The sequence below is a fragment of the Atractosteus spatula genome, chromosome 13, assembly GCF_055471065.1.
Source record: "Atractosteus spatula isolate fAtrSpa1 chromosome 13, fAtrSpa1.hap1, whole genome shotgun sequence".
Lineage (NCBI taxonomy): Eukaryota > Metazoa > Chordata > Actinopteri > Semionotiformes > Lepisosteidae > Atractosteus > Atractosteus spatula.
In genome coordinates, this window is record NC_142718.1 from 28208435 (window position 1) to 28280523 (window position 72089).

At 36.2% G+C, this 72089-nt stretch overlaps 1 protein-coding gene across 2 annotated transcripts; it reads right to left on the minus strand.

The window, feature by feature from the left end:
- Positions 1–2215: 2215 nt before the first annotated feature.
- Positions 2216–58094, minus strand: xirp2b (xin actin binding repeat containing 2b). Of its 2 annotated transcripts, XM_088930494.1 has the most exons (10): positions 57860–58094; positions 37182–37326; positions 22918–23084; positions 21819–21950; positions 20874–20978; positions 19653–19722; positions 18374–18492; positions 7832–17264; positions 5895–6028; positions 2216–4322 (listed from the first exon to the last, which is right to left on the minus strand). In XM_088930494.1, exons 1-9 carry the CDS (start codon positions 58082–58084, stop codon positions 5934–5936), a joined length of 10491 nt encoding a protein of 3496 aa, XP_088786620.1. In that variant the 5' UTR covers positions 58085–58094; the 3' UTR covers positions 2216–4322; positions 5895–5933. The 2 variants fall into 2 exon arrangements, with proteins under 2 accessions (XP_088786620.1, XP_088786621.1); XM_088930495.1 differs by lacking the exons at positions 37182–37326; positions 57860–58094 and adding an exon at positions 28778–28950.
- Positions 58095–72089: the final 13995 nt, after the last annotated feature.

Here is a 72089-nt window from a genome sequence, read left to right on the forward strand (position 1 = left end):
TAGGAATTCATCTTTTCACATACAGTACCCCAGCTTTTCTCCATGGAGACACAGACACACAGACAGGGAGAGAAGCCTGGGGTCAGAGCACAGGGTCTGCCATTGTACAGCACCCCTGGAGCAGTTAGGGTTAAGGGCCTTGCTCAGGGGCCCAACAGAGTAGGATTCCTCTGCCAGCCACGGGATTTGAACTGGCAACCTTCCAGTCACAGGCACAGATCCTTAGCCACAGAGCCACCACTCCACCCAAGTCTAGTTACACTCTGCCGTCTAGCGTATTGACATTGAAAAATAAAGGCAAAGAAATTTAGATTGCATTAGGGGACATTATAGGAATGCTAATGATATCCCTAGTACCATATTCATCTACAGTAAGCTGATTAATATTCCTGTTTTACATCAGTCGCATTTTTCTCACATTTATTTTCACACCTTATAAATAATAAAGCTACAACACAAGCTTCTGGTGCTTCACTGATAGTATAGAAACATCATTCTAAAAAGTTCAAGATTGATTACAAATCAAAATGATGGAATGTAACAAAACAATTTAGCAACAATTGCATCTGAAATGTAACAGAAGAAAGAGAGATAATTATGTGGTATGTCATTTTGAAAGTATGAAATAACATTGACAATAGTCCTTTTTTGACAGATTTATAAATGCCCTTGTCAATGTGAAGCTGTAATCAATAGTGCGGAAAAAGAAATGTGGTTTGAATGGAAATGAAAAGTGTTTTTAACCAATCCATTTCAGAACTTTCTGAAAAGCTGGTATGTATTACATTCTTGTGGAACATAATGTTATGGTTATTGAGTGTGTTAAGAATCTAGATACAATGGTCAACATCTAGCTAGTGTCAATATTTGCAGTTCTTGGGAGCATCTGAAACAAGAAAGGAAATTAGGTGTTTGCTGAGTTGTAAGGGGTCTGAAACACATTGACCAAAGGAATCTCTGGTTTACCTTGGTTAATTAAGTTCTTTGTAAATCATTAAGAGTCATCAACAGTCCAGGAATCCAGGATAAAAAGACAGAGAGAGAGGAAGAGAGAGAAAAGGATGCAGAAAAAGATCATCTTTGAGGACCAGATTGTAGTTAAGTATTTGAATCCCAAGATCTTGCCATTCTGTTGTTTCTTGGAAACTCTGACTTTCTGTTTTATGTGGTTAGTGCATGCATTTTTTAGAATAAGGATTGGGTACAATTCACTTTGTAGCATCTGGATCTATTGAGAGATTTAACACAAGGTAATATTCTGTTTTATTGAGAAGGCAGGTTTACAGTTTCTCCCTTTTTGACATGTGTAGATGTAAAATTGCATTTTTGAATACTTGGTAGAGTCTGGGGGTTTACTGGTTGGTCAGGATGCACAGTAGGCCTCTGAGACCTTGTTTGTAAGTAGAGTAACTTTTATGTTGTGTGTTGTGTTGTGTATTGTTTAGTTTGCGTTGTGCCATTAATAATAAATATTAGTTTATCCCAGTGTGCCTGATTTATTACTCTTTAACCAAAGCCAGAGAAAAAGATCTCAAGTGTCTCTAATTAAACCAATCGGGTACTGTATATTCTTGATCTGGGTTTCAATTATTTATTGTAATCACTGATTATCTGGCACTGTCTATTTTTGGCAATCTCTGTTTTCTGTAACCTTCTATTTGTAACAATACTTTGCCACTGTTATTTTAGGCTGGTAAATATATTGGGAACTATTTTTCTATGCATTTCCTGCCACATCAGAAATTATGAAGACTTACTTTAAAAATAATGTAAATCTTTAGAACTTGTAAAGGATAAAATGCTATTTTTTCTGCATTTACTTACATATCATACAGTATATCTTGTATACAGTATTTGTCCTTGTCAGTTGTGTGGATGTATTATAAATTGTCTTAAAAAGCGAAGGTACTTATTGTTTGTATTGACTAGTCAAGGCATTACCTCATCACTAAGGAATGTTTTTTTCTATAAAGTAAGGACAGAGTGGAAATGTCTGAAGCAGATTAGTACAGATGATACAGATGGTATATTTGTTCAATGAAATGTTGCACAATAAAAATCAATGCAGCATTCACTGGAAACATTTTATCCCCAAACCGTTAATTCCATGTACAGTGTCACGCTACACTTCTATATGGAATTGTACAAAGCACTTATTGTATATTGCAATACAATTTTTTACTTAAATTGATTAAAAAAACAGATGTCAATAATGAAAGGCTTATGAGACTTTATTTTTATTATGCATAAATCAGAAAATGAAATAAGCATTGTTGGTAAACCAGACCAAGCATATGAAAGCCAAGAATTCTTTCAAACCTTAATGCAAGGCAAACTAATCTAAAAAAACAACTTGTAATGTATTGAAAAAATATTGCAGTTAGTTAAATATCAATTAAGTATAACATATGCGTAATAAAGGACAAACAGTATTGCCTTGATCATTTTTTCCTTAATTGCACTCCAGGTGCTTCCAAAGGCAAGAAAGTTTACAATCTTTGAAGACTGTTATAAGAAGATGGACAAAATGTGATCTTTAAAAATAGTTTTAAAAAATGATTCATGATACTGTAAGTGGTACACTTAAATCAATTAATTTCATCTCTCCACGGACTTAATTGTAAAATACAGAAAAACCTTAAAAGTTTATGTAAGTAAGAATGCATATCTGACAAAATAGATGGTACTGCATGTAAGCAACTTGCAATTAAGAAAAGGTTACAATATTTTAATCATCTTCGTCATCATAATACCGATTCATTTTGATTTGTTCTTCCACAGTGAGGGTCTGGGTTTCATCGTTCCAAAGATCACGGCTTTGACCTGTTACAGCAGGCATGTCAGTGACTAAGACATCAAGGTGTACGTCAGTTTTTAATGTATCCGTAGATTCATTTGCATGGATTTTTGCAGTGTCACTCAGCTGAATTCCAAAATCCAGGAGGTCATCTAGAAAAGGATCAATGGGTTTTGCACTTGGAGAACCAACAAACTTCTCCTTTTTAAGGTCAGAATCCAAACTTGAACTAATGGCTATCCCTGAGAATATGTCCTCAAGCAAGCTTGATGTGTCCTGCTTTGGTTCATTTATAGATGAAAACATACTCTTTGGAAATGGATCCATAAACAAGTCATTCATATTAATACTTCCCTTGCTACAATCTTCCAAATATTTGGCACCGGATTTTACAGAATTATCCTCTCTTTCAGTCTGCAGTAAAATATCTTCTGTGACAGCCAAGTCAAATGCCCTATTACTCTCTTTAGGATCACCAGAAGATGAAGCTTCTTTGAAAGCAGGTTCTGGTATAAGAACCTGTGGCCCTTCTAAGGTTGCTCCACCATCATCAATATCTTGTGTATGGAATGCCTGGTAGTCAGATGACAGGCAGTTGTTGTTGTTATTGGAGTTTAAGTTCTTCTCACCTTCTGCTGATTCCTGACTGTCAATTACTGTGACTTGAACCATCTCAGCTTCATCCTCTTTTCCATCTTGCTTTTCTGCTGTTTCAGTAACAACTTCATCACTTTCGTTTCTGTCTTCTTCTCTAGCTTCACTCTGCAAAGTTTCCACCGCCTGGCTATCCAGAACATCCTCAAGCATGTCCCCACTACTTACCTCATTCTCACATATTAATTCATCTTTATTATTCACTTCACTCTTTTCATCATTATGCATCCCAGGCTCTTCATCCTTTTCCACTTCAGGCTCATTCTTTTCCATGATCTGGGTTTCCGTCTCACTAGCCTCGGGAGATAAATCCATATCTGCTACAGATTCATTAATCTCCTTTGCATCCTCTGCGTCTTCTTTATTGATACCACTTTCATTTCCCTCTTCTAACTTAGCTTTCCCACTTTCTTCCAAACAGGGCTCCTTCAGCAGAGCTTTCTGTAGTGGAATATTTGTGTTGGGTTTTGGAGAACTGTGTTCTGGAGGCCAGTTTGGCTTGACTACTTTTACCTCTTCCTCAATGATAAACACTTTCTTGGGGGTATCTGTCTGGGGAGGCCATTTAATGGACAATTTGTTTGCAGGTTTCTTGGTTTCCTCAAATGGTGTATTATCTTTTTCCTCTGTGGTTGATGTCTGTTTCTCTGTAAGAACAATGCTCTCTGAGCTGGAATTATTTGCGTTGGCTTTTTCTGGTGAGGTGTTGGGTGTAGTATCTTGTGCAGAATTTCTTTGGTTTTTAGAGCTCCATAATTCCTTATGTGGTTTATGTCCAAAGCCTTCATCATAATTACCTTTGGACTTGAATAGCTGTTTGAAATGAGGTTTGCAGTACATTTGTCCATGGAGAGAGGCGTAATTGCCTAGGCTGCAAGGAAACATATTCAAATTACTCAATGGCAATTAGAGCAAAAAAATCAAGTGCAGTATTCAAACCTGTGAACCACCCTTTTCAATAAAATAAAGTAACACTTCATGATAGGAGAAACATGATAGGAGATGTAAATCTCACGTCTACCGTATTCAATACAATAAAATTCTGAAACTTATTTTACCTTAAGTACAATAGGTATAACTGTAACTTAATGAGCAAGACTTTTCTGAACAAGCAACACCAGTAATAGATATAAACAAAATATATGATACTTTATATCAGGTATATTAAGATTTAAATTAAGTTTTTTATGTTACCCATAAAAGGTTCATTCTTAAATTGCAGGCAGTTGGCATTAAAGGAAATGTATTTTCTTGGTTTAGAAATTAGTTAATAATGGGACACTGGAGTTCAGATAAGGGGTAAATGATCAAATTGGGGTTATGTAACTCATGGAGTTCCACACAGACCTGCAATAGGACCATTGATGTGCCTAATTTCTATGAGTAATGTAGAGATACTGGAAAATCAAGCAAATTAGTTTTTATAAACCACTTGCAGAAGCTGGAAAAGAAATGAAAAAGAACTTCAGGAGAAATTCAGGACATAAAAGCACAAGGTAACTCACACATACCTGTAGTGTGTTGTATACTGTAAGTGTAGGGTATTACATAAACTATTAAATATAAAATGGGAAACACTGATCTTGATAAAGCTTTAAATTATGAGAAAGACATACAGTAGGTGTATTTTGGGCAGCAAGTTATATAAAAAGATTGTTGCTCTAGAATGGGTTTGGAATAAGAGCAAACAATTACACCGATGGGCTAAAAGAACTGATCGTTTTTGTGACTTGAACACAGGGGACTATGATGGCATATTGGCAAAGGTCAACCCATTGGACTGGAGCAAATTGCCTAGCCATGTTGTAGAAGAACCCTGGCTTCCTTCAAGTAACAACTGAATTAAATACTTGGATTAATTAACTATTAAAATAAAACAAATGAGCTGTTTGTATTTATAATAGTTCTAATGTTATGTATGGGAGCTGTCCATCAACCATTAAGTTAAAGTATGATGTAAATATCTAATTAACACAACTTTCTTCGATATTGTTGCACACTATGAGTGTTGCCAGAAATTATTAGGATACACCATACATTGATGTATTATTAATTTAGCCATCAGCTTTCTTTTAGATGACATATTCAAAGCACCAAAACACACCAAACAAGAAAGATACAATGACAGGATTATGTGGAGAGCTGGGACTGCAATAGGAGAGGACAGAGTGATGAAGATATACAGAAGAGCTAGAGGTAGATGGAATACTAAGCATACAACAAATTTTAGAATCAATGTGTTGCTGATACGGGGATAAAGGCTAGTAGCTCATTCTAGATAAAATAAAGCCTTAGATCAGGAGTTAAGTGGGTTATAATGTTAAGAAAGGGCACATATCATAGATGTTATGTACAGTATACAAAGATGATAAGAGCATGCATACAGTTTAACTACAATGTAAAATATTTTATGATGTTTGTCTGTGAACATGACAAGCATTACCTTAGTTTACTACTGCAGTACTGGCAGCGGAAACAGGCTTTATGGAAGGTTTGTTTGTCTGCGATTAAACACTCCATCGGATAAACCTTCGTCTGACACAGTGTGCACATCTCCAGTTCTGGAACTTGAATTTTCTAGAGAAACAGAAAATACATTTTAATCTGAGAGAATCTGCACTTTGTGGAAAGTTTTCATACATGTTCACACATTCAAATCAGTATTAGTACAGACAATGCCGATTTTTTAAAAAGCTTACTGTTCCTCTGAATTTGATGGGCTTGGATATTGATTTCTTTATTAGAAACCTAATGAATAAATACTGAAAATAATCATATAAGGAACATGTCTAAATGAAAAACATCCCATTGTGAACATAAATAATGATAAGGATTAATTATTCTGCTACAATTTTGCAACCTGATACTTTGTACTTTGTCATATTCATAAGGAATGTTAGCAAACTCTTTTCATACCATATTATGTATCATTTACATCTAAATTTAATTGCACTACAGAATAATATTGAACGTATTTCAGATTTTTGGAAGTATTTTGCTAATAAATATAATAATTTAAAATGTTATTACCACAGATTGGAAAACAAGATAAATAGATACTGTTCAGTGTAGCATTAAAATAATAATTCCATCAAACCTCAGGGGAAATTTGTCTTTTCATAAACAAATTATGAAAATATGACTTGCCAATGACTTGCACACTGTTAGATTTTTATTTTGTTTGGTATGGATATTGAAGGAGCTGGATGCATGTTGTAATCATTCGTTGCTTTTCATTATTGATTCCTCCTGCTAATGTGGCATGCCATGTAGCTTCAGTGTAACACTTATTTTGTTCACATTTTCATTCCTTGTAATTTCCACAGTATATAAATAACCACACTGAAGTACTGTAGCAGAAGTACTGTGTTTTAAAACTGAGAATTTTTCAGCTTGAAAAGGATTACTCAAAAAGTAGGATAAGTTAAGCTTATTATTGGGAGAATAAAATTATGTTTTCAGGATACCATGCTTTATGCACATAGTGTGGAATTCTTACAATGTTTCAATTTGATCAACAATATTTTTTTCCAATTTGGCATTATTGAAATATTTACATTTCTGTACGTCATCTGACAATGTTCACTGAAAACATTTAAACATTAAAAACGTCACTAAAAAACTTTGCATGCCGAGTTCCTTGTTTTCATTATTACTAGGGTGTAGTATATTGGTTTTCTTCTGTGGAAATTTTTGGTTTAGTTAGAGGTGAAGGAGTGCATTATTGAGCTCAGCAATGTTTTTAAATCCCTGGTTAAATTTACAAGCATTCAAACTTACATGTACTCTAATAGGGATAAACAAGAACTATACAAAAGTTTGTCTTAAGTGTTATAAAAATTTAACTGAAATGTTTATAAAGCAAAATTTTGATTTAAAAAAATCTGGTAACATAGGTGTTTTAAATACAGCTTGTAGTGTACTTTTATCTTCATTGTACACAGTGACTTCAAACGCTGCTTATTGCCCATTCACATTATTTTGCAACTAGAAGGTACATTGTGACTTTTGTCATCGTCTGAATTGAGGTACCAAACTCCTAAAATTGTGAATTCTAAACTTGATTGCCAGAGCATAGAAGGCATCTGTTTCTTAGCTGTAATACCTAAAACCAAGATTGTGCTTTGCTTTTGTAAAATGCATTCCTGTACAACATTTTACAATCAGCTGAATAAAAAAAAGAATCTTTTTCGTGGAACAGAAAAGGGTAAACTGATGACAGCAAAAAAAAATCACATATAATGAACAGATTGTCAGTATCAATTAGAATATTAGACCTTATAAAGGAAAATGCAGCACAAAAACATGTTAGTTCAAAATGTGTATCAAAACCACACCCATATTATTTATTAAATTCCTCATGCTGTGCAACTCAGTTACCAGTCACTTCTTGATGTGATATTGCCTGTGATGTCATTTCTTCCACCTCTGAAACTTTGTATCCAAGGCTTTTAAAAACCCTTTCACTTTCTTGCCAGGTCTTTTGGAAATTCTTCAACAATTCTTCAGGAGATGTGTCTGCAGATATATCCAGTACAGCGATATTCCCTTTCACCACATCTGCATATGTTGGAGGGGCATGTCGAGTTCGAATGCTTTCAGAATGCTGAGCCATAGTTGTTGCACTTCTTGACCCACTTATTTTGTTGCCAAATTTATCAGCACCCGAAAACTGTTCACTCACTGACTTCATTTCAGAGGACACGGTGGGCTCACGTGACTCTTCTTGCCTCTCATCCTTTTGAGCAGGCTGAGGGAAATTTTGCTTTGAGCCCTTCTGTGTCCTCAAGGGGAAGGTTTGCCTTGAGCCATCTGCTGTGTGTTCACCTGACGTCAGTCTTGATTCCATTCTCTCATGTTTATTTTTCTGATCTTTGATATGGCAGCTTTGTTCTGTGCTTTCAAACACCGTTTTAATGGCTTTAAGATTGAAAGCTGGCATTTCTTCCATTTGAGTAGTTTTCCTTTCACCATCATCTTCAGTGTCACTTCCGAGTCTCTCTGCTATAACAATAGGTTTCTTCCTGACGTAAACCTTTTGTTCTGGTGATTCGAATTTGTGAACAAGCTCTGACAGGTCTACCTTAGGGACGTCATCTCTTTGATTTTCAGTGAGTTGATCGTCCTCCATTTCAAGACCCAAACGCACCGGAATCTCAATGGGTTCCTTGCGGTTGTACGTTTTGTGCTCTTCCGCTTTTCTAGCTTCCTCATAAAATTCTTTCATGTCCTTGACCGTACCGCCGATCAGCGAGGATTCAGAAGTGGCCGTTTCCATGACGTGCGACTCAATTTTGAACTGCCGGCGGAAGGATGCTGGAGATTCAATGATTTCAGATTTCTTCTCTGTGACCTGCACAGGTGGGGTTGTCTGAGACTGTGATACTCCTTGAGATAGCTTCGCAGTGGTGTCCTTCAGCTTGGCCAGTTTCTCAGCTCGACTGACAGGCGGCGAGGGAGTGGCGGAGGCTCTGCTCGTTCGAGACGTTGGGGTATTGGAGCTGCGGGGGGGTGGTGCTGGTGGAGTAGCAGCCCTTTGCGTTGTTGTCAGTGGGGGGGAAGGGGCAGCTCTCTGAGGAGACTCAGTTCTGCGGGCTGTGGATTCAATGGTAATATATGAAGGTGAAGGTGAACGCAATCTTACCAAGGGAGAAGGAATTCTCTGATCGACTGCTATTGCTTCATAAAAGTCTTGCTTTCTGCTTTCCTGCCATGTCATTTTCTCCTCCACTACTTCCTTTTTCTTCTGAGTATCAACTTTGGTGGAACCAATATTTATTTTGGATATTTTCGGTGTGGCTCCACCAACAGGCTCATTGTCAGCTGCGTGCAGGCTACCATCAAAATATACAAGTTTTGCGTATGCCTGATTTCTTATGAATGCAGTAATTTCTTTTAGTTTCTGAACAGTACAGTCGTCTGTAATTCTCTCCAATTCTTTCCTTTCTTCTTGGCCTATCAACCATTCAGGAACGTTTTCTAGAAAACTCTTTGCTGTCTGTGAATAATTTTGTCCTGGAACTTTCTCAAAATTGTTAATGTGAGAAAGAAGCTGTTGTAACTCTTCCCGTTTTCTTGACATTGCTGCAGTATTCCTAGAAGATATAGGATCTTCCTTATGCATTGTTTTTTTTGTCAGTTTAACTGGGATTTCCCCGGATTCTTCTTTTGCTTGTATTTTTTCATGAGCCTTTCCTTGTTTGCTTGATTCTTCTTTTTGTTTTTCGTACGATTGTTGTTGTTTCTGAATATGAGCAGCACCATGCTGCTGGGCAGTGTGCTGAACTGTGCTTTCAGTAATTATTACTTCTTCATGGACTTGAATGTGCTCCTTTTCAAGTGTTGTATGTGTCTTTTGCATAATCCCTTTCTCCTGCACTTGCAATGGTTTCCCAGAACTCAGTGGCTTTGTATCTTTTGGGATTACAGTCACTTTAATAGGTATTGGTTGTTTAATCTCTTTTTCTTTCTTTGATTTCTCCTGTAACTTCTTAATTTGATGCTCCTGCTTGGGCTGTGGTGAATCTTCAGGAATCTCTGATTTTTTGTGCTTTTCTACTTTTTCCACTTTAACCTCGGTTTCTGAATGTTGCAGACTGCTTCTTGTCAGCAGGGATTTTTCCTGAACCATGTTCACATCTGGCTTTAAATCTACATGTTCAACTTGTTCATCTGTTTTTTGCTTGCTTGCCTTTTTCATTTCAACTTGCTGTTTAACACCCCTCTTTTTTTCTTCTGAGCATTCATCTACTTTTGGCACCTTAATTGTTTTAACTTTAAAACTTGGGGTTACTTTTGGAATTCTTGAAGGGTCTGCAGATATTTTCTCATGTTCCTGTTGATAAGAATCACTGATTTTCATGATAGTATTACTTTTTGGAGTGCTAGGACCTTGAGTGAGATTCTTTAATCCCTGTAATATTTCCTGTTTACTTCTTTCATTTTCTGAACTTGTATTCAGGATACTCTCTAGTTGCTCAGCTGCAGAAGACACAATCAGAGTGTTGATATTGGAAGAATCAAGAGTTTCAGTGCAAGAAACTGAAGTGGCCTTTTGTCTAGAAGAAGAAACAGTAGCAATTTGATCAGAAGTAACATTATATTTTGCAGAAGAAATAGTGGCTGAATTAAAAAATGATTTCTGATTTCCCCCAAAGGTTAAATTTCTGACGGATGTCACTGGCATTCCTGTAGATAGAGATGAATTTAAAGATACTGCTTCAGACTTTATATTCTTTTCAGTTTGCTTGTGAATTACTTCTGATAAATTATTTTCTGACTGATCCAATGATTTTTTTTCTGATTGTTCTTTGTGTGCTACTAAAACAGCCTTGTCAGATTGACTGTGAGGAAATTCTTGGGGTTCTTCAGAACTGGATGGGCTTTTGGGAGTTTGAACTCCTTTCATTTTTTCAGTTTCTTCTCTCTGTTTTCTGTATTTTTCCTCTGCGATCATCAGTGGAGTTTTGAATTTCCTTACATATGGTTTAGGTTTTGTGGTGGGAGGTTCAGTAGTTGGAAATGGTAATTTTACTGGAGGCACAAAGACTCTCTTTGGCGACGGAAGAGGGCTCTCTTCCTGTGGTGCCTTTGGCAATGATTTTCCAGGTAAAGCCTTTGCTGCTGTGAGAGCTAGAGCATCTTGTTGAATCTGTGCTTTTAGCTCTTCCTGTTTTTTAATTTTTTCTTCACGTGACTCCACTTCTGTAGTTATAGTTGAAACTGCTGCTGCGGCTTGTTGGTTTTGGACGTGTGACACTGCCAAAACAGGTGATGTAGATGTTGGAGGTTCTCGATAGGTTTTTATCTTAACTTTGCTTTGCCCTACCTGCTTACTGGGCTCAAACTTTGGGGCTTTGTGCAAAGGAGGTACATTTGCTGGCTTGACAATAATTTTCTTAGCTCCTTCAGGTGATACATGAGGTTTTTGCAAAGGTATGGAGTCCAGTTCTTTCTGTGAGGGTGGTGGAGGAAGAGTTTCCCGCTCTAATTTGTTAATAACCATGGAGGGAGGTGATGGTGGAGGCGGAGGGGGGAAATGTTCCATTTCTGGGTGTAAATATTCAACAGAAGGAGGAGGTGGAGGAGGGGGAGGAGGCAGATCGCTGTCCTGCTTCATCACTGATGGAGGTGGAGGCGGAAACATTTGATTGTCAGCTTCCACGACCAGCATAGGTGGGGGTGGAGGAGGCAACTCTGTCTCAGAAGGTGGAGGAGACAGAGGTGGTGGAGGAAAATGTAATTCTGGTTTCACCTTCTTTTTCTCTGGCTTAACTAAATGACCATCCCCTTTTCCTAATTCAGAACTTCTGGAATCTGTCTTTAAATTTTTAACATCCAGTTTTTGAATACCTGTTTTGTGTTCTGTCACCGTTGTCTGTGTGTGCTTTATTAATTTTGCCTCTTGTATATTCTTAGTTCTCATTACATTCCTCTGTGAATTCTTTTTTATCACATCAGGATGTTCAGCAGTAGCAGTTTCAGTCAACTGATTTGTAGTGATTTTCTTCATTGCACTCATAGGCTGAGGTAATGATGCTGATTTCTGTTTCACTGATTGTTCATTAACAGTTTTTTCCTTTGATTGGTGAACCTTATTGGTTATTACCGTTTTAGTCAGAAGAGACTGATCTTCCTGGGCTAAAGACTTAATTTTGACTGATTTATTACAGCTTATGTGTTTTTGCATCCCACTGTCATTCTCTGGTTCAACATTGTGAACCAGATTTTTTCCAGCAGGGACTTGTTTTACTGTTTCTCCTTCAGACTTAGTCACAACAGAGCATTCATGGATTCCTTGCTGAGAATGTAATGAAGTTTTCACTGCGCCTTTTACATTTTTAGAGTCATCAGTATTGAGCTCAGTACTGGTATGTTGTTTTCCTTCCATCAGACTTTTTATTGTACCCTGTACATCTCCTTTTATCACAGTCTCCTTTTCCATTTGGGTTGGTTCTTGCATGTCATAAAGTGATCTAATTGTATGTTTCACATCTCCTTCTGTACTAGGTCTGCGTTGAGTTTTTGCAGGTGTTTTTGGTTCTAGTAGTGCCTGTATAGTGGCTTTCACATCACCCTGCACACTCACTTGCTGTTGCACAACCTTCTTTTCAGCTGAAGCTCCTAACAGATTTTGCATTGCAGACTGGATGTTACCTTTGACAACTTCTTCTTTTTCCACTTCCTTCACAATATGCTGTGCTTCCTCCAATGATTTTAATGTGCCTTTTATATCACCGTGTACTAGATCTTCCACAATAATTTCAACTTTTGTATTCACTGATTTTTCCAGGGACTCAAGTGCTCCTTTAATGTCACCTGGAACAACCTCCAGCTTTTCAAGTTCCTTAGCTTGATTTTTTGCTTCCTCAAGAGATTTTAAAGTTGCAGGTATATCGCCTTTCACCACTTCTTCCTTTTCAATAACTGTTGTTTGGTGTATGGCTTGCGATAAAGAGTTTAGAGCTGCCTTTAAGTCTCCTTTTATAATATCCTCTCTCTGAACATTAACCAGCAGATTTTCAGGCTCAGTCATGAACACCTTTACTGTGCTATGTACATCACCAGGAACAATATCATCTTCTGCAACTGTGCGCTCAATTTGAATCTGATTCTTTTTCAGAAGGAGTTTTGTCCCTTCCACATCACCTCCAATTATTTCCTCTTCTCCTGTCTGTTCAGGAGGAGTATCTTCTGGATCTGTTTGGAGTTGTCTGAGGTAGTCCATTGCTCCTGATTCTATGCATGTTGTATAAAAGCTTACATTTCCTCTTTCCACCTCATTTATTTTTATCTTCCTAGAAAGTTCTGGACTATCTGGAGTTGAAAGAAGATTGTGGATAGTACCTTTTACATTACCTTTTACTATGTCTTCATTCTTAATGGTCGCTTCATCTTTTTGATTCAGAAGAGAGTATATAGTCATCCTTACATCTCCCATTTCATCTTCTTGAATCAAAATACCTCGCTTTGTAGATTTGTCTTCCATGAGCAGGTTGTTGATGGCTTCCTGAATGTCTCCCTTAATTATTTCTTCTTTTTCTACATTGATATCCGTCTCTCGATTAAACAGCTGTGCTACTGTTGTGTTTATATTGCCCCTTTCCTCTTTGTCTATTATGATCCCCTTTTCTGTTGTGTCCTGTTTATTCAACAGATTCATCATTATATTTTGCAAATTCCCTCTTATAATTTCTTCTTTTTGAATTTCTGGGGTTTCTTGATTCATGAGCTTATATTTTGCCATCCTGACATCTCCGATTTCATCTGCTTCGATGAGTATTCCATGTGTATCAACAACTTTGTGAGAGTATAGTTCTTTCAGGGTCTCTTTGATACTTTTACCAACAATCTCAGTCTTCTCAACATGACTTTCATTAAATTCATGGAAGGGAGTTGTTTCAAAAAGCCATGTTGTTGTCTTTACATCAGCTTGTGGAATTTCTTCGCGTGTAACAACAATATCTGTTCCATCTGTTTCCTTTATAGTATCAAGAGGCTGCTTTTCAAAGAGCCATATAGATTCTTTGACATCTCCCTTCAACACTTCTTCCTTTGTCACTGTCTTGATTTCACTGTAATCAGAACCCTCACCCTGTATTTCATCCATTGTGTGTGTTTCAAATAGCCACGTAGCTGTTCTAACATCACCTTTTTGGATTTCACTCACACTTACTGTCCTCACATATTTTTTCTCATCCAGCTCCTCAGACTCAAAGAGCTTCTTGCTTGTTTTTACGTCTCCTCCTTGAATATCATCAACTGTTCGAGTCAGAACTTTCACATCATCTGCAATTTCATCTAGTGATTGCGTTTCGAACCGCCACCTGGCGGAGCTTACATCTCCTCTCTGAATATCTTCCTGAGTTACAGCTTTGAGAACATACACTTCATCTGTGTCCTTAATTGAGTCTAGAGGCTTTGTTTCAAACAGCCATCTAGCACCCACTACATCTCCCCGCATCACTTCTTCCTTTGTTACTGTGGTCACCTCATGGAAGTGGCCTTCTTTGTCTTGAATAGCATAGAGTGGCTGTGTTTCAAAAAGCATAGTATAGTTCTTTACATCTCCTCTTTCTATTTCTTCCTGTTGAACTGTCTTTATCTGTTTCAATGTCTCCGAGGACGCCTCGTGAATTCTGTCTAAGGAAAAGGTCTCAAAAATAAAACAACCATTTTTGACATTGCCACCTTGCACATCTGTGACTGTGCGTATGTCTTTATGTTCTTCAGGATTTTCTTTAATGTTTTCTATAGGTTGGTTTTCAAAGAGCCACATGCAGTTGACAACATTTCCCTTTTGGATGTCTTCAGCCTGAATGCTCTTCAGTTTCTTCATTGTTTCTTCAGAGGTCGAACTAAATAAATCGGATGATTGGTTTTCAAATATGCATTTCATCCTTGAAACATCTCCAGACTGAACGTCTATCTCGGTGACCCTCTTGAACACCCTACCGTCTTCTCCTTTAATATTCTCAAGGTTCTCAGTCTCAAAAAGAAAACGGGCCATTCGGACATCCTTCCCTTGAACATCATCTTGTCTCACTGTGCACGTTTTTAGAACAGTCTCTGATTCATCTTTGATTGCGTCTAGCGCCTGTGTTTCAAAGAGCCATGTGCAGGTTTTAACATCACCTTTTTGAATTTCTTCCATTTCACTCTTTGACTCAGCCTTTTCATACAAGACATCCATTGGTTGAGTCTCAAACAACCACCTGCATGTCTTAACATCCCCTTTCACAATTTCATCAGTTTCCTTTGTCTTATTTTCCCCATCATCTATGTTACTAAAATACTTGATGGAATCAAGAGGTTGAGTTTCAAATAACCACTTAGCTGTTTTAACATCACCCGATTGTATCTCCTGTTTGGATATTCCTTTAATAATCTGGAATTTATTAATACTTTCATCAAACTGATCAATAGGACGTGTTTCAAACATCCATTTGCAGCTTCTTACATCACCTTTTACTATTTCTTCCCTTCTCACTGTTTTCACCTCATGGTACTGTCCAGAGCTGTCTTGCATGGCATACAGTGGAGCAGATTCAAAGATAACTCTATTTGACTGTACAGAGCCACTGGAGACACCTTCTACTTGTATTTTCTGGGATTCATCGCATCGACTTAAATCCACGGTTTCAAAGATTTTCTTGTAGTTCCTGACATCCCCTTTATCAAGTTCCTCAACTTTCACAGTTCGTATGAATTCCTTCTTCTCTTCTCTGATGTTTTCAAGTGGTTGACTCTCAAAAACCCACTTTTGATGTCTTACATCCCCACGTTCCTCCTCTGAGGCAACTACCTTTTGAAGTTTTCCGACATCTGGACTATCCTTCAAAGCATCCATGGGAATTGTTTCAAACAAATATCTTGCTGATTGCACATCACCCCTAACAATTTCTTCAGTGGGTATGGGTCTAGTATTTGAATTGTCTTTCAAAGAATCCATAGGCTGAGTTTCAAAAATCCAGCACTGTTTGCGAACATCAGCACCAATTATATCCTCCTTTTCCAATTTAGAACTTTCTGATTCTTCTCTAATACTGTCCAGGGTCTTTGTTTCAAATAACCACCGTCCTCTGTTTACACCCCCTTGAATGTTATCCTCCATAGAAACACCACAAACAACCTTGACCTGAGTGGCATCTTTATTTATCATGTCTAAAGGCTGAGTTTCAAAGAGCCATCTTGAAGTTCTGACATCTCCTCTTTCTGTTTCTTCTCTACGAACAGTTGTAATCTCAAGCATTTCACCAGAGCTGCCTCTGATGACACATAGAGGTAAAGTTTCAAAAAGCCTGGTCGTTGTTGTCACATCTCCTTTGATTTCTTCAAGTTCAGATTTAAGCTGCAGGAAATGATCTTCATCAATTGTCTCAGTGTGGCCTAGAGTGTCTAAATGCTGTGTTTCAAATAAGTACCTGGCAGTTTTGACATTGCCTCCAGTAATATCTTTTGAAATTGTAACGTCTGTGGCTTGTTCTTCCTCTTGGTAAATTTTATTCAGAGTGTCCAAGGGCTGTGTCTCAAAAAGCCATGTTGCAGTGCGAACATCTCCTCTTGCTAACTCAGGACATTTGGCAGTTTGTTCGACAGAATCTGGGGTGCTGGCACCTAATGCATCAATAGGCTGAGTCTCAAACATCCAAGCAGTGTATTTGACATCTCCTCCTGCAATGATTTCCTGTTGAGAAATGTTTCTCGCATTTTCCTGATCTGGAGATTCGTCTTTAATTGAGTCCAAAGGCTGGTTTTCAAACATCCAGCGCATAGATTGTACTTCACCTTTTAGAATTTCATCCCATTCAAGATATTCGCGTTCTGGGCTCATACACTTATTGGGACTGTGCCCAGTGTTCTCAAAAACATATCTGGCCTGCTGGACATCCCCTTTGACTTCCCCTTGACTTTCCACCTGATGTATCTCTGTGACTTCACTAAAATAATCTTTCTCTAAATTCTTCCTGACTTCAGGGTGAATATGTTTATACAGGCGTTTTAATTCATTAAGATTACGCTGTTTGGAATATTGCTCTTTGGGAGCTGTGTTTTTTGATGGATAAGTTGGGGGTTCTGGAGAATAAGAAGGTTCTACCAATTCAGATGGTGCCTTCAGTAAGTCTGGTGGTGGTGGAGGGAAATATTCTACTCCCTCAAAATTTCTGGCAGAAGCAGAATCAGACACTGATGTGTATCTTGCTCCTTCAACCTCTCTAGTTGTGGACGATGCTTCACAAATCCTGCTTGTTGAGGTTCTAGATGAGGTATTTAAAATTGGTGGCCATTGGATTTGGTTGAAATCATGATCAATCTTTTTAGAAAAAAAGAAATTAGAACAGAAAGCATTTATATTTCTGTAGGCAAAACAGCAAATCACTTATTTTTTGTCTTCAGAACAAAATGCATAAGTGAAATACTGTATCTTGTCTTTTTATTATTTACATTTGTGCTGCTACATCTTTAATATAAGGTAATTAACATAACATATTAAAAATGCTGCACATCTCTTACCTCCAGTAAAATGTCTGGATTTCACAAATTTCAGGTGTGTCAAGTTTTATATACTGTAATATGATCCATGTTAAATTAAAAAGGATAAAACAAGAATTTAAAATTAAGCTAGAAGTGAATATCCCAGGGGAAAGCAAATGTGACCAATAGAAAAAAAAATGTAAGAATAATATTTAATAAACAAATTAGATTTGAATTATCACAGGCAATAAAAATACAGTACATACTGTACAATATTTATACAACAGAATGAGTTTAAACTTTATCAAACAAACTGAGTTTACAGTGCTCTTTGTTCTGTATATATGTTCATTAATACATTGCATTTAACTTTGAAATGTATTAAGGTTATTTTTTATTTTAACTGGGAAATAAAAAGGCTATAGAAACTGGAAAAGCTGTATCCTTTTTATACTGCTATTCTACTGAATTGAGAATTATTCTATTTATTGTTTGACACTAATAATAATCTAAGATTAAAATTATACCTGTAAAACAGTTTTAACAGAGATAATAATTATTGCATTTAAACAGTGTTTTTAATCTCAAAGAACCTCAATGTGTCATATACTGTACAGTATAGTAGGGGATTCATTTCATAATAATAACTGATTATAATAGCATTATATTCAATGTGTTCCATCATGTTTTATTTACTTAAATGGAGTTCAAATAAGTATACATTGCTTCATAAAGCTATTATAATTGAATTTTGTAAAGGGGTGTTAAGTCATCTACAGTAAATAAAATGTGCTGTTGAAACTGCAGTACAGTAGTAAATTGTTTTCTTGTAGCTTTTTCATTCTTTAAATATTGTAAGAAACCTGTACTGGATTAAAGACATGTTAAAAAAAAGTATTTTCTGAAGAAATTAAATATTTGTACATCCATTCCCAAGCATCTCATTACCTTAATGTGTTTGCTTGGAGTCACCTCCACTTGTACTTTTTCTTGAGCTGGTTTTTCAAACTGCTGTTTCAGGACCTGAGTTGAAATCTTTGGTAACTCTTCTCCTGTGATGATTTTCACTGAAAAAGGGTAATTGAAAAACAAACAATAATAATTTGCTAGAGACAATGACATCCAAAAAAGTGTATGCTTTGTGAATGTTTGGAATACTTGGTGAGATAGGTTTGACTAAACCCGCTTGGTTAATGGGTAGCCTCATGGCCATAGGATGAGGAGCTCAAACCCCATTCAGACTGAGTGAACCCAGGGGCAGCTGCAAGGTGGAGATGGGATGGAGAATGGACGCTTGAGATGAATGTGAAGGGACATGTTTGTGTCTGATGCGTTTAGCTAATTTCTGTAATGATGGTGATTAGGAACAGCTGAGTGAGATTGGCTTGTCATTGTTGTCCTGCTTGAACTTCATTTAATAACTTCCATGTAGATGTAATGCAATCTAAAGCTTCCTTTTACATAAGTAATGGACAAGTGACCCAATAGCTTAGAATTAATATTATATGCTAGATATGAGAGCTATTACTTGATTAATGTTAGAGTGCAGTAATTTAAGCACACAGAGTACATAAGCACCTCTGATTAACAGACAAAGTTCTTAAAGTTAGTTTTGGAAGAGGTGTTAGTGGGGCCAGCAGGGGGCGCTCAGGCTGCGGTCCATGTGGGTCACTATACTGTAAACAGGCGCCGTCCTTCGGATGAGACATAAAACTGAGGTCCTGACTCTCTGTGGTCATTAAAAATCACTGGACTTTTCTCGAAAAGAGAAGGGGTGTAACCTCGGCATCCTGGCCAAATTTCCCATTGGCCCTTACTAATCATGGCCTCCTAATAATCCCCATCTATGAATTGGCTTCATTTACTCTGTTCTCCTCACCACTAATAGCAGATGTGCGTTGAGTGTTCTGGTGCACTATGGCTGCCATTGCATCATCCAGGTGTGGGTGGTGCACATTGGTGGTGGTGGAGGGGAGTCCCCATTATCTGTAAAATGCTTGAGTGGAGTGTCCAGAAAAGCGCTATATAAGTGTAAGCAATTATTTAAATGATTATTATTTAGTATAAACATGGGAAAGAAAACATACTCTCTAGTAGACTTAAACATACAGCTCATAAATTAAAAATATTGGTTTCAATATTCATTAGTTGTGTTTTTTACAGTATGTGTCTCAGGATATATACAGTAAAGTACATACAGTACAGTGCATAGGGACTAATATCATACCTGTTTCATCATAATGGTTTTCATAGCCAGAAGCCAGGCTGCTTTGGTGAACACTCTCATCAAGTGAGACCTATAACGAGTTTTTAATTAGATGTCATGATATGTAAGGAGAATTTACAGAGACTTGAAATCTCACATTAACAATACCTATTACTTGGACACCTTTTCCTCAAGGTATAATTACTGTGAGCTGAAAACTGAGGATGGATTGCCGAGAAACAATATCTTCAAATGAGAGGAAGAAAGCAATTTTTTAAGCGCTATAGCTTTTAACCTCAACTATGATCTCCAACTTATTAACTTTACTCTGATGTTTACACCATAGCAACAAGATACATTTTGGCTCATGTACTGTATGTCTTTTGTAGTGATAAAAAGTCCTGAAATACACAATTTACTGGAATGACTCAAAACCAGGCTCTTGACCAATATTTAAAACAATAACACTGTGCTTCTCTTTTTAAGTTTAATGCACAATGAAATGTGAATCCTTTGTCATATTTCTTTGTATCATTTAAGTGGTCTCCTGAATGTCATTAAGTGGTTTCTGTGTGGTAATTATTAATAAAGTTCTGTAATGTTATAAAAAAACACAACTTATCTACTGTATACTGACAATTTGCTATTTTCCATTTGTAAAAAATATTCCTCATTGGAAGGTATCCAGTTTGAAAATAGCATCGTCTAATTTAATGTGCTTTTAATTCTAGTTTATCCTTATTAGTTTATCAATGATGCATAGTACTTATTTAATTATATATTTTATTTACTCGTTATTGGTAATAGCAATAGCTCATGTCTAGTTCTTATTCTATCTAGCTTAGCCACACTTGATCTCAATATGCTGCCAATTTTGCACAGAAATGAAAATATTTGATAAGATGTAGACTTGTGGGAATAATTCTTGTCAAGAAGGTATCTGTATATTGCACAGTAGATATGATTTCCCAGTTTTAGCAAGTGACAAGGCTCTATCTGAACATTGATTCAGGTGTTAATCTTCTCTCTACTAAGCAAGGTTTTAAAAATATATTTGTATAAAGTGAGACTTTACAAAGCACCTTTCAATATTATTACAAGTCTTCTTTCTTTGTTGAAGTCACTGCATCCCTTCTTGATCAAATCATTTCACGCTCCATCTGTTGTCTTTACAATACCGCTCTGTGCATAATGTGTTTAGATATCAAAGCCTTGTCCACTCATCCTTTTTGCAACTGTTACCTTTTCATCCTGAACAAAAGACACCTGGTGTGTTGATGGAACATTCTCTTTCAGCTCTGCCCCGGTACTGCTCTTCACCATAACCTCAGATGTACTTGACACTTCCTGTGACAGAAAAAATTAGCTGTCAGACGCTGTAGAGGACCACTTGTTTATTTCAATGCTGCTAACAGCGGAACATTATTAGCAATACAAGTGGGACTAATTAATGTTTAAATTGAAGAAGATAAAAATGCTTCAATGACACATTTTTTAAATGATAGCTTGCTAATTGTGAAAGCCGAAAATAATCTGGCAATAAGATATTATTGCTGTGCAATTTCAGCTTTACATACATAGGACAGTGATTGTTTTAGTAGCCAAATGCACATTTTTTAGTTTCTTTCTTTAAATATGTTACTTTTTAAAGCGGACTTGTGTCTATACCGCTTACAAAATTAGAACAAAGCAATTATCCAGAATGTAAAACGAACCTTCAAATTTGAATGCCAAGTAATTGCTGCAGCAAAATGTGCATCATTTGATGTTTTCAATTCTTACATTAAAGCTGTTCTTATCATCTATTTGTATTGCACACAACAACGTATGTCCATTAGCTAAATTTAAAAATGGCAGTAAATGGCAGCCTTCTTCAATAACCCATTCCCTGCAATTTAATGATCCTGTTACAAGAAAAAAACATGATCACTCTGAAAACTTGTTTTTTTTTCAATTCAATATTCATACATATCTTTGATCACTGACTGTAAATGTAAGCAAGTGGGAAATTAAACATGATTTAAACTCTGCAGGAGAAATAATGAATGCAGAAACAGAGTCAGTGGATGGGTGGGTGACTGAGAGGAAAGGTGGTTAGAATTTATCTTTCATTGCTAGATGTTCTCCTACAGCTCATATTTGGACTTTCCGTTTCAATATCACTTGTATTACAATATTCTTAATTACCTGTACAGATTTGTGCTGGTAATGGAACTGGGTAACTGTTCTTTGTGAAGATCCAATTTCCTGGCTCTCAAATTGTTTCTTCACGCTGGCTAGCCCTCCAGGCAAAGAGCAAGCTTCAGACTCCTCCACAGCCTAATGAAGCAGTGAAAAGAACATTAGCTCCCTTCACTTTAAATGGAAAGAGAATGCAATTGATAGACTTAATATTGTACTTAGCTCTGTTTGGCTTTGGTGACATTCTCTCACATTAAACACTATATTAAAAATATATGCAGTGGCATCTCTCCTATAAATTAACAATGTTAACTAAACTACAAGTGCTGGTGTTCACTGGAAGTTTAGGAGTTGTTGTGTTATTTAAATGCGTGTCTATGATAGGACCAGCCTCTGAACTTGATACATATCTGTCCTTCATACGGCATGTTGATGACAGACCCAGGCATTCCCTACTGTATATTAATAATTGCTCCCAGGCTTATCCTGCAGGGGGCACAAATAGTACATATTGCTGTACTAAACTCCATTTGAAGTTCTCCTTTCTGACTCGCATAGATTTCACTGCATGAGAGCAGTGAAGCCTAACTTTGGTCACATTTTGTCATACAACAAGAAGGTAAAATGTTTTTGTAAGCTTGCCTAATTCACAGTATTGCAATGTGATTCATCATTTTTATGCTCTTATTCTGCGCCCCTATAGTATGCTATTTATATGGATGATATCTCCATCCACGTTAGGGATCTCCTGACCATACTGAACAATATTATCTCGTTTCATCATCTGCAAATCATCTGTTTAGAAATAAAAAGCACTTAGCTTTTTATAAAACTTGCAAATGACCCTGCTTTCCATTTTCTTGCAGTACTTTGTAAACTTACAGGAATCAACCAGGTGACAAACTTCAAAGAGGAATTTCAAATATTTAAAATGGAAGCTTATTCTTTGCACGTTTTCTAAAAGATGCTGTACTGTAGAACCAAAGATTCGCTGTTGATCTGCATGTTTCCCAATAAAGAAGATTTAGGAAAATATATAATAGTAGATCTAGTATGGCAATTAAATTGCGCTGACCAGCTAGAGATTAAAGGAACATAATCTTACTGTGCTGGAGGTGCTGACTGCCTCCTTCTTGGAGACAGCTGCCTGATACATGGCCAGCCTTTCCTTCAGTGAAACAGTCTCGTTGTTGCTATCCAATAGTGTGCTGCTCCTCCCGTTTGCAGTTTCCTCTGGAATTCCTGTTCCTGATTTGTCTGTGCTGCCAGCAGCTAGAAACAAATATAATATATTAATAAATGGCTTGTACTGCAATACAATGGTCAAGTAAAGAGAATTAGGAAAACCAATCAAGACATATGTCATGTTTACAGTATATCTAATGCTGTTACAAAAACAAACTCTTCAGGATATGTTTGACTTATAAAACAACCCCAGCCTAAAACAAACCCAACCTATCTTGCTTCATAGCTGACCACAGCTCTGGAACTAAACGATTAATGGGTGAAATTATTAAACCTTTCTCATTAATGGAGTGAATTGCTTGACACTGTTACCTGAAATGAAGCTAATGCAAACTAATCTAGCTAAAATCTGTTTAGGAAAATATTTATATGAAGATCTTTATGAAACAGAGTTCAACCATTGAACTCATTATATGCTTCCTGTTTGTGAATGAAGAAAAACACACATCAATCACATCACTTACACTAAAAGAAAATGCCCACACAGCAAAACAATTACTTAAGCACTGGTAAATCACAGATGAGGGGAGTTTTATATGTAGCTAAGGGCCTAACAAGGAATTTATATTCTTAGACTTTTGGAACAGATGATAGCTCTGCATTACAAGTAATTAAAGAGGTTAGGATGAAAGTACATTTATACAGCCGAGTTTATATAAGAAAAGTGCTGATTTTCAACATTGTGCCTTTTCCCTAAATCATTAAATGACAGTATGGCTTAGTTACTGAAGCTCTGGTGACATACAGAAAATTGTATTGTCTCAGTATAAAGGCATGACATAATTCGTAGGTGATTCAGTTCTCTAACAATCTCCCTTCTATACATAGTGAGTAAAAGAAATTTATGTCATGAGCTGTTGACAGACAATTAAGCTTCACCAGCAAATTCAAGAATCAAATGTGCTAGCTGATCTTAAAAATATAATACAACTCTTTAGATCCAATAAGAACATATTGATTTAATCTGTCATTTTTTCTTTGAAGTCCGTTTATATTTAAAAACAAACATATAATTAAAGAATATGAAAGTGTCACTTCAGAAACACATGCTAGCAAACAGCTTGTCAACCACAGAGGGTTTGACTTCCAGATAAGTACATGGCTAGGCCATACATTCGTACAGAAAACCAGAAGTGAAGTGAGAAATACATTTCACACTATAAGTTGAACATTTCTATGAGATAATGGCAAAAAAACATATTTGCAAAGTAAACAGCTGTTGCTCATTGTTCTCCAGGCCTCTCAGATTGTCAGTACTGCAAGCACAAAATCCACTCATAAGGAGTGATAAGATTTAAAGTGAAATGACTTTCCATTGTCATGTTTTTGACTTGCTCTGTAACACCCTATTCCCTTGTGTCAAAAAAATCAAATGAAAATTTATTGAAAATACTTTGATATTGTAAACAGTGTCATCACAGAAAACACTTAAATTTGCTGCACTATTTGTTATATTACTGAAATTCATTGTGGCATTCTGGGTACAGGTATCACAATTCAAGCAGAAATGCACAGTTAGTTTTAGACGTAAGGGTTAATTGCATAGCTAGACTTAGGGATAGTTTTTGAATTCTTACATATACTTAAATGTACATGGTACAAAACAATGATAATTCAACAAAATGTGCTGTTTTAATGCAAAGTTTTAAGCATAAGTTAACATGAGGCATGACTAATCATCCAGTTCTGTGCAATTATGACACTATAATTGTGTCCATACTTTGTTTCCCAGCTGAATTAGCCAGGTTGTGCCGAATAAGTACTGGGATAGGAGGGATTGCAGCTGGATAGGTAAATGCTGTTAGCTAGACCAGTTGGTGGCACTCTATTCTCTTGAAATGTCTAAACCAGTGTCCCTGTATGGTGACTGAAGTAATTTTGCTGTAGAAGATACCATTAAACAGACATTAAACTGAGGTCCTGGTTACTAGGTTATTAAAGGTTATTGAAGCAGTTTCTCATGTCTCTACCTCACATGTTCATTTAGTGGGGCTGCTGGAACATAATGACTATCAAGAGTTGCCCAGGAGGGTGCTACACTTTGGGACAGTAGCAGTAGTTTGGGACACCTTGATATTAAAGCAATTAATTAACACCTTTACGTAATCATGAAAGATGATAGTCAATGAGGAGAAGACATTTGAATTGTCTATGCTATTATTATATCTGGCATTTCTACTGCAATTGGTAAGAAATTTCTTACTAGTAACTTGGGAAAAGGACTGGGAACAATTTATTACTTGAAATAAGCAACATTCAAATGCTTTTTAGATGTAAGAACTTATCCTCCAAGTATTAATTACCAAATCATCCCCATTAAGAAACCAGTCTCTGTTAGTGTAACACATAATGAAATAAGAAATTCATTCACTTTAAATTCAAGATAAATTAACACATGCATGGTAGTGTTAATATTGATTATTCTTCAATTCTGTTTTTTCATCTAGTCCACTGTGTAGACTAAAGAGCCCAGTGTTTGGACGCTCTTTGTACTGTACATGAGACTTAATATTATGAAACAATTTGGATGATGAAAAACATTTTACAATCTGCAAAATTAAAATGCCTGTCAAGCATTTGGTTTTAAATATATACGTAGGCACATTATATCTGTGTCTTTGTTTCAATACAGAAGATTTCAATTAAAATCAAGTCCACACTATACAGTACATACTGTACTGTACTTTTACATTTTCTATTTAAAAGCCATGCAATATGGCCTTTTTTATAGGCATTAATCAAAATAAAAAAAAATACAGTACAAGCCCTTTGTGTCAAATTTGCTTATATCTGTTATTCCAATAACTTAAACAGAAATTGTTCAAAGTTCTGTACGACACAATGAAAATAAAAAAGGGTAGTTTGGTTGTAGGAGAATTTTCAGATATATAGACTGCCTTAGCTTTACACAAGTGTTATTGACAAAATCCCAACAGTCATTTAAACGTTCAAACTGAAACATTTATTTATTGATTGCTTCAGGTGTTTTAAGGGAAAGAGAGAAATACTGTCATTGTCTTATTTTCCACTTATTGCTCTACAACACTGACGTCCTCTTACAACTACATGTTGAGTTCTACAGTAGCCTTTCTAGCCAAAAAAAGAACTTTGCACAATAATACTAAATACTATTCAATTACAAAATCACATTGATGACTGACATTTGGAAGATAATTTACGCCATGTGATGAAACTATGTTCCCTTTAACTACCAATTTTAGAGTCCTAGCTATGGTTAGCATGCTGGTGTAAACTTATCACCCTCTTACCATGAGATGTGTGACTAGCACAGCAAGCTCCCAAAATAAATGGGGTTCTTCCCATCCCAGTTTTTAATGACAGGTCAAATAGTTAGCACCTGAGGTAATTGTGAAATTTAACACATGCTGAAAAGAGGAGATAATGTATTCATTTATTTTATGGGATCAGTGACTCTGGTGTACAGGCAGGTTTAGCAGAGAGACTGACATTTTCATTCTAAAATTGTGCAACTACAATCCTTGGATATCTCATGACAAGCAGTAGTGAGGCAAGAGCTCACATTACAGGAAAGTGAGGTAATAGCGGCGCCATCTCGAAGTTAAAAAATAAATCAACCTTATTTTAAACTGCTTTAGCCATAGACTCATGTTCCCTTCCTGGTGAGACAGGCACCATTACGAGCATTCATTGAAGGAAAACAAAAGTATTTAAATCAGAAACTAAGTTTTATTTAGTCAAAATAAGAGAATACTTTTTGGTACACTGTTTTTAGTTAAAAACTCTCTTTTGCTTCCAGACAAATTGTCAAACTTTGAAACGTTGTTTATTAACATACAGTATATGTAAGGGGCTGTTCTATTCTCGATTACATGTACAGCAGTGTATTCAAATGGAAGTTATTCAATAATAACCTTCCTAATAATAATAATAATAATAATAATAATAATAATATAAGAGAATAGCATACCTTATAACAATATTGAATTCCTTTCAATAATGGAATTTTGATTTGAGGGGGCATACAGTTAGGATGTGCTTTTGTCACTAGGATGAAGCATTAATATGCGGCCCTCTGACAATCTCTCTGATGATTGCTAGTGTTTGAAAAAGAGGTAGACATCAGAATGAGGGAGTGTGGTATTGTCTTTGGTATGTATAGAGACCAGCAGTTCAGCTCAGCTGAGCAGAGTCTCCTGACCCTGGGTCTAACACTGGTAGCGGTTACATGAACAGAAATATAACACTACAGTGCCAGCTTGCTGCAGGAAATTGTTCGAGAAGGAAATCTGGAACATAAGCCTTCACTTAGTAAAAGCTCATGCCATTATAGGCCAAGAAGTGAATTGCATCAACCCATTAAAATGCAGTTCTGTCAGCAAAATTGAACTGAGATACGTTTTGCCTCTTAAGATTTAAATTGAAGACAATAAACAAAACAATGACTTTCATAAATGAGTCTGTTCCTGTGAGTTATTGCTACTTACTGTAACAAGCAACAGCTAACAAACCTCACACTGCCTTGGTCTTTAAACAGGAGATAAATTAGATTATTAGAAATTCAAATATGAAAAAGTAGAAGTGTATCTGTCATGGTGAGAATGACAAGTAAGCAGAACATTATTCATTTATACCGATATGATTTTTTGAACTATTTTCGTTGTGTTTTTATCAACTGTATAACACAAACTCAGTTCAAAAACTTTCATCAGGCTTTGCATTTCTAATCCAGAAAATAATCTAGTATATAAAAGCTGTACAACCTATCACTATTGTAAACAGTTCATCTCTGGTTGAAACATTTCTGGAGAGAAAACCATCACTCTGCAGGTACAGACGTTCCACCGGAGCTCAATTCCCTACACATCACTAACTGTCATGCTTATGTTTAGTGGCCCTTCCTCAAGTAAGATATATTGGTAACAATTCTTAAAATGCTAATAATGCTTCACTTTTTCCAACATTAGTGCCCCTTTAAAAGGTTCAAAGACACAATACAACCCAACAAAGGCTAGCAGCTAATTGCTCTTTATACAGCATATTATTCCTCAGTTCTTTTAGCAATTCCCCAGTTACAGAACACAGTTTTATAGACTTCAGGTGCCTTAGAATTGTTCCAAATCCAGAAAAAACAGCTGAATGTAAGGTTTTTCTTTGACGAACTAGTAGTCACATGTTACTCAAACACAAACCACCTTGTCTATAGTTTAAAAAAAAATATCTGCTATTGAAAATCAGTATATTAAGAACTTACCCATGTGTAGCTTAGTGTTTGTAAAAGGAAAAAAAAAGTTATTGTGTTTAGTTGATGAAATACATTGCCATTGTATTCTACATTTTCACAGTACAATATTGAACAGATAGCATTAGAGTTATCATTTTATGGAACAACCTTCCATTAAGAAATGACATTTCAGTGTAGACATTTCCTTCCATACAATCTGACTAGCTTGGCAATTCAAGAAAACGTCATACTGTAAATTGTGCAAATTGATTAAATTTATGACTTATAACGATAGTCTGGTATTTCGATCTTACATATGCATGAGGATATTTGCAAATCTAAAACTAAATGACGTTGTGGGGAATTTTTAGGTCAGTCATTCATTAAGTCAGTCTTAATGAAGGAGCTTGTCTTAAGAAAATATTTGTTAAGAGATTGCCATGATAAAACAAATTGAAACATGCCAAAACAAAGCCAATATAAGACAATTAAAGTTCCAGGTGTCTGAAACACTTACCTTCTTTACAGCTGGATAACAATATCTAGGAAGTGTTTAAAATGGTATGATCCCACAAAGGCCCCCCGATCCTCAACTAGCAGGATTTATGCCCTCCACACAAGCACATCCCCCTGTGTTGGAGACCAGCTCCAGCCTTGTCTGTTCACCCTCTTACCCAGCTAGACAGTGACAGCTGATTTTATTTTAGACCCCTTGTAAAAGCAGAGCCTTGGCGTCTTTTTTTAGAAGGTGAGTCCTGCCTTGCCTTAACATCAAATTGCAGCACTCTTCTTGACCAGACTTCCTGTTGAAATGTTTTTGGAAGTACTAAACCTAACACAAGCAATTATTAGTTTTATTATTATTATCAGATAATGAACATTTATGGTGAATTTGTATTCTAATAATGACAGTTTTATTGCATATTTAGTTCCCTCCAGGCAAAAAGAAAATGCTTCAATCAGACTGACTGTTTAATCTTTAAATATGGTAATACTCTATCCAATAAATTGGGTCATATTTTAATGCCAGGGTCCAGAGAGGCCTGGAGTCAGGGAGGTGCACACAACATACAACCACCTGGGGTTGATTCCTCTCTTTCCCAGCTTATCTTGTCCACAAAGGCGCCAGACTGACACCCCTGGCATCCCCAGCAGCCCAGAGCAATGTGTGGTTTCCAGACATGGCACCCGAGCATTGCACCACAGCAACACTGTCTACTGTTCCATAGGTGAAACTGAGAGCTCATTCATGTCACCAGGCATCTAGAAGAAACCAGGCAACTTTCAGTTACAAGGTAACCCTTTCTGCTGCTATAACCAGGCTCTGATAATGACACTGCTTAAACTAATGATTTTAAACATCTTTAGTCCTTGATCATCTAAATATGATATACTGAATGGTACTTTTCTGTTGACTGTTTTGAAGATGTTATGATTGCTTTTTTGCTTTCCTTCTCCCTTTTTTAACTTTGATAAAACAAGTTTGCGAAATCACAAATAGCTGGAGATTACAGAAATGGAGCTTGATAAATGTGAATATGTAATAACTGTTAGTGTGACTTTGTTATAGCAAATTAGACTACTGAATTTCACCAGCCAAATAAATATGTGTTATATAGTTTAGATGTCTCTGAAGGAGCAGGGCTATTAAAGAACAATCAGTACTGCTTTGTGATGTTAATAGGGAGAAAAACGTGGTTTTGAATTATTAAACATACTTGGAATTTATGACATTTCCAGAATGTGACTGATTCTATGAATCCATCATATTTTCCTAGCATACTAATGCTGTAAAACAAGAAAAGAAATGTGAATGCACCTTTTCCCTTACAGACTTCATCAAAATCAGTAAATGGAAAGAAGCCTATCATAACCCACTAGCAGAAGATGACACAACTATGGCATGCCCGTTGAGATGAGAAGTGATTTTTAGAAAACAAATGCAGCCTTTAAATGATACAGAATTCATGTCAGGGGTGAGAAATTAGTCACCCATGAGCAAGGTAGCCCACTAATAATAATAAGCCAGTGATGCATAAAACAGGTATTTTCAGAATATTTGTCCAACATGATTATGCAGAGTTTCTGCATTACCTTATAATAACAGGGTCTGGACTTCTTTTCAGTGCCACTGTTGAGGTTGTCAGTCAGATACTGTACACAGGAAATGATTAGACACCTGTCCTCAAAATCAAATGGATAGGTGGTAATATGTCTGGGTCCAGGTCTTCATTAACTGTGGTGGTACAATTTGAGCACCGAAGCCCCTGAATCCTAAAAAACCCACTTGTTTATACAAACATACTTCTTTTTCTTTTGTGAAATATAATACATTAAATATATTCCTCTACCATCTTTTATCAGTTTTACATCATTACCTTTATTTAATTTTGCACACCTTAGTGTATGATTAATAACATAGATAACAATGCACACACACACACGAAATGCTGGTAGTCAATGAATGCAAGACCACGATTCTGACATTATCAACAGGCCTGAAGACATATACCCATACTACATCACTTATGCTTTCCTTAAATTGATTTCAAATGAATGTTACAATACATGGGTGGCACAGTGGGCATTTCTGCGTTGCAGCACTGGGGAGCTGGGTTCAATTCCTGGGGTGCTATCTATGTGGAGTTTGTATGTTCTCCCAGTGTTTGTATGGTTTTCTCTGGGTGTTCTGGTTTCCTCCCACTGGGGGAAATTGTAGGTTAATTGGCTTCCTGGACAATTGGCCCTATGTGAGTATGTGTGTGTATCATGCCTTGTGCCCATTGCTTGCCAGGACAGGCTCTGAATCCCTTGCAGCCCTGTCTAGAAAATGCTAGATCATCCATTATATAAACTATGTATTCAATTCAATTTTTTATTCTCAACTGGACAATTTCCATCTGCTAAAAGGATTTTCTTGATATTTCAGCCAAATCTAAAACCAATTCCCTTCATGGATTTTTATATTAAAATGCACACATTCAAGTTTAGAAATCAATGTTGAGAATCTAAGATTTTAAAATTTAAATAAGCTAGTATACATGGTAACAAATAACATATCAAGATAATAATTAAATATATTTTAATCTTCAAATCCTTCACTAACAATGTATGGCCACATATGAATTACTAACACTCTAATGTAACAGTGGTAACATGCTGTCTTGGGAGAGTTACATTTAGCTTTTAACTACAGAAATAGAACTGTGCCTTACAGCATGATTGCAAAGTGTGTCTGATTTCTTCTATCCCACTTGCCAAAAGCCATTCTGTATGCAGTATACTGTACCTGAAATGTGTAATCACAAAATATATTGGTCCTTTATAAAGTTATTTGGCCTTCTCGGAGAACTCTAGCGTAAAAATTCTGCACAGTGTAACTATTAAATTGAATATGCACACAAATTGGAATATGAGGAACACATTTGTATGGACAATGACCGTATGCATCTAGGGGCATTATGTTAGCTAAATTACTTTATTACTAGCCAACATTTACTGTGCCTTGTAGAATTATTCAGACTAAATGATGCATACTCCATAAAACTAAAAATGGAGAGAAACAAATTTAATATGTCAATTGCATAAGTATTCAGAATCGAGAAAACAATTTTTGGTGGAACCACTTTTGGCAGCAATTATATCTGCAAGTGTTTTGGGGGTAAATCTATACCCACACACTGTTGCAGTTTTTGTCCATTCTTTGTGGCTGATTTGCTGAATTTCAGATGCTTAAGGGTAGCTTATGGACAGAAGTTTTCATAACCTTCCCCATATTCTCAATTGCATTCAAATCAGAACCTGGCTACTCAAGGAGATTGATGTTCTTTTGCTTAAACCGCTCCAGTTTGGCTTTGACCTTGTTCTTTGGATCATTATCCTGCAGAAAGGTGAATTTTCGTCCCAGTTTTAGAAATGAAACAGGTTTTCCTCTAAACTTTGCCAATGGTATGTTCCCATTGGTGTTGACAAACTTCCCAGTCCCTGCTGATGAAAAGCAAAACTATAACATACAGTACTGTAACTATAACCACCCTGCTTGAAAGTAGCATATACTGAGTGATACACTACATTGGGTTTGCATCAGATGTTTTGCATTTAGACCAAAAAGTTACAATTTTTTGTTGTCTGAACACAAAACCTTTTGCTACATAATTGCAGTATCAGGTGCTTATTTGTAAGCCTCCTTTTGGAGTGAAAGAGATATTGTTGACCCATGGGCTTTTTCTCCCATGTCAGGCACTGAGCTCTATAACTCTTTCAAAATCGTGATGGTATTCCTAACCAGTTCCCTCATCGCTAAGAGTAACTGCTTAAGGAGTTTGGAGGGACAGCCTGGTCTAGTCAATGGGTGGGTGCCTTCCAGATCATAAGGTTTAACTTCACTATGCTCTAAGAGATATTAAGAATTATTTAAATGTTATTATACTCTTCTCCTGATCTGTGCCTTTCTATAACATTATTCCTGGGTTGTTCTGAAAACTCCTTGGTCTTCATGGTTGAATCTTTGCTTCGAATTCACTACCTGACTGAGAGACCTTACAGAGTGAGGAGTTTTTATTCTGAAATCATCTGAATCACTTTTATTACCCACAGATAAAGGCCTTTCAACTATTTGTGTGACTCGTTACGGTAATTTAGTGCACCTCATTTAAATAAGGTTTGCCACAGCAAAACACTCATGCCATCGTGTCTTTTCCACTTTTCATTCAAATTCTGTTTATGTCTTTCTTTTGGTTTTTTGCTTAGAATGTGTGGAGTAGATATTAACTGCTACTTCAAAGTATCATGACTGCAAGCTTGAAAGCAACACAATGTAAAATCTGTACATGGGTCTTACTACTGTTGCCAGGCGCCTTATACATCCATAATAGTTTCCATGTGTGGAAGAACATGGCATTATATTCTTGAACCATAAGAAGCAGTCTAATGATGATATTCACTCTAATATGTTCCATATGATCTCATTTGTATGTGTATCAAATTGCACTGCTCCACAGTGCATTTATTATGACTCAGCTGTATGAATATGCTGAACCTTTATTCAGCTGTGCAAATAACTTTATAAGAAGCCTGTGCATTACTACATTTAGGGAACCATACTGTATGATGAAAGGGTATTATTCTTAAAATGTGACAAATTACATGCCCTTCGAGTATAGATTATTCAAGGATAAATAATCTTTTCACACCTTTACAAGTGAATGAGATGATGAACTGGCTTTGGAGACGAGTGGATTACATCTGAAAGTGAAGATTGTGGGGCATATTTACAATGAATGCAATGCCAAATTAAATTAAACTTATATCATAAAGGAATTATAAAGTAATAAAAACAGCTTGATTATGATTTTTTAATTTTTTTAATATTAAGGAAAATATACAGTTAAAATCAACTTGGTGGTAAAGGTTTAAAGAAATATTTATTTCAGATGCTATTTTGTTTCTATTAGTTTCATAAATCTCCACTAGTGATGATGGAGTTTTGATGGTATCAAGGCCCATCGCACAAGTAGCCCTTTAAATTACAAGAAACTGGTTAAACTGCAATTTAAATAACCTTTATTGTCTACATTACAGGCAAATATGACTCTAATCGTAAAGTCTGGATTAGTCTTTTGTCAGCTTATTTGGGCTAAGTGCAATGAATGTTACTATGGGGTATTTTAAAGGGACACTATATATCTCCATGATAGGAAAAGTATTGCAAGCTGTATATTAATTAAATTCAAACTTCAACATGAAAATAAATTCATGGAAGAATTTCTCAGGGGAGTTGTTCAAGATGTGAAGTGGTTTTTGAGAGAAGAATCACATATTCTAAATTTTGCTTCACTGACATATTTCTTATATCACTTTTTCTCCCCTCCAGCTTTTTCTAAGGTACTACTTCATGGACAGAATTACAATGAAAGGCATCTTTCAAATATAGCCAATATATTTGTGTGTATATCTATTTGAATTTGCAAATATTATGATGCAGACAACTTTATTTGTATTAGTGTGGCTACTAAAATATTTTGCCAACTTAGGGTTTATGTACTTTGCCAGCTTCTACATCTGCCGCAAGCATTCTACACATGAAAACAGTTCGTCATCTTTTATTGAGATAAGCAGACCTCTAGCTAACTACCTCAACCCCACTTCTTCATTTTTCCAGAACGACTAAGAGAAATCATTTTGAGGTAAATGTCTGAAGCTGTTAATAATAAAAATACCAAACGTTTTACATGTTTTATGATAAAAGCACAGAATGTACAGTTCATTTCCCACTGATTTTAGTACAACTTTAAAATTAAATAGTTAATTGATGCAAAGAAATAAAAATAGGCATCAAAAACATGTTCCTTTATATGTGCTTTTATCTTTTTATATTTTAGTGAAATAATGTGATTTTCCAATGACTGGTTGTATTTTTTGTCCACTGCATCTTATTGAAAGACCAGATTTTTATATAATTCACGATAATAAACAGTATGTGCCAATGAGATGTCAACACCTTAATTATTGTTATGCTCTATTGCCCAGCCTGTTTGAGAAGTATTTTCTGGACCTTAGCTGTATTTAATTCAGTGTTCCTACCAAAGGATGATTATTAACTTTGTGAAACCTGTGAAGCATTGAAAACTCTTTAGGAAACAAATATAGCATTCCTCCTGTTGTTAATTAAATGACCTTGTCTCTGAAGATAACAGTATCTGCTAATCTGCAGAATATTCCTGTGCCAGAAATCAGAGGTTGATCACTAACCCAGCCACTTCTAACACATTTCAAGATTTTACTTGAAACTTTCTAGGGGATTTGACTGGCCGGGGATAGCTTTCTTTCAAGGAAGGATTACATGGAGATAGGGACATCAGTAGTGGAGCCTTCACACAAAACCAAAATGTTACACTCCAAACAAGACAAAATACTTACAGGGTTGTGGACATGCATGCAATGTTAAAGCTGATCTAAAAATATCCCTCAATCTTTTCTGAATGTTGTGTCCATACTCTATAACCTTCACCACTTTTTATTCCCACATTCTTATTTGACATTTGAATTAAACATTTGACAATGTGTCAAATGAACAATCAGGGATGTAATATATTATTAAATGTTTAGGTATACTCAAAGTCATATAGTATTTAGTAAGATTTTACTGTCTCAAATGCAATCCTGTTAGTGGAGGCAGCATCAGAAAACAAAACAGTCTGGCAGTATATTTAAGTTGGGAAAATAACCATGAATTTCTTCCTATATAGAATATTTTTATTTTTAGACCCCTTTATTCACACACCTTTTTTTCTAACCAATCAGAATCTTATCCATAAGCAAATCACTTTAAATAAACAAGTAAGACAAGATAAGCAATGTGAACATCACTCTGATTGACAGAAATATTGTTTCAGTCATGCTGTGAATCAAAATATCAGAAAACGTTTTGAAAAATAGAAAGAAAACTAAGGTATCACTATACACATGGCAGCAGATTATCTGGAGATGTAAAAATCAGTCATTCAGCTACAGTACAGTCATTTCTTAGCAGAGTAATGCTTTGACTAAATCTGTTTTAGAAAGTTCTGAAGCCACTCAGATCATAACAGAAAAAAAACTTTTCTGCCAATAAAGGTCAACAATGTTATACACTAGCCTCTATTAATAATATTATCTGCACATACAGTATATCCTTTAATGCCTGGAATTTTTAAAGGTTCTTAAAAATAGTTTGAGATGTTTATTTCAAGGTGCTGAGGTGTTCAGGTCTGGTAGCAATATTTGTAACATGCGTTGAGTCCTCTAAACAGAAATTAACAATTGGGTAGGAATTTGAGTAAGCTGTTTCTTGTAAGATTTATTTATATGATATATGAAGCAAAAGCACTGTTGTATCCTATGACAAATGCAGGGGAGAAAGGGGCATTCATGGTTTCAGCTCAATTTATTGTCTTCAACCAGTAGATCCAAATCTGTCAGAAGTTATCATTATTGAAGACCACAAAGCAATGAACTTTACCTCTGTGAACAACTGTTTTTGCTGCAAACACTGTCTCAGCACAATCAATATGCAAAGTCTGAAGGTTTCAGGGAGCCCTCATTAGAATTAATCAGTTAAAACAATATGCTATTATAACTGGGGAGTTAAATGTCTCAAAAGCAGAAAAAAATGTCTTAGAAAACAACACAATCTTAATGTTTAATGCGCAAATCAAAGAAAATCAAAGAAAGGAGATGCAGTCTCTTCATCAAAAAAGCAGGATATTTTATTATATATTTGGAACAGAGGAGTGCATACCTCATGAATATTTATTTCAGAGAAACAGCTTGGGAGTCTGAGATCATTCATTTTTAAACAAACACTGCCTATGCCTACAAGTGTGGGTATGTTGCATACCTTGGTAGCAACCCTAAAATACAGTAAAAGTGGTTTCTATAAGCATGTTTGCTTTGGTATGCTTCAAAGACCTGTCCTATAAATAAAAATGCAGGAACATATTAGCATAATATGCTAAAAAAATTAAGCTTTTAATCTTAATTTAGTATTTTGTTTTGAGAGATTATAACCTATTTCCATTTCAATTTTAGAAACAGGACAGTCTGCATCAGCAGGACCTTTTCCAAAGCCTTTTGCTCTGCTGTAAAATTTGCTCTGGTTTTCCAAATTTCTGATAAACTTTAATTAAAAAAATGGTTTCCCATACCTACAGTGCCTACAGCTAAGAGCACGGCTTTAAAACTTTTCTTTCAGGAAATGGAAGCCAGATTTGCTCTGCAGCAAATTTTCTTGAAAACCACTTTCTGTTTTAATTTTTATTCTGCCACTGGCTTAGGTGGCATAGGCTGTAATCGGTAGTCACTCATAAGCAGCAGCAATCAGCCAGTATGCAAGGTGCCATTAAAAAATCACAAGTGTATTTAAGAGATGTATTTATCCTCACATTTGCTGGTGTCCAGGCTCAATTTTGGGCACAATTTGTCTTCAGGTGATTGGCAGTCTTTCTGGTCCATTGCGAAACTGCTGGTAGGGCTTCCAAGTTGTTTCTTAGATGCTGGTGAGTGCATACCTCCTTTTGCTCTTGCTTCCTGATGAAGACAAAAGGGGATGTAAAGTGTTAGGAGGAAACACCTGCGGTTTTCCTCTGTGGGAGTGACCATCACACAGCCTTCGCAAACCAACTCAGTGTTTGAATAAAACAAGAGACGAGAAAAGCTTGCAACTTTCTTGCCAATCAACACCAGCTGCGATTTCACAACACATGGAACTGCAGCAGATTGCATTTTGCAGTAGAAAGGCAGTCATGATTTCACTGCACAAAGGTGACCTTGAATGTAATATGGAAAGCGGAGTTGCACTGAAAGTTTTTTTTTCCTCTTTTCCTTGTGTGGACCCAGTACAGGCATTTGAAAGACATTCAACAATCTCAGAAAAAAACAATCTCAAGTTGGTATAAAAAATATGTTTTTCAAGACATCAAGGTGGCCCAAATGGATAATGAACACAATATTTTGTTTCAATGCTTATGTTTTACAGTACTGATGAGATCAATCTAAAAATATTCCCAATACATAATAATTCTAGAATGTAACTGAGTATACAGTGATCATTAGACAATGATTTCAGGCTGTTTCACATTATAGGGCAGTGCAGCAGTTAATGTTATTATTTTATGAGTAAACAAAACACCAAGCCTTTAAGGTGTCCTAAAAATAAGTAATATGAAATTTTATCAATTCTCTCTTCTACTTTGTTTACTGGGGATTTTTGTTGCTGTAAAGCAGTTGCAGTGTTTTATTTCTTCTTGCAAATCAACCCTACAGGGGTATAAACCTACCTTTGTTTCCTACTTGTCATTATTTGCAAATCAAATTTGTTCCCAATGGCTACTCCCCTACAGCACCTCCATAGCATTAGGTATGTTGAAAATAATATCTGAAGACAAGTGCTTTTCATCAAAAACTGAGTGAACTAAAACCTCTCAGTTTATCTTTGTTTTGAGGAATTCACCCAAAAGCTCCTCCGCATTCATTGACAATTCAACAACGAAAAGCTCTCTTCTGACATTTAAGCTCCCTCGGCATCAATTGACTGTTTTGCCAGGATTCCTTAAAAATCTTTTTGCCTGTGATATACCTCAAAGCTTGACTGTGATCTTCCCTGAACACTATTTCACAACTCCGGTCCTTCAGCTAAATTAGCTTTGTTGCAAATATTGCACTATTCATTTTTTGGTTACTTAAACTTTGAACTTGCTAGAGCTACTTTTGAATTGCCCTGAGCAGCAAACTTTAATGTATTCTTTTTTTCAAACAGGGGCTTATGCAACTCTTGTATTAACTTCTAAAGCACTAATTTAAGCCAGCAGCCATATCGCCCTGCAACTCACAACAGGCAACCCACTAAAGCTAAGCAGGTGTGAGCCTCGTCAGTACCTGGATGGGAAAAACTAAGGTTGCTGCTGGAAGAGGTGTTAGTGGGGCAAGCAGGGGGCACTCACCCTGCAGTCCATGTGGGTCCTAATGCCCCAGTATAGTGACGGGGACACTATACTGTAAACAGGCGCCATCCTTCGGATGAGATGTAAAACCGAGGTCCTGACTCTCTGTGGTCATTAAAATTCCCAGGGCGTTTCTCGAAAAGAGTAGGGGTGTAACCCCGGCGTCCTGGCCAAATTTCCCATTGGCTCTTACCAATCACGGCCTCCTAATAATCCCCATCTATGAATTGGCTTCATTACTCTGCTCTCCTCACCACTAATAGCTGATGTGTGGTGAGCCTTCTGGCGCACTATGGCTTCCGTCGCATCATCCATGTGGATGCTGCACATTGGTGGTGGTGGAGGGGAGTCCCCATCACCTGTAAAGCGCTTTGAGTGGAGTGTCCAGAAAAGCGCTATATAAGTGTAAGCAATTAAAATTAATTAATTGATACAACACTTTTTTCCCTTTAACCTTATGTTTCCATTTCAGTCATCAAACAAGACTTATAGCATATTTACAGATCCAAGCTACACATTAGAAAGAGAATTATGTTACAAGGCCAAAGGATTAGGGGCTGGGTATTCAAATTTCTAGTGCTACAGGTCAGAGGTCGTCCGGCCAAAATGTGATATCTTGGGATAAAGGGGAATAAACACACGTACATATCAATGAAACAAAATTGTCAAACATTCTAAGTATCTATTGTATAAATAATAACCACTGACTCCTTTAAATGCACTATCCCTTGCAAAAGCATGTATAATATATACAGTAAGCAAGGTTTCTCCTGCCTTTGTGGCAACACTGCCAGGAAATATATCAATAAACAGCATGCTGATAAGTGAAAAATCCTGTTCTGGGTTTCTGAGATTGTTTCTCTGAGAGTGTCATCTGAAAGGTGCAATCCAATACTGTTCTTTTCTGGTTGTAGGAACTCAGGGTGCTAGAACTTCCAGAGATCAATTCCAGAGATCACAGAGTGGTATTGATTATGATGTAAACTGCGCAAGACTCTTGAACAGCACTGATAACAAAAAGCAGGGGATTTGTGGTCTACACCTCATCTGCAGCTTTGCAAGAGCGGGCCTGGGAGAAGTTTTATTTAAAACCACTCATGGCAAAAGGTAGCTCATGTGTAACTCCCAGTTTGGAGGGAATGTTCAATTTAAATTGCAGTCCGTGCTGCAGAGCACATCGATCCATGCACAATTGCTTGATGTAATTGCTTTTTGAATTGAAATATGCTTCCTGTTGTGATCACTGTCGCATTCCTTTTTTTTTTTTGTCGCAGCCTTGGAGTAGAAAGATTAAAATGCAACATAATCTGTTACAGGATTTTATGAACCTACACCGCAGTATCTATATTTAAGAATTGTTTTATTCTCTTATAAGGAATTAAAAAGTGGCTTTAGAGTCATACCAAATGAAGAGCATATCTAAAGAAGTTTACACATGGGGTCTGTATCTGGTCAGTGAGTCTCTGTTATTCCACACACACCATATACCATGGCCTAAGACATGCCACCATACTAATTATAGACCTAAAACAGGTGGTTATGATACGAAATGAAGTTAAACATGATACCTTCATATTTTGTGTGGTTAACACATTTCAAATATGTGCGCAGAGAGACAGATACATATATATTCATGAATTTTATGTTTGTATCAACAAATGAAAGATGACCAGAGAAATAGTGAACAAATGACCCATGGCAAAGTTGAGGGAGAAAGTGCCGATATCACTAACCAGAAACTGAACAGAATTCACATAGGATTAACATCACAGATATCGCTCATGTCATGTCAACATGATTCTGTCTGATAGGTTTTCTACAGTCACCTCATTTCCATCTGACCTGGATTATCACTTGTTTCGGCTTCCCTGATCTAAAATTCTTGGAGAATCTATTCTAAACCATGACTGATGCTATGTTCATACACTTGATGTTTGCAGTTCAAAAACACATTTATAGACTTAAAGAACAGCTTCATATTGCAATTCTTATTACAGTATTGTTATGTAATTGTTAGTACATAGATGTACATACTGTAATTCAAACCCTGGCACTGGCTGTTCTAAAAGAATGGAACAGAAACTTTTAGCCAGAAAAAAGAACAGGACTGCAAAGTTGCAAAAAAGTAATCAAAATGTATTTAAGACTGTAGACATTGCATACAATCATTGAGACCATGGGTGCTCAGAAGTGGTGTTTAATAGGTTTATGTAAAAAAAGACATACATTTGTTTTAAATTGTAAAAATGAATGAATGTGTAATACTGTCTGTGTAAACTAGAAAAGCCAAGAAAAAGAAGAGTCATGTATCCTAATTAGCAGATCTACAACCAATGACATGTGTTTTCTCTCCAAGTGGATACAGTCAGGCCAGTTTAGTTCATCCAGCTGTTTCTACCTCTCTCATGCCGAAGACAAAAAAAGGAAGATTTGATAATATTCATATACTAATAGATGTTGAGCACAATAGCTAAAATATATGTTACAATTGGTTCACCTTTAAGAGATGTTCATATAAAAAAAAATGTTCATTTGTCTGTCTAAATGTCACTGTTCTTTATATTTCCTATTTCCTTTTAAAATCAGTCATGTCTGTGGGAGAGCAAAGTTGCACACAGTCTCCAGCTTTTTCATTTTTTTCCCAGTGTTTGATAGTATGTAGAAACTTATTCCGTGTTCCAACTGAGAAGTGTGAAAGAGCACGGCATGCCAAGTCTCACATCTGCTCTCACAATATGGGCTGCAGAGAAGAGCTTTGTGAGCAGCCTTGTCTATCACAAGCACACAGGCTGCTGCAGCACGAAAGCCACCAATGATCAGAGCAAAGGAGAGAGGTTTCGTGGTATTACTTTTCAGGAAGCATTGCTGTCCATTTCAAATCATTCACATGTGAAAATACTGTCCGTGAGGCGAACTACAGATACAAATTCTGTTTGGGATTACACAAGCAACTGCTTTTTGCAACTGTCATAAATGTGTCATTACTGCCGCATCACTGACATTAAAGCGTTATTCAGACTTGTGAAAAAAAACATTCAAAAAGAAACACAAAACACATCTACCACTTCTGACCAAATGTAAGATACTATCTCTCCCATATGCACTTAGGGTTAGACTATCATAAAGCTCTTCCTGTGTAGGACCTCCTTCCTGCTTAATGTTGTTTTTGATATATAAAGGAGTGCTGACAGCACATCACATCTCTCTAATGAACATACTGTACTGTATGGCGATATTTCAAATGTTTAATAAGTAGACTTTAAAACATTTTTAAAAGGATTCTTTTGTATCACGTGCTGCAAGAGAAGGAAATCAGATGAAAAAAAAATTACCAGGAACAGGTAACAAAGAGAAAATAAAGCCTTAATACACATTAATACAATAGGCTTGAGTGCTGTTCTATAAAAATCAGACAGTACATTTTTTCTGCTTTAACACATAATGCATTGTTGAATCCATACCCACCCTCCTCCTCTCTTGCCACGCTTACTCATATGATCAAAAAAGGGCAACAGAAGTGCTTAGAGGGGACAATGATCCTAACCGTTACATTTTATGGAGTGTGACGCACATTACTGAAGCAACACACTAGGTGTGCAGTGCCACATTTCACAATATCACGGATCGGGATATATTAGTCCCTTAAATAGGGAAGCCGTGTCGCAGACCAGTTTTGCAGACAAGCTTTTCAGTCTACAAAATGTTTTCCTCTAATGTCATTGCAGCACAACTCCTGTGTGATGCATGCAAATCATGTTTCAGTGGCTTCCATCCGCTTCTCTATTCTGCCAGTGCTGAGCACATAAAAGCAAAGCCTGGTTTTATTTGGGGATAAAAGCTGCTGTAACTGGTACTTCAGTAATCATAAAGTATAAAATCTCATGCTAGGGGGTGCTTCTTTTATGAAAAAAAAATCTCCTGAATAGGCTTCAACAGTTCTTTTGCTGAATGGGAGCAGTAACAAACTACCATTTACACTGTGTTAGTTATTTTGCATATTGGTCTGCAAAACAGACTTGACATTATAAATACTGCTCTTAGGTCTACCCCCTGTCTGTTCTACTATTAATGCTTAACTAGAGTAAACTGCTGGAATGTAATTTACATTTTCCATTGGGAATATTTGTTTTTCCAGTATCTTATCATTTCCTTGTTCATTTTGCTTCAGAGGTTTGCCATGGCAACCAAGGTAATCTCCATTTTATTGGACTTACTTTTGACTTTTGATTTTGGTTTTATTTGCTACTGGAATGTTTGAGCAGCCTGCATATATAACAAATAAAATAAACCAAAAATAACTAAATTAAGGGCATATGGCCCTGAGTTAAGCCTTTGTCAAGATGCAAACTATTACAAATTCCCTTTCAGCCACAAAAGCTTATTATTTTAATTAAGGCAGACTTCCCATTACTTCTATCCCCATACTGTAGCAAGCTGGATATTAATTGAGGAAATGATTATAATCTTAACATTAGTAGAAACAATTGAAGTCGTGGGGAGTTCACTTTCTTGTAGCGGAAACTGCTGCTTTGGTGTTTTTAATCGCTGCAGGCATCAGTAAATTTGTTTCAATCACACTACCACCCTGGCCTCAAGCTTCTGTCAAATAATTTTAAAAAGTACATTTATTTGAAATACACTTACAGTATTAAGGCCATAGTATCCATAAATTAAACTACACTTGCTTTCTGATAACCTGCTTATGCCTCACAGACATTGGCAGCACTGTACAGTATATACAGAACTGTACACTGTACTGCAGTCTCGTGTCACTGCACATATTTGTGTTACACTCATTTTACTGCATTACTGTATTTTTGGTATTCTTACAATGTTTCCCGTACTCCCTTAACTTCTCTGAATTCATTATTGTTTTTTTTTTTCATTTTTAAAATACAGCAGATTTCTCATGGTCATCCTTATAAGTCACCTTGAATGAAAACAATGCATTAGTGTATCAAAAACACATATTAATGCAAAATGTATTGAATATCGTTATTGATACTAGTATCCATAATGGAACAATGGGCAGACAAAATAGGATGGATTGGAAACAGCAATGTAACGAATGTTCCATTGAAGTTTGTCCTTTAGAGATGCCAAAGTTCCGTTATGATGTGTAACTCCCACTTCAACTAGTATACCGTACAATGAAAGAAAAAAACAAACAAAATATACTGGAAAAGAAAATATTTCAAACACTATTACACGGACTTCTTCCCTAATTAGAACTCTTGGCAATCCTCCAATGAGATTTTAAGCATTTAACATTAAAACTCAGGGACCCTTTTTGATATTAATTCCTTTCTGGACTAATATGACTTTAACGATAATATATTCATTTGTTGCCAGAAATCATAAATACAGATTTTCTTCTGTGCCTAAAAATAAGCTTCTGGCAACATTTAATGTTGAGGTCAAAAACTATAACCACAAAGAAAATTAAACGACTTGCAATATTTCATACAGTATATAGCCAGAAACCTTCTTTCAAAAATTAGTCATTAGAATCATATTGCATCTGTAAGCATTATAGTTATGGACAATTTAGAAGGAAATGTAGGGGTGAAGATGAATGAATTATCACAGGATTAAATTTTGTTAATAAAATGGGATACCATTGGGATAAAAATGCTATTGATTGGCTTATTTCTTCAATAGGGAAACAGATGATTGTGTGTTTTCAACGAGAATACTTTTGAATTTCTTTTGCTCTCGTTACAGTCAAGTGAAAACATGCAGTGTTGGTTGGTAGCTTCTGAATTCCTTTCTGTCTTTACTTTTTAGAGTGCCAAGTTAATACAGACATTCCCTTATTTAAAACATCATTACAAATCAAAAGGGGAATGATAGTTCTCCGTTCATCCTCTGCTGTACATAAAGCCAACCACACATCTGTATCGCACTTGTCTGCTTCCTTGAGCAGAGTTGAAAGGAATAAATCTATCTAAGTGATGTTACTTGAATATTCATCTGTTAAATTTCTGCTGGGTACAGCTAAACCAGATAAATCTTGATCTATTTGTTACTCTATGTATACCCAATCTCACTCAGCCATTCTCTTCTTTTTGGGAAATGGAGGGGAAAAAGGAGTTAGTGAGGTGATCAGAAGCATCAGCTAACTTTAAAAACCACTTCATATTTTTGCAGGTGCTATTTTAAGTTGTAGGACTTAAGATTTAAAGAGCATCGAGTGAAACTGAAAGACAATCATTTTACATTTATGCAGCAGCCCAAATAGAACATATTCCTCAAGCCTGCAGTTTGCAATAGTGATGCTGGAACTTTCTACCACCAGAGTAAATAAGGCTAGCGACGTCACTCTCAAGATCTGGAGCAAAGCTGCAATTAGAAACAATGAAGAAAGTGGGGTCTGGGGAAATACTGCTGGGGGGAGGAAGGGGGAGAGACATTTGTTGTACTTGTTACATTGCTTCCTGCTTATCTTGTTATTGGTGTGATACTCCTTGTTAAAGTAAAAAAAAATTACCTAAAAAAGACTGCTTTTTACCTCATTAATATTCCTATAGTGCCTTGGCAACTAGAAGTTTCTGAATACAAAAATAAGACACAAGCAATTAACCACAGAGTGAAAGTGCAACAGTAAATGATATGTAAATGAGGCAAAGACCAATATACAGTAATATAGCTCTGTTGTGGAACGCTAACATACTGTATGTACACTACAGAAAAGAAGGACAAAGCCAAACAAACTACATGAAATAAAGTTTTTGTTACAGCCTCAGAAATCCATATCAGTAGTACACGTAACAACAGCGCAATATTCACAGCAACAGAGCATATATTTAGCAACTGCTTGCCTTGTGATATAATCATATTTGACACCTTATCTCAGAACTCTCAAAGTCATTTGAACATTAGAAGCTAAGCTTAAAGAAAAACAACCACCTAAAGCATTTTGTTCTGACTTTTATTAATCTAGTGAACATGCTAGGACCACAATAGCCATGAGATAAAAAACATTATGCTCAGGTTCCAGATAAAGTATTGGTTACTGTAAGTGTATATTAATATGTAAAACATGGAAACATGGACATTTTCTTAATCTTAAACAAACTTAAAATATAAACTTACTGTAATAAATCAGCACAAAGACTTCTATTTATTTCTGAAGAAACATAGTTCAACCCAAAGTTTATGACGTCTTTTCATAGTTGTTTCGGGGGAAAAAAGCCTATATTTTGTTGCTGACTTTTCCTTGTAATACACAATAAATAAGTCTTAAGAGGTCCAATCATAAGAATGATATGAAAACAATAAACATACCTAAACCGTTTTTCTTTAATTAATCTTCGGATAATGCACCCTTCAAAGAGTTGTCAACTTCAATCTGGTATTGTGTGATTAGAAGACAGACTGCCACCTTGTGGTTCAGAGTGAAACCTCTGGGGTTGGAGTATTTTTTTTGCACTTTTTAAAACTCCAGAACAGGATTCCACACTCAAGTCAGAGGTGAAATGGTAAACTCTGTAAGGTCAATAACCTAAGCGCTTATAACCTCTGGGCAGTTCACACATTTCTGCCACTGATCTAGAGTACTGTATCAGCTGTTTGGAAAGCGCTACTGAAATAGCCAGGAGGTAAAAGGAAATAGCATGAATATGTAATATTTTTGCCATATAGAGGAAAACAAATGATTATCAGTTGACTATTATCTGTTATTTTCCAAATAAGAAGTTATTATGTTATAGCATTATGTCACAAAACTGTTAGTCATTTTACCACTGGATGATGTTATTGTAACGCAACGGGGTTCAGGCGGGCGCCCTTGCCGCATTAGGTCAGCCCCGCACCGTCGGGGCCGACCTAGTGCGGCAAGGGCGCCTGCCTGAACCCCCGTTGCGTTACATTGGTGTTAGAAGCGGGGTGGGATAGCCCTTCGCCGGGGACGGCGAGTTAAGCGGGGTGTAACGCATACGGACATCAGGGTGTGTAAGAGCCGGCTTACCAGAGCGGTGACGTCACCGCCCTTCCCTGGGGAAGTGGAGAGATCTCTCTTTAGCTCACCGGGCTGGGTCCCTGTTGAGTGACGCGGGAGTCCCGGGTTCGAGCCCCCGACGGTGCTGGGCCGACCTAATGCGGCAAGGGCGCCCACCTGAACCCCCGTTGCGTTACATTATCAATGAATGAGCTATTGACTTATTGGGTAATGATTTGTGAAGTGTATTGGAAATTGTATAGAACACATTGAAGCCAAATATTTACCACCACCACCTTCCTCCAGCTAAAATCAATTAAAGTTAGTCGACAAGTATATATAAAATCAAAAATGATTTCTTAGTCAGGATAATTGCATAATTTTAATTATATTGCTGTGTGAAAAAAGTAACTTATTTCCCCAAATTTACAGAAATAGTTCACTGTAACAGTTTTGCCTACACTTGAATGTATGAAACTATAGCTATTATCTGGTACTGCAAGGGATCCAGTGATGACAGAAACTAAACAAATGTGACTGTAATTGTCGTACATTATTAAATTAAAATTTGTTTGCAAAGCATTCATCTAATGTGGATAACTTGTTGCAACACAAATTATGATTCTGCTCTTGTTTATTATATAAATATAAATTCTCATCCTGAAGCTGTCCTAGGGGATGTTCCAAAGGCTTTTAAGTTAGATAGTAAAGACTTAATTGCCCCATTTCCATAGTCACTCTAATATGTTTGGATATGCTGGTATCCATAGGAACTGAATGAGCCATTAAAAGGCATTTCATGAAACTGACACCAATACTCTGCTTTTCTAAGCACTTAAATGATGGCAGTGATTATCAATTCATTTACCATATAGCACTATATTAAAATACTACATTCAGCATCACATAGGTCTGTTAACTCTACTACAGTATATTGTTTCTGTTTCACTGATGTTTGGGTTATCCATACACAGTAACTTTGTATCCCTTTCTACACAATCATTCAAAAGTCTTCTCCAAACAATATATCCATCTTGTGTATGATGAGTAACATAAAAAAAAAACAAAACACAAGATATCATCAAATATGTTCTTTACCTTAAACCTTAAGGTTCTTTAAAATATGTTTCTATACTCTGGTATGCAGTTCAATTTCTTTATATTGTAAAATAATAGGTAAAATCCCAGCAAAATTTACCAATTTACAAAGGTCCTATAAAAAATTTCCATCCTGATGTGTAATTATGCTATAATATATTGTGGCGCCCTCGCCTGGCATTGTGGCCAAAGAGCGCCCAGCTGAGGTGCGCGGCGAGGGGCAGGATGGGAGGAGAAGCCAAAGGGGGAACTGAGGGCTACTGGCCAGCGCGGGTTGACCATCTGCTGCGATTGCACATTGTTGTGGGCTGTTGGGTTGTCATATAAATACTGCAGTTATCCCCGGTTTACACCCTTTTATACCTGTATCCACTTAACCAAGCTATCCCTATGTGCCTGTGCCCCAAGTGACCCTAGTGTGTTATACCCTGGTTACATTGTCTTTATCTCTTGCCGTCTTTGCTGGTGTGCCACTTGTAAAGAGCAGTTTCCATTCTAAAAAGAGCCTGGAATTTTGTCTGCATCCTTGCCGACCCCATCTTGCTACAATATAAAGATACTGCACAAAGTTAGAAATATACTGTAAAATGCTCTGCATGACGATAGGGGACGCTCAAACAATATACTCCAAGTATTTCCACTTTTGGTTTCCATACTTAAAGTCCTCACAGATGTACAATGTTTTTAAAACACTTTAAATGTTTATGCCAAAGTCTTAAAGGGGAACTGCAGTCCCAATTTCTCAGACTGGTTATTAAATCTTGATAACAAATTAAAATAATTGACGGTATCACAAAATTTTACAAATTCCGAAATCAAGCACAAAATTGTGAACTTTGTGAAAGTACTGTATAGTCACCATGTTGCCGCAAACCCCTGGTCTCATGGGCAAGAGTGAGAGTTTGTTCGAACAGTGACGTGAAGCTGCCCTTCCTACTCACTAGTCCCTGTAAGGATTTATGTGATGTACAAGCAAATAAGTACAAGTTGTGCAGCACACATTTCACCACAGAAATGTTCCAACGGTAACAAGTAAGTTGTATTTGTTGGCAAAACCTCCTTGAATTTGAGAGCAACATTTCTATTGGATTAAAAGAGATGTATTCACGAACCTGCTTGTTTACAACATTATTGGTCCACAACACGTCACCAGACGTTTGGCTTCCTCGTTCTGAATTGCAGAAAGTGGCACTCTGCACACCTGGAAATTTAGTCAATTTTGTGATGGAAATTGGAGGTTTTACACATTACTGTGCACATTTTAATTTCATTGCGGTTTGAAATGCACTCATCAATGCTGATTCTTTCCAAACTTGAAATATAAAAATAGCGTTGCAGTTCCCCTTTAACAACTTCAGTAGATGTATGATTTTCTTTGTTTCAAATGATTCATAATTTATCTCTGAAATGCTGCAAATGGCTTAGAGATGAGCACTGACTCTGGACTCAAATTGCCAGTTCTGGTAGGTTACTAATAGAGGAAGAGGTTCGCTGTAAAAACGTATTGTTTCTCTTCGTGCCTGTTTTCAAACACTTGAGAACACAGTGACAATCTACTGTACTTTGTGCACAGCACCTTTCTGTAGTATATTCTAATACACATACTGTATATAGAGAATCTTGAATTTAATATGTTGGTAAGTTAGTAATCATAATATTATTTGTTGTTTCAATGTATACATTTCATTTATTTAATAAAACCCATTTCTTTTTACTAAATTTTATTTAACAAACACACATAGTATTAGTCAAAACCTACACTGTTGTGCTGCTACAAATTGTTTAGCTTCACTCTCAAAAATATCTTGTATAGAAAGGAAGTACTAAAGATATTTTCATTAAGCCTTGTTTTTTCACGCTTGGATGCATAATTCAGTCAAACAAAACGGTCCTTTTCAACCACAGTTAAACAAGATGTTAAAGAGGGTTTGTGATAACATAAGTTATGATACTGCATTTTTCAGATGCAGGCTGTGATCCATAACCTTTTTTTTTTTTAGCAAACAACATTTCAGACACATGTTTGAAAATATTTCAGCACCCCATAGTGCCTGTTACTAAACTTTTTCAGAACACCTACGGAGCAAATGTGCCTGAGCTAACAGATTAACTCTGGAAATGCATTATGTTATAATGTAACATTAATGAAATAACAAATCTGAATGATTAATTCACAAATGTAACTAAGCAATAAAACTGACAACGCACCATTTAAACCAGGCTGTAGCTCAATTCAAATTTAGAAAAGCTTTAAAAATACTTTCCCTTATCCCATATAATTTGTTTTCTTAAAAAACTCTAAAGGCAAGGGAAAATATTTGTAAATTAACAGCTATTGGCATGGAAAGTTCTTGAACACTTGCAGAGATTGTACTTTCTGAAGTTATTAACACAATAAATAATAACAAATATTCCATGATTTAGATTCTTTGTCTTTCTGGATAGGAAAGCTATGATGGGTATCATTTCAGAGCTCTGCGTAGGTGATTAGCCCAGTTTTTTATCGACTGAGCATGAGCCTCATGAACTTCAATGGATTCCAATTTAGATGACAAAAAAAGATCTAGATTCTCCATCTCCATCTGCTGCTTTTTAGTGTGGATGAAAGATAAGAAATCCACAATGCAATTTTTTCTACAAAAAAGTTACAAATGTTAAAAGCAACATCAGAGGAAATTAATTACAATTAAAATCATGCTGTTTTAGCAGACAGGCGTTTTCTAGATTTCTTGTCCTGATTTTTCCTTGTCCTAGTTTGTTTCGAAACACTTAAATGTCTGCTTATCAAGTAACATTTAACATCTGTTGGCCTCATTACCCTCTGAGAGATGCTTTTTGTCTTTCAATGCAAACAGTTCTAACCAGTCTTCTCTTTATCTACACTTGTGTGATAGCACACAGTTTTTTGCTCTTGTACAAAGATAAATAGAATAAAGCAAAGGAGCTCTGTGTGGGAGCAATATAGCCATGTGCATGCAATATTGTAGTTCAAGTGTAACAATCAAAGAAACCTTTCACTATTAAACTTAAACTTATGCTGAAAGGACATTCCTTCAAGGCAAGTTTGTTTATAGTCCCAAAGGCAGTTTAAAATGTCTGGAAACATGCTGTTCCCACTTCAAAGCTGCTTCCCATAAAGATACCATGAGGACAAAAAAGAATGAAACTGGTGTCATTACTGTCAATAGGTAAAGTCAGGACCGGCAGAATACAATGTGTTTTGTATACATAACAACAAATTTAATAAAAGCAGTCCACTTATGGAAGTTTTGATACGCACTAGTTGCAGTGGCCTGGGTCAGAATTTCTGCAAAGGCCTCTTTGTTTCGGGTGAGGCTTTATTTGTGCTGAAAGGTTATACAGTGTTTCAGAGATACAGTTTGTGCTCAATTTATTCTGGGGTTCCCTGGAACTGAGCTCTAGAACCTCTCAATTTTAGTCTATTTGGGTTCCAGGTCAAGACCTCTAAAACCTGGTGTCACGTCCTGGTGACACACATCATATAACATGAGCATTTAAATTTGAAAATAATTTTATAAGAGTCTTGTCTCGTATGCTCCTTGATCACATTTCTGCATAACAATCCTCATTTTCTCACAATGTGTGAATACCGTAAAAACAGATTTGAAGTGAAAAAAAGATGGAACTGCATGTAGAGACTCACACTTTTCCACGCTGCCAAACAGCTGCTCACAGCATCGATTGTCAGGAACTGAAAAGGGATTGGTCAATTTGACATTTTACATGTACATTCCTGTGTGTCATGATTAGCTCAAAAGTTTAACAACCCATTTCCTCAGAAATAAGGAGAAAATTGTTTGTGGAGATGGTACAAGGCACTCCTAAAATCTGGTCAATGCCAGATAAGGCAACTAGTTTGAACGTAAAAAAGTGTTTTGATTGTGTTACACACCTATTTTTTTTTAAAAAAACTAGAATGTGTTTGAATTATGGTGTTAATATGGATCGGTGGTTACCTATGAGCTATTTACAGTATGAACTAGAGGAAAACCATAGTTTGAATGTTTAAAAATAGAGTAGGCCAAACTGCATTTGATTGTGGTAATTCAAATTATGAATTAAAATGTTTTATTTATCTTGTTAGAACTTTATCAACAACAGTGGTTGAAAATACTTTAAACGTGTTATGCTGATGTTAAGCATTTTCCACGTGTCACAGTTAAGAGCAATGGTATATCTGTTGCCTCTTTTACATCCTTGCTCTCTCGTTCACACTGAGCTCCAGCACCTCCTGATTTACAAATTAAGCACTGTATACAATACACACTAAATAACATACTAAGATATAATAAATCACAATAAATCCTTGGATCACTTTAGTCTGCACTAATTAAAAAAATACAAACACAAAGATTTTTGTCAGCAATTGTTTGATTAATGACAGGGTTGACACAAGCATATGGAATGCAATTTAGGCACACGGATGTGATGGTGTACATGTATTGTGCACATACTCAAAGCTGTAAAAATAAGGCAGTAATTCATTAGGTTTAGGGTTAAATGAATGGTAATATTCATCTGCAAGATACCACAACTGAGAAGTGCAGGGGATTGTAAGTGTTGGAATGTCATTAAAGCTGGCTGCACATCATCTCAAAGTCCATCATGTAACCATTTCACATCTGTGAGACTGTGTTAGGACAATGTTAGTGTTAGTGATAATCTTTGTCCTGGTCCCTTATGTTTCACCACAGCAAACCAGGAATAATATATTCTTCATGAACACCTTCACACTCGGTTTTGATTGGACACAGCAATTGGACACAATTGCTGTCATCAGGACTCAAAGCAGTTCAAGAGTTTGTGACTACACAGTTCAAAGATGTTTGACAAAACATTGCAGTGCAATGTGCCCTATCATGGTCAGATCATCAACATCAATGTGTGGAACAAATCTGGGAAGCAAATGGAGCCAACTCTTATCACAGAAACTGGAGAGATATCGTTTTCTGATGAACTGAGACTCAATCTGAGCTTTATTGATATCCAGCCCCATGTCTACGTGGAGTTTGTGACTGATGATGTGGAGTGCAGTTAATGTTCAGTTCTTATCAGAACTGGTTTCTGTGGACAAGCTTTTGTGACTAGGTTTTCCTCCACTGTTAGTTGAAGCTGACAGACACAGACAATTCACTTTGCAGCAAGACAGTGCGCACACAGCTAGGGTTACACATATTGGCCTTCACAACCATCCGATATGAATCCCAACCAAACACCTGGGGGTGGAGGCATTATGTTCTGCAGCATCAACCCCAATGACAGACCATTATAAAGATGTTGCAGGTATTGTAGCATCATAAGATAGCTCTCCCATAAACATCTGTGAGACATCTGTGTCATTTAATGCCTTTTAAACTTCAGAAAAGTGCCAGGGCACAAGTCAGTCACACCTGTTACTTCCCAGCCAATGAACTACGGTTGTTTCCTCTGTGTGTTCCATTGATAAATTCAAACAAACGATGCACTGTATTTGCCACATGAACTTTCATGGTGTCATAAAATGGTTTCACTTACAGAACTCACAGTTTTTATTGCCTCTGTATATGTTTATAGATACAGTTAGTAGTGGGAATCAAGTAAGAAACACAGTATTTATTTTTAACCAATCACAGTTAGAAAATGTTATAAAAAGACAAAATACTCAAATACTGCTCCTGATGCAGTCTTTTTGGATTGAAGTCATAGAAGTTATCCAAGGATAAAAGTATCCTGATGACACAGGTGTTGTTCGAAAGAAATATAATCAGGCCTCATAATCACAACTAGTGTGCCTTTTTAAAATGATCATTATGCTTTATCATCTCTTACTCTTTTTCAGAAATAAACTAATTTTGCAATGGACCAAACATTTTCTAAACATTGCTTTACAACAATGTCTACTTTGCACTGTTTTCTGAATTTGTCTGGAACCCTTGGACATTTATTTTCCATTTCTTTCCACTTATTGGTGACCCAGAGCAACATGGTGGTGTGGCACTCCAGAACTCTTGAGTTCCATGTTTGCTTGTCGACTGGAGTCATGCCCAGGTTATAGTACTGCTCCAAATTCTTGGTGATACTTTTTTATCATGAGTGATAGGTGTTTATTTTTTTTTATCTTTTTGAAAGCAACATTTAAGCTACCTTAAAAACTGTAAAAACCTCCACACTAATTGCGTGCCATAAGAGCTCTACAGGAGATCTTGTTTGTTCTTTGTTTTTTTTTTCCACATCCTCCCTTCCGTGAATAGCCAGAACATTGGCATACACATCGAACGTGAGCCAATGTAGGAAGGGCTGTATCCACACAGGACACATCACTCCACTGAGGAAGGCCTGAGAAGTTTCAGCTGTTTTCTGCTGCACTGAACATGGTAATTAAGTATTATTTTTAAGTTTAAAATCAGATCTTAACCATAAACCTCCCAATTATCCTTAAATAACATAGTATTATGCTCTTTTCTCTTTGTGCCATATCTACAGAACACTGACTGCCACCTAATAGTTTTGCCAGAGCTATTTTAAGGTTACTTTCCTACTGTATATCAGCTCTACAGTCAGTTCAGTGAATCCTCAGAGGACAGAAGATTCTAGGTAGACATATATATTATCCCTGTTTTCATAAGATAACAAAAAGGAAGGAATGTGATACTTAGAGTATTTTATCTCAGTGCTGGCAGTAATAGCTTATGAAGTTGTATATGCAGTTATCAGTAAATAATACAACAAAATTGAAGTCTTGGTTGTTTTAATGATTTTTAGGATTGCTTTGCTATGAATACATTTTCTCTCTCTTTTTACATCTCTTTTTTGCACATGACAGTGTGGAAATTCACATTGGAGTTACTGTGTGACACATAAAAAGTACAGCAGCCTGAATGAATGGTCTGTCTGCCACAGGGGTGGTAGCACGACATTTTTGATATGACCAGTCACTATCCTGGTAATTACCCAATGTGTCTTTACAGTTACAATTAGAACACTAATTGAAGAATCTGCTTTGTTGTATTTTATCAAAACATGGCACTGCTGCTTAGTTCACTACTCAAAGAACCAATTAAAATGTTACATGCCCTTTCAGAAATCATACAAAATACATACAAAAACAAAAAAGCAGTAATTGCAATTTTTAACTGGTGACAGCCTCATTCATCCATGTTCTTACACTATAGATCCTAACAGATGAACCTATAGAACCTTCTGCTGCAAAAAAATACAATAGGTGACTCTGTTTCTACTGCACATCACTTTAATCTTCTAGATCACCTTCTAGGGAAACAATAAAAAAGCCAACATTATCTTAAAAGTACAAAATTGACAGGGTTGCTACCTAAATACTGTACCATGCATTTCTATGAGATTACTGTGTATAATTTGGTATCAAATCACATTGCTTAAAATATATTGCTGTTCTGGAATACCGCTCAGTCCAGGGAAAAGCAACCAGATACATTGCTGGACGTTTTACACTGAAAGATTAATAGAACTGAATCCTTTTGATCTTCAATGAAGAAGACTGGAAAGGGTCCTGATTCAAGTAGCCAAATTCTTGAAAAAGTTCCTGACACAGAAGGAACAGTGCAGCAGGAACCAGGGGACATACATGGAAACTAACAAGAAGGGCATTTAAAATATAAAACAGGAGGTTCCTGTTGTAATGGCCTCCTCATGTTCTTATGCTTTAGTAATCTGGATATGTATCATTCTAAAAAGTTTATAATTATTTCTACTAATAGGGAAGAAACAAAAAAACCCAAAACTATTATTGTGCATCACTGAATTATAGTGATGGAATAAGGAAGGTGACACATTTGATAAAACATCATTCCAAATCTCCAAACTGCAATCTGAACACTAAAAATGATTCACCCTCAATACTTCCTAGAAAAATACACGTAATAAAGTTAAATCTCACATCTTCCTCCTAGTCCTCTTACTGTATGTGCCACAACAAATTACTCTGACTTTCTGTGATACTGTATAAGGTACTTTCCATCATAGCCCATTTGTTTTTTTCTGTTATATTTTTCATGTAAAGAACATTGATTTTAGATGATTATGCTATAGAAAACTCCATTAAAACAAGAGAGAAACATTTATCATTCTGAGAGCAGAATGAAAGATTCACAAAGTCTTCTGATTTTTAATAGTGCGATTTGTCAAACGATGTCACCCTAATATGTTGGCTAAATTTGAATTTATATCTTATCTGACAGGATCTGTTTCACATTGGTTAAAAGGATACTTATTATGAATTAAACACAATGTGCCATGTTTTTCCTTTACAAAATGTCAGTCAATTACACCACTATCTCTAACCCTATACAGTAAGTCTATGGTAGTAGGGTGAGTCAGGCTAATGGCCAGATAACCTCCAAAATCAACTGAAGGTGACATGTCTGTTTGGAAGCTTTTATAACAAATGAATTTTTCTGGTCCCTGAGATGGACTGGCATCCTGGCCATGGTGTATCCTGCTTGCCGGGACCCTATACTAGTTGACAAGTTTACTTTGCTCACTTCTCTATAAGTATACACATTCAAAAAAAAACTGTCAAATTAGGAAAGATCTTTATTTTTTTTTGTTTATCTTTCTTTTTCTTTCACAGGCCAGTATAATATATGGTTTTGATTCAAATTGGTCTGTATATTGGAAAATATTATTACAGGTTAAACTGTTTTTGTTTCTATTATGCCCTTCAGCTTATTTCTTATAAATTATTCAACACAGTGGCTTTATTATGTTGTTACAATTGTTGTAAGAGTACATGACACACTTGGTTAATCATACTAAGGTCACAGAAGAAATACAATCTTGTCTAACATTCATGTGCTATATATCTTATTTCTCTGTCTCACATTGAGTATTCCAACTTGAGTTGCAAATTTCTAAAGAATGAAAACTTTAATTGCAGTTGTACACATCTTCCTGACCACTGGTATTTCATTAAATGCACTTTGACCCATTTTGTGTTGAAGTAGGTTGTGTTATATATAAACATTTTTTTAGTCAGGTAAGCCAAGATGGAAAACTCCCATTAGCTGAACTAGCAGGAAGCTCCTGGTAATATTTTAGTCACAGTTTTCTGATTTTTCAACTGAAGTTTTAAAATCCAGCATAAGCATCTCATGCCCTTTCTATGTTAAAATACAGTGTCACCAGACAGTATAAGCCAGAGAAAGTTTACATTTTAGTACAATCAAGTCCTTTTAGATTCTTTTAACTGAAAGATCCAAACACAATTAATTTCAGTTTTACTTGACAACTATTGAATACAAATTCAGCAGACAGAGGGAAATTTAACAACAGTTCCTAATATTGTTAGAACTCTATAAAACCTTCAAGTGATAAAAAATGTTATTTAAGACTGATTTATTTTTTATTTTTTCCAGTCTAAGCTTTGAAAAGTTGCTTTGTACTTTACAGGTATGGGTGGCCATTGTGTTTTTAGGTGTCGTGCACGGGTATAAATTCTTACCTTGCTAAGACTTTCATGTGTTGACCTATTAATTCAAAGATTTTTCCTGGAGGTGAAAGATGGAATTCAAAAGACATGTTGGATGATTAACTGCAGTGTATGAAACCAACAAAGTACTTTACCCTATAGCTAAAGCCACTATGCCGTTCTACATCAATGTATGCTGTATGTATTTTCATGAATGTTTTATTGCGTAACAGACCTATTATTCACATCCTCAGGTTTGTATTATATTGAAGTGCAAAAAGTGCTTTTGTCTCCCATTGACAGCAAAATTGAAAAAAAAACAGACAAAAAACATTTCTTTTAACTCCTGTGCATTTCAAAGATCCTATAAGAACATAACAACCATATAAGAACTGAAACAACATTTTTTTTCACTTTTGTTTAGAAAGATCTTCTAAAAGAAGAAAGTCTGGGCATAATTAACATATACAAATGTTTGATGGGTATAGATTTTTTATAGTTTATTATTATAACCTGATTTTAAGGTTTAAGATTAAATGGCCAATAAGGTAGCAAGTATGATCAGAACAGAGCGTATGTTTTGATTACAAAATAAACTATTATGTTTTACTCACACTTTTTGCAAGTTGTTTTACTTACGTTTTTAGGTGTTGAACTTGGATTCATGGCAGTGGTATTCTCAAACATCATTTTCAGGCTGTCCAGTGGGATGTCAAATCTCTCTATCTTCCGCGCAGCTTGCAGGTCTTCTTTGACAACTTCATTGTTGACTTTGTCCGGCTGTGGACTGGAGTGGGATAAGGATGTGGGTTCTGCGACCACAGCCTCATTTGCCCTTGTTCCGTTTCCTGATTCAGTTTCCATCGTTGCAGAAACAGTATCCCCCTGCTCTAGGTACTGAAACTGGAAGTCAATTGTGACTAGAGGGAGAGAGGGAAAGAGAGAGAGAGAAAAATCACCAGTTGATAGGGTAACACTTTCTATGATGTCAGTATGACTGTTAAAAGTTATAGCGTGCGCATTTGGAAGACAAAAATGCAGACTGGTTGGAGCTGAATGAACGTCTAATAATAATTTAAAAATACATTAAGTGAACATTAGCAGCCTCAGCATCCTGGTAATGTACTGTAAACAGATGTTGCTACTTTCAGACTTTTGAAAACTTGACTTTTTCAAGTGAAACCTTGAATGCCTACATCGCTGTGTCACAAGACTCCCACTTGTATTTCAAACAGCTTGCTAAACCTCTCCAGCTTGGGCCTTCAGCCAGGTTTTTCATTTTGCACAAATCATCATTTTCAAACTTGGGTTACTTGGCAGGCATGTACTGTAGCTGTGATGCTCAAAAGGAAACTTGCATCCAAGGCTTGGATGTTGTTTTTTTTTCCCTGCGGTCTGCCTTCAGCTCTACAAAATGAATTAATCCAAGATGGGAAAAGAAAAAAAAATCTTGCAGATGAATTATGGTAAGCTTCAGGCATTCCCCGAAACTCCCAGCCTCCTTTGTTTTTAAGAGCAAGACTGCTGCTGTAACCTTGAAACAGTGCAGGAAGGTCCCATGGGTGAAATTCTGCAGCTAACAGGAAACAAGAACAGGAAGAACAGTAAATACCTATCACATCCTTCTGTGTAAATCGGGACCACAGATGACAGAATTGTGGAAATCCTATTATTCTTAAATAAATGATGGAAAACTACTAACAATTAGCCTGACCCCCAGCTTGTTAGTTTTATTGCTTTTTTACCAAAACGCCCTTTTCCGTAGTGGACACCTCCCAGGGCCTCTTAAAGGGCTAAATTAGCAGTTTAATTTATATGTAATATAAATGTTTCACACACAAAACGGATAATACGCAATTACAATTCATTAACATTGTTTGGATTATTGTGTGCTCTACTGTACAAAAAGCAAAACAGAAGTCACGTGGTTTTTTTACCTAACATTGCTTGTTCAAGCTAAACAGACTCTAATTTCTCAGTGATCAGTGCCAGGACATGTACAGGGAAGACGAAACAATGCGATGCAGATCTAAAAGGTCTATTAAAACTTTTTTCTCCTTTTTAATCTGTTTTTTATCTGCAAATCTGCTTCTTTCACTTGATTCCAGGTATTTGGCATACAGAGGACTTTTCAGAAGTTATATTTTGTTCACCTGATTATAAATTGTAGAACACAGTACAAGGTGAAATTTATGAAAGATAATCACAGAGAACAGTATAGATCATATATAATAAGATACCACATAAGAACTAAAGTGATAGGAAAGTGCAGACAATATAATTGATGCCTTTAAGATACTCTGGAATTTGGAACTAAAACCATAGGCAGAATCGTCTCTCTGTTATTTTGTTTAATTCTCTGGGAAAAAAAACTGGTAATGAACCATCATTTCTCTTGTTAAGCAACCACACTGGAATGCAACATGAATGTGTCTTACCTTTTTGTCTTTCTTGTCACCCTGGCATAGCCCAAACTAAGAAACCTGCATGAATTAAGGAGTCTTTGTGCAGGGTGATCACATCTAACTAATGAACAGCAAGCATGATAGACACATCTGATAGCAGCGAAGAGACACAGAAGCTCCTCCACGTACTTCTAAGAATGCATTATTTAGCAAAGCCCCAAAGAATCCGTGTAACTTTCAGCTGTATCCCGTGACTGCCCAGAGTACTCATCTTACACTATTTAATACTCGTATGTTCTACTGTGAGTGCAGGTTTTTTTATCAGTGTAAATTCTACAGTGGGAAAGATAACATATTGACCGAGGTTATTCAAAATGCTGAGTGCACAATTCTGAATGAACTAAATTGGAAGCTTTATTAACTCCACCACAGCAACAAGCTGTCCTATTCTTGCCTGTTTATTAAACAGTTGTTGCCCTTTCCCTGTTTGCTACTGAAACGAATATACACTATTTTGTGTTAGTTTAAACTACATACAGTAGTATATGCAACACATAAAACACATTAATCTGCATATACAGTATACAGTATGTCAACCTTACATTTTTGCTTAATAACTCACATAATAAAGTTTAACTGCAGCAATCTTATGATGGTGTTCTAATAAGTTTTATTAACTGCTCCATTTAAAAGCATTTGACAGTAATGTCCTTAAGATTTTCACCAGCATGAAACACATTTTCCCTTACTTACAAAAAACATAGTAAATCTCCAACCAGACAAAAATGTTTTAATATCAGTTTTTTGTTTTGTTTTTTCAAATGGCAACCAGGTCATTGCGGTAGAAGATTTACAGATAAATATCATTCAGTTAAAAACCCATTATAAATACAATTAAAAACCTTAAAATTATTCAGATTTTGGTTACATAGAAATAATTGCTATGCTTTAAAAATGCAAATTTATAATGTTTTCTCAGAAATATACTGTATTATGTTATCCTACCACTAACACTTAAGATAATGAGCATCAGGGCTTCCTATAGAGTAGAAAGTGTAAAATATCTTGAAGGATTTTGCTCCATGCAGCATAGATGTTAAACCTCTCCTTTCTGTTTTAAAGGACAAATTCAGTGAAAGAGCTTCCTGTTTCTGTAGTACAGGAGGGCACTCTGAGTTCAATGCACTCTCACGGGGTATGGGGTTAAACTTTAAAAAAAAACAGCTTTAGGGCATCATGAACTTTTATATGTCATTATTTACCCAAGCAAAATTCCACAGAGTCCAAATCTTTTCAACAGGCAACCTGCCAAAACCGCAACTCATAAAACACATTGGGAAATAATTAGTAAAGCAAATGAGCAGCAAAAAAAAAGCAAATGTCAGTTTCATTAATTAGCTAAAAATGCATACAGAAATGTGCTATATTATTGTAATCACAATTGTATTTTATAAAGGTTGTTTTTGGGAATGTTTTATGGTTTACAATGTACACTATAAAGCAGTCACCATTCAATTAATCTTTATCATAAAAGAGGCACTGTGCACGCTAATTACAATGTCCAAAAGAGGCTAAATAAACACTGATTTCATAAACATTTATTTAGAGAATCTAGAAAAGCTTTGAGCTCAAAGGCATTTTCTCTCTGTGTTGTCAAATGTTAGTGGTGGTTTCTGTGAAAATCTATCACCAATTAATCATGTCCCAGCATCACACAGCATACCAACAAAACTGTCATAATTACATGATGCTCCCTAATGCATCACAAGCTTGACTTGATATCATAAGGCACATCCAGATGGGAAGAGCTGAAATGCCAAAACAAAATCATGCTGCATACAGAAAGAGCAATGAAATAAAATACAAGGGGCAGCATCCTGTGAACAAGGCTAATGTAATATTTCTAAAAAGAATAAAACCTTTAAAAGGCATCAATCCTGTAAGACTCCATCAAGTGCCTGGTTGGAATACCTTTGTTCAAATTTTATTGCTGTTTCTTTATGAAAATTTGCCTTTTTATTCATCGTCATTGAACAGGTCCTGAGGAGCATAAATATCATGTTCTCATATTTTTGTCTTGAGGTATTTCTTCCTTAGTCACAGAACAAAAATAATAAAGGCAAGGGAAATTTATTCCGGCACTTCTTGTTCTGAAAGAAAGCCCATTTTAGTTGTTAGAAAAACAGCATGCTTATTTAAATTCTCTTTGTATTTGTTTTTACTGATAGTGAAAAACATAAATGTAATGGACGACACACTCAAATCAATGGAATTCATACTACACCATTTAAAAATTGAGGGGACTATAAAATATTGCTTGTAGATGTTTGCATTTTAGATCCTGATCACAAGCTGTATTGATATCGGCTACTTATCAGTTCAAAACAGGGAGATATTTCCTTGGAGAAATAGAGCACTCAGCAACCTAGAAGCACTCTCCAATATGAATGCAACAGCAGACAAGAACCACCTGGAGAAATTATTTTATTTCTGGGATTCATAAAACTTACATAAGTACTTGCCGTTTGCAATGAATTAGCACCAGGCCTCTATGAGATTAAAATATGTCTAGATAGAACCATCACCATTTATACTACCATTACACTGGGTATTTCAATAATGCCATAATTTTGAATAAACTCAAGGTTTGTACAGTATTTGTAACAGGATTTTAAAAAATAGTTTATTATTCTGCCTTTAATGTTGTTCATTAATTTATTACTGCCATGAATCAAGAATGATTAACATTGTGCCCATAAATCTGAAGATATTTGAATGACCTGACAGCGTGATTATTAAACATTCCATGGCATTCTTTGTAAGAACACAGTAGTGGTCCGAGATCCAATGTCCTGGTTAATAATCGCACTCTGGGATTGCACAATCTGATCTACTGTACAGTACCTAAACTTCACCCCTTATAATTGAACTGGTAAGGTACTAACTTCACCAGCTGAGACGGATGTACAGTAATTGACCCTTCCTATCACTTAAGTACTTTTGGGTCTTTTGGGATGAAAAGCACTAAAAGGCAAGGATTTTTAATAGTATGGCTCTTAAAGTGGTGTGCTGTAGTTTACTGTTTTCAAAAATTTCAAACCAACTGTAATTTTAAAAGACAATACTGAGAATAACAATCCATACATTTGTCTGACACCAATGAATCTGCTGTTGTAAGTAAAAGTTTGGCTGATTACACACACGCACTTTTCCAGATTTTTTCTGAAGTCCTTTTTTCTTTCATCTTTTTGCTACAAATTATCTTTAAGTACTTGTCTGACACATAAATTACAGGGGCTTTCTAAGGCAATTGTACAGGAACATGATTGGTGAGTGTATGTGGGGACTCAAATTTAAACAGGGTGTATGTGCTTATAAGTGCACTACATTATTAATCATTCACACTTGTAGCACTAGAATCCTATTTGGGTGAAATATTATTTACTTTTTCAAAATAATGTAAAGCATTTTATTCTGTAGATAAATGCTTGTTTCAAAACTGTATTGCTAAATTATACACAGAACCATACTCACATACATCATGACAGAACTGTGTGATCTCTACTCTACTTCACATACAGTTCAGACACCTTATGAAAATTAATCATTTTTACGTTAAAAATAAGTATTAACCACCAATGAATACAACAACAACAGCAGCAGCCAGCACAGCAACAATGCAGCAGGACAGTACAGGATTTATTGCCAATGATAAATAACCCATAGGGGAATGCATCTGTAAATGATATATCTAACTGCTTTTACATAAATTAGAACAAATATCCTATCAATTGCATACTGCATGACATGTTGTTACCACCATCTAGCTTGATATTATTAGACTTGAAAATATAAGAAAAGACTTGAAAAGATAAGATGTTCGTGAATTAATGAAAACTAGGCTCCAGCTGTAAGAGGTGTTGCTTGATCATTGAGTGGCACTCTTCCCTCTAGACCAGAATTTCCAAAATCAGTGCCCCGGTATGGTGATTTAGGATACTGCAGTAAGAGATGCCATATTTAAAATGATGCCGTATGATAAGTTAAACGGAAATCTGATGACATGGACATGAAAGATTCCACAGTTCTTTTCATAAAAAATAGAAGATCTAACTCCTGGGTCCTGGTTAAATTGCACTCTGGGCCTGTATAACCTGGCATGTCTACAGTAGTGTTGCCCTTTACTGTAATTGGCGCGGTAGTTTCTCACTTACTGTATCTACCTGATCTGATCTTTATTGTGGGTCTGCTGGTGTATAATGGCTACCACACATAAACAATGTGACAGCTAAGCTCTTTTATACAAAGTGCTGGGGGATCCTTTCAGATGTAATACATGGAATTATGATTATCAATACTATTACAATTATTAACACTACTACACCTATCATATGTACTCCTGTACTGAAATCCTTACAAAAGCTAGCTTCCCATCTACAGTAGCTACTACTTTGAAGACTTTTCCCTGTGGGTCTCAAATAACGTCTTTATGAATCAGTATTTAGTGTATTGGGGCTCAGATTCATAAAAGTCTTTGACAGGAGAGATTGTATCATTTTCCTCTTTACTGATAACCTTCTTTATTTTTTCTTTTGGTAAAAACAGCTTTACTAATGCTCAGAAATGGCTTTTCTATTTTAATTGAATAAAAGCACTGAATAATTGTTTTTTTGTTAACCACATCATTCTTGGTCTGTGTTCATGACTAGAAGTATACTAATAAGAAGAAAGTTTAAGTCAATCTTGCTATCTTTTTTCAAACATCTCCAAATTAATATATAGTATTTTAAACACAAGATGAAAGCCAAGGATGGACGTTGTAATAGTCAGCAGCCATATCACCCTGCAACTGACAACTAGCAACCCACTGAAGCTCAGCAGGTGCAGTACATGGATGGAAGACCTCCTGGGAAAAAAAAAGCATGTTGCTTCAAGAGGTGTTAGTGGGGCCATTAGGGGGTGCACACCCTGCGGTCTATGTGGGTCCTAATGCCCCAGTATAGTGACGGGCACACTGTACTGTAAAAAGGGTCCATCCTTCGGATGAGACATAAAACCAAGGTCCTGACTCTCTGTGGTCAAAATCCCAGAGCGTTTCTTGAAAGGAGTAGGAGTGTAACCCTGGAGTCCTGGCCAAATTTCCCATTGGCCCTTAGCAATCCAGGTGAGGCTGCACATTAGTGGTGGTTGGGGAGAGTCCCCCATTACCTGTAAAGTGCTTTGAGTGGAGTGTCCAGAAAAGTGCTACTGTGTATCAACTGTCAAGGAATTATATTATTATTATTAATATTATGAAAACAAGAGTGAAAAATAACAACACTTATAACAGGGAGCTATATTTTCTTTTCAACTGGCATAGTGCTACATTACATACTGTATTTGTACTGGAAGATTGATGTTTCTAGTCTTAAGAGAAGTTCAACTGCTTTGGACAAAAACATTTTTGGAATGGAAGGTTTCATGTTGTACAGTATGTAAGGTTTAAATAATCCAATAATATTAAAAACAAAAAGAGCTTCTTCAGCTATTTAGATGATGTTGTCATGATGTCAGAATACAATGTACATTCCAAGAACCTCAGTCCTGAGTCCCAAGGTTGAAGATCAGTTCACTCTCCTTTTGTTTGCATAAAATACTGTATATGTTCAATATTACTGACACACTCCTCAGATGGTGATTACTGACAAAGGTTTATCATGTAAATGTTTGGTGAATTGCAACTCATGGGCTCATGGCATCTAAGTGGAATGTCTAAATTGTTGTTACATTTATTTTTGAACAACTAAAGGAAGATCTTGGCCAAATTATCCTGAAATAAACTATTTAAATTTAAAAAAATAATTTAACAACATTAAAACTTCCTTTTCCCTGTCTACAAAATGTATATATCTATCCATCCCATAAAATACTTAAGCCCTAATAGATGGAACATTAGTTTTTCATTCATAAACTTACCATCATTCTCACGACTATTAATACACCTCTGTGATGTTTTACTGATTTATTTGACGAGAACAAGGATATCCGGTTTGGATCTGTAGAAGCAGTATTTTTGTATTACCATGGAGAAGGCGAAAGTAGCTTTGTACATGACCTCCCATGTTTCTCATGTAATAGTGTTTGGTTGCTATGGTGAATAATTGGATGAGAATTTAATGTTATAATTTATGGTGCTGATTCTTTGTGGAATCAGATGCTACTTTTAATAAGCTCCCTACTGGGAAACCAAACTATTAGGAAGTGAGCACTGTGAACTTCTTTGTTTAATACGGTGTTTTAATATTTTAATGGGACCACTTTGAGCTTCTTCTTAGAGACAATTACTTTAACCTGGTGACACAATAAACAAAGCAATGTAAACCTTTAAAAGACTAAAACCATAGCCAGATGACTGGGATTTTGTTTTGCTTGTGCACAGCTCAGAGGAGTTTACAAGTCATTTAAATCATGTGTTCATGAGTTCTGTTCCGCCAGGCTAAGGAACTGCTAAACTGCACAGATCAGCTCATCTCTGTTATTGAAATTACAGTATGGAAATGTCAGAAAATCAAATCCAGCTGAGATCAAAGCAACAAAAGATTCCTCTCATCTGATGGCAGCGAAAGAACATGCCGAGAGGGTCTCATCTGCTCTTTTGTGCACATGAATACTTACCACAAATCTGTCCTAAATTGGCCCTTATTAGCATTCAGCTTTTCTCTTTCTTTTTATTTGCAAACTGTCCATTTTCTTCAGCAGACTGTTGTTGCTCCAGTTTGAATACTATTAGCAGTTGTGTGTGAAGAATCACAGCATGAAACAACCCTGGGCAGCACATTATGTTGTTTTATATAAAAAAAGAATTGAAATGTATGGGAAGAAAGAACAACACAATAGGTCTATGCATGTCTAACTCTTGAATCTGGGATTCATATTTGGCCTTGGCCACAACTGGAAGGAGACTGTTGGTTTTAACAGGCCCTTTCTGTGTTTCTCTGTCTCCACACCACACAATTAATCCCCATAAAATTGTCAAAAGGCACCTTTCCATGGGTCCTCAAGTGAGAAATCAAGCATCAAGTGAGCCGGAAACTACTGAATTGGAATCTCAAAGGCTAAGACAAAAGCCTTCACCTCCACTGCTCATACTGTACTGTATGTGCTGTTCAGTTTCATTGAGGGCTATAATTTCAGTCAAAATAGGATCAAATTCCATTCGAAAATAAAATGCAACAGTAATTGTTAGTGATAACAAGGGAATCTATGTTTAATAATACAAAATGCACCAGAGAAAATGGGTTTGCTCTTTCAGTAATCAAATCTGATGTATAATTAACAGTCTTTTATACACATTTGAATACAGTATACTGTATATAATAAACATCAGCAACTTCAGAAAAGCTCCCATGTCTGAAACTTGATCTGTTTTCTAAAAAAACCCACAGTACTGCACTGTACATAGCTTTCTCTTGCATACATATAAAGAATAAAGTTTAATTCATTAAACCCATAAATTATTGCAATCTTGCAAGAAGAACTTATGAACAATACAACTTCTTGCATAAACAGGCTTAGCAAGCATTTTTGAGAACAAGCTGAAAACAATGACAGGTGTTATACATCAGATTTATACAAAATGCTCTGTCCCATCGGAAAACCTGAAGACTCTATATTTATTTGGTTACTATAAGTTTTCTGTCTTCAGAATCTTAGTGAAATAAAGCAAATGTTTTCTGTTTGGGCTATTAATCCCATCGTATTATAATAATGTTAAAGGTACAATCCATTTGCAATTTATTTGCTGTCCAATCATAAAACCAACCCAGGAAACTGCCGAAGTGATACAGTACTCCTTTTGCTCAAGGTTGATATTGCTAAGGACTTGTTTCAGGAACAAAAACTAATTTTGTGGTTTACAGGCTTCACAATGGTACTTATTAAGATCTATATCTTACTCCACTTGTGCTACAATAGATCTCTGAAGCCCATTGTTTTCTTCCAGCTAAATATTCACATTTTTATCAATAGACTTGTTGGGTTTGATGTTAACATATCATTAAAGAATTGACTAAGCAGTTAACTATCAGTTTCTGAGTTGCTCTCATTACAGGATTTCATCGCGTAATTAAAAACAACTTTAGTACTCTTCCATTTTTGAATATGTAGTGGATTAAAACAAGTATTTTTAAAATAATAAAATAGAGTTTATACAGTACATGCTGTATTTATACTCTCTCAGTTGGCACAAGCTGCAGGCTCTCTAATTGGATGAAGTTTTGTATTGTTGTGCCTGAAATTATACATTTAATTAAAGACACAGGAGTAGAAGTAATGTAAAATCTGCCTAATTAGTCAAATAATTAGACCAAGATACAACACTGCAAATTAAGTAAGATTTCCACCATCAATTTATTCTCTGGGCTTTAATATAGGAGGTACACGTTAATCACACTGAAAAAAAATATTTTTTACCTTTCTTGCCATTCAGTGTATTGAAAGAAACTAAAAATCCATTTCTGTCTTTCACGAGGAATGACAGCAGCCGAAAGCTTGGGAGAAATTAGAATCGTTTATTGTGATGTGGAGATTTGGCGTAACCCGCTTGGCTGAGGGCCAACCTCCCGGCCGTTGGACGGGGAGGATAGGACCCCCAAAAGAACCAAGCGGGACCCCCAGTCACCAGTGCAGAAAAACAAAAACAAAAGATTATTGGGCCAATTCAGCCGAGGAGAGAAAGTGCCTGCTTGAGGATACCGGGGTTAGTTTTAATGTATGCATGGTAAGCCTCGGAGGATCAACGGCCGAGTTGCTTGATGAGATACTCGGGTATGCCTTGGCGAGCAGCGGATGATGCGGCCCCCGATCTAAAGGAGGGCCCGGAGAATTGTTTAGGAGGGTATCACGATACGGCCCTACTCGTTTGCGAACAGAGGGGCAGTAGGCGAAGCTCCGGCAGAGGTGCGAAGATGTGCGGAATGGGATAGAGGTTTGTAAGGGCTTATGTAGGAACAGAGTTTGAAATAATAGATGAGAGTGGCGGATCTGAGTTGGTCGGTTTTGCTTTTCTTGAGATAGAAGGTCGGTGTCTCGGAAGATAAGATGGACATGTCAGATAAGCAGGGTTGAGAAGAAGGATCGAAGGATGTGAAATTAGCGGTAATTTCGGAGCACCTTAGGAAGATAAAGAAGGCTAACAAGAATAAAGATTCAAGAGGGCGGTCGACCCAGGGTGAGTGGTCACCCGACCTGACAACGTAGATGCAGGATTCAAGGATGTCTGAAAGTGGTGCGCGTAGGTTCGGAAGTGGTTTTCAAGCCGCTGAAAGCCTTTAAGGAGAGTAATTTGAGGGTGGATAAGGGATGGACAGATTGTGCCGAAAAGGAGTTTACGGAAGAAGTGGATGCCGCACAGGTATACTTTGGTGGTGGATGCTCGTACCTTGAGTGAGTTTCTATGATGGCAAACGAAGGATGATACGGTGAGAATGTCAAAAGAAGGGAATTTTATGTTCGCAGAGAGGTGGAAAGATTGGAAGTCCTTCCAGGCAGTGGAGTAAGAATTGAGAGTTCAAGGGGCGATCCCTAAGAGGATAGTTTGCTTGGCCAGCTGGAGATAGCGATGGAAAGGATGATTCAGAGGAACGTGAGTTCCGAATAGGGAGGTACTGTGCACGGGTTCGGTCGTGCATCTGGTGCCAAGTTCCTGAATTGAAAGCGAGAGAAAGAATCAGCTATCTCATTAAGGTTCCTCCAGAACTTTCATTAAAAACTCCATTTAAATGTTAATTTTTTTTCATGAATTCAAAAAGAATATATATATATCATAATATATAAACATAATACTGTATTTCCCTTCACATAAAGTAATATAATTTGGTATTTTAAATGTTACTATTTTAATAATAGTTTCATACCTCATATTTTGCAACTGTTGGGACTACAAAAACTTTAATGTGGTATAGGCAAGTAAGCTTTCCTCACTAAACAAACTGGTTGTCAATATTGGCAATATAATAGTAATTTAAACTACCATTGCTTGTGCATTGATATGTAATTACCCTTAGAAATTCCAGCGGCTGTTTACAGTTGATAACATTGCTAAGACTTTAGCAACATGCTTTCTCTGTAGTTGGACAGTTCAAGCAATAAAAGTCAGCTGCTTATATATCAGTATCTTAACAAAATACTTTTTAATACTGTAGCTAATAAATTAAAATCCCTAGAAAACAGCCAACAAATTCTTATTCAAAACACACTTAGCTTATTTGGCTTGGTATTGTGCCCAGATCTTAAATTAAATGGAAGAGCAGATGGAGACCGTAGAATTTTTTGCTACTTTTTACTGCTGGAAAAAGTGACTATATTAGATTTTTTTCATATTACTCACAGATGTCTACCACATTACTAGATAAAAAAGCACGACACACTTCCAAAAAGAAAAACATAATGTTTGAATGAGTTTTTAAGGTAATAAAATAACTGCCTTTCTTTGTAAATGTATTTTTTTCTACTGCCATTTTAGATCGGAGGGCACTGTATGTGCAGCCCGCTCTTAATTTTTCAGTTCACAGTGCAACGTAATTTGTTAGTCAGGGAGAGTCCAATTGAGGGCACAAATTTCACAGCATGAATGTTTAGATTTGGATCTGGTGTCTTTCTGTGGTGTCAGATTTGTGTCGTAGTATTTATGGCCTGTGACTAATATGACCTTTCCAACTTAAATGAATGGGCAGTCCTAAAGAAAATGGCTCTGGCAGCACTAGCTGTTACAAGCATGGATCCCACTGAACATAGTCATTAACATGCATTTTCATACTGCTTATGTTTGCCTTTTTTATTGTTCAGCAATAACTACATTTTGAGAACGATGTTCTCAGACATGATAATGCAAAGATTTTATGTATTTAGATTTTATGAATTAAGAAAATGCAAATAGTAAAACAATGTATCACTACAATTAAAAAAAGGTAAATGCCTATATATACAGTATGATAATGATTAAAGAACATTACAAGAAATTATTTTAAAAGAGTAGGCAATATGTTATGTAAATATTATGTAATATTGAAGATTTAACCCAAGATTTATAGATTTTACCGAACTGAGATGATTGCTTTTGGAAGCACAAGTATAAAATAAAGTTTAAGATTCCCAAATATTTTATGTTTGTTTATAACACGGTGCCAGAAATGCCTTAGAGTATGTTCTTGTCGCAATAATAGACAAATCAGAAATCTAAAACATTGGGAAAATCATGAGACAAACTTTAGTGACAAAGGATACCACAAGTTATTTAGTAGAAGGGAGAGTTATACACTGTAGATGACATTTTGAATTATGGAAGAACTTCTCATTGAAAACAAAGTAATGGACAAAATGGCTTCCTCTCATTTTAACCTTTCTAAAAATAATCTTCAAAACAGTAGTACAACAGGAAAACAAAAGCTTAAAATATAAATACAGTATATTACCAGTAACTAAATCTGCAATGCATACTTCGCATTGAATGATATTCTATTTGCACTACCATGTCCATATAGAGTTTGACTTATTCTTGGCTAATGGTACATTGTCAGTTTACTATCTTCTTCCTGTAAAACTGTAACCCCTAGTCATTCTCTGTGCTGCAGACATTACCTTCATAAAATGTACTGCCCTTTAGAAAATGTCTGTGTGAGATACTACAGAGATCGTTTATGGAGTCAGGGACATATACTGCATTTCACAGGCCTGCAATGTAGAAACATCCGCACTTATGCCAAATGTGGAATCCAAGTGCCCTCTACTGACAGCTCATTCCAAATTCAGCTTCTACGGCATATAGTCATTAAACACTAATGTTATATTTCCTTACTCTGTACTATGTTAAGGTTACTAATAACCGTAAATATTAGTATATTTAAAAATTTCATATTTTAGTACTAAAATTGTACATTACTGTATATTATTTGTATAATGTTTAAATACAAAACTGTATATTTGTATTTGTATATTGTTTAAATGCAAATACAAAAATATTGTTTTTGTATTGTATATTGTTTAAATACTTAACTATTTTAATGTACTATTCAAATTTTAGAAAGTTTAAATAAAACTCAAAACACAGTTGCTAACTCCCCCTAGTTTGGTCACGACTTTGTCCTAAAGATATAATCCTCATATTTTTTTCTCAAAAACCCTGTTCATGTATACTACATGATGGTAACATCTAAGTTGAGGATAATTTATATTCAAGGCTACTTTCATTTTTGGTTGACCATTATCACAGGTCAATGGGGAATTTATTTTGGAAGAATTAATAACATTTGTGTCAAGCCCTCCACAGCCAGAGGGCGGTCCTGCTGTGTCCTGTTCCTAGTTTCCTTGTGCTTTCCTTGTACTTTGGTGTGTCTTGTGTCTGGGGCTTTATATTTCCTGGTATCCCTATCCTCCTTGGGATCGGCATCGGGATCGGTTGTCGAGTGGCTCGCCTCGCCAGGTCGCCC

What these genes read in the sequence shown, in the direction of transcription:
- xirp2b (XM_088930494.1), bottom strand. Translation starts at nt 58,084, where the DNA reads ATGGAAACTGAATCAGGAAACGGAACAAGGGCAAATGAGGCTGTGGTC. An exon ending in ACCAGCACAAATCTGTACAG is followed by an intron (nt 20,979 to 21,818) that starts GTAATTAAGAAT and finishes TTTCTGTCACAG; the next exon opens with GAAGTGTCAAGTACATCTGA. An exon ending in AAACCATTATGATGAAACAG is followed by an intron (nt 18,493 to 19,652) that starts GTATGATATTAG and finishes ACCCTTTTTCAG; the next exon opens with TGAAAATCATCACAGGAGAA.